Source organism: Ceratosolen solmsi, unplaced genomic scaffold, assembly GCF_000503995.2.
Source record: "Ceratosolen solmsi marchali unplaced genomic scaffold, CerSol_1.0 scaffold93, whole genome shotgun sequence".
NCBI lineage: Eukaryota > Metazoa > Arthropoda > Insecta > Hymenoptera > Agaonidae > Ceratosolen > Ceratosolen solmsi.
In genome coordinates, this window is record NW_011948453.1 from 341,234 (window position 1) to 413,322 (window position 72,089).

The window sequence follows — 72,089 nt, forward strand, 5'->3', positions numbered from 1 at the left end:
TATTTTCCCCATTATTAAAACAAAATTATTTTATTATTCTAATTATTTCTGTAACGAGGTATGGTTACAATGTAACTATTGGCACGATTGAAAAGTTAGTTAAATAACAATTATACTTATAAAAATTAAAATATTTAATAGAAACTATAATTAACATATTTAAAAATTTTTATATTCTTTTTATATATAAATAACATTCCTTTAATGACGTTACGAAAATAATGAACTAAATTTATTTATTTTATATTTCATAAAAAACGCATTATTTTTTTTCAATTTTTTACTGATTTTAAACTGAATAATTTTGATATTTATTTATTTTTCTAAATAAAATTAAAGAAAATATTTTATATATAGTAAAGGAAAAATGTTATATGCACTAATAATAAAAAGCTTAAACGAAATTACATTACTCATATATGAATCTTTTTTATTGTTAGAATTATAATATTATATAGTAATAATATTCCTTCATGTATAAAAGATTAAAATGTATTTATACGAAAATAGATTAATTTTGTATAAATATATGTCCTTTGTATTAATATTTCTTTTGTATTAATATAATTCAAAATTTGTTAAAAGGTATAAGACATTTAATAGGCTTCAAAATTAGATAATTGTTACAAAATGATTAAATTGAAATTTTTGTAATAGTATTATTTAATTTCTTTTGGTATAAATTTTAAAACAATCATTTAAATAAAATAATAGTAATAATTTATCAAGTATTTTTATGAATATAAGTTAATAGCAACGTACGACATAAATTAATACATTTATAAGAACATTTAATTAATTCGTAAATATAATAAACGCATTATGTATATTATAAACTTTTAATTCGATTCTTACGGTTTTATAATCTCATTAGTTTTTAAAACTGATTAAAGGTTGAAGTAGTATATAATATTAAAAATTATAATAAAATAATAATATAATAATAAAATAAGAAACAAATAATAATATCTGCATATTTTTATATTCATATTAATTAATTTATTTATTATAGTAAAATTATTGAATAATTTTATTATTATTACTTTAGTTCCTTCAATTTATTTAGCTACAATTTTCAATTATTATATCTTATATAATTAATTACTATTATAAGAAAGTTAATTATTGTATTTCGAGAAATATTGAAAATAATATGAAAACTCAATTGCACATTTTTCTAAATAAATATTTCTAATACATAATGTTAAAGATCTCATATTATTTTTATAACTTCAAAATATGAATCAATATGAATATTAATAATTATTTAAAATCTTTTTTATTATTTTATAACAAAATCATGCGTTGTCATTGCATTCAAATAGTTCACACAAATTTTCATTTCATATTTTACCTAACACTATATAAAATAGTAATTTAATTTTTGAAGAACGTTCCTCTTCATCCCTTAATTATCACTTTCCATTCTTATAAAATTATATAATCACTGGGACAAATTGCGACATTTTTCATCACGTACCTAATTTCAATTTTTCAGTTTTATAAAAATACTTTTAATTATATTATAATTTATTTAATATAACTCCTTTTTTTAATTTTGCATTATGTATTAAAATTTCTATGTAATAGCTAATTTGCCATTTTAACAATTATATTAAGTAGATATTCACACAATTATAAAATTATAAATTTTTTTTGTAAATATCATTAAAAAATGTATTACAAAATGCACACGCATGAATAAAAATAATTAATTTACTTACGTACTTAATTTTTAAATAATTTTTCATTTTCTTTTTAAAGCATCGATAAACTAGAGTTATTAAGTATATATTGTATTGTGGAAACTATTTGTAAAAAATATACCCGACATTTCGATATATTAAATTAAAATTTATTTATAATATCTATAATTTTCTATTGAGCATTGATATATAATAAAATTTTCGCATTTTAATGTAGAATTATTTAATAATCATTTATTAATTATTAAATAAAATTAATAATAATTATTTTCAATAATTTAATCAAATTAATAAATACCATACAATATTTCAAATTTAAAAAAGAATTATTAATTGTGTTACATAATAAAAAATTTGATATTTTATTTAGAATATAATATTTATACATGACAGAAGTCACTTCTAAATATTTTTATAAAACTTGGAAGTAATTGGACACAAAATAAGTTTGATACTGTACACAAACGGTAACTTGATTTGATAACGCTAGATGAAGCATCTTAAACATTAAACTTTAAGAAATATGAAATTATTATATATTAAAATTACTAAAATCACTAAAAACCATATGCGAATCTTTTTTTACTTAGAATAAACACATACAGATTCAGATTTTTTTTTTTTTTTAATGACATTTAAAAAATATTTAATTATTACAATGTTAATTAGATATACATTAATTCAGCTTAATTATTTTGTAGATAAAAATAAAGAAATATTAAAAATGGTTTTAAAAATTTACAAATAAATAAGAGTTGCCAGTAAACATAACAATAAATATACCAGTATAATTAAATTCATATTAATAAAAATTAATTATTTTTATTATTATAAAATATGTAACGTATAATATTTATTAGTCAAGTTTCTAAATATATATATTTATTTTACAAAATTAATTTTTTTATTTAAATAACATGATATTACTATTAAAATTCTGCAATATTTTTCTTTCATTTTTATAATTCACTATTATGATTCTATTATAGTATTTTGAAACAAAATTGTCCAGGTTGACATTGTTGTAATTAAGTAGCTACTCTTGCTACTTTTAAATAGCGTGACAAATTACTCTAAAAATTAACGTGAATTCATTTATGTTAAGTGATTAGATATTAATCGATCTTGATTAAACTTTCATTCTCTGCTTGAACTGATTATATAGTATTCTACTTTGTTCAAACTTATCCACTTTAGTCAAAAAGTGTAATAAATTAACATTATTCTTATTTCTGTTGTAAATAGGAATTTAATGATTTACATACTAGGTATATAAAAGCTTATATACAAATGTTCTACTATATATATAAAGTTTGTATACAAATTTATTAGCTAGATATATACTATTTATATACAAGAATCTACTTGTACACTGATAGCTGTAGGTATTCACGCAGTAAATAAAAAAGACGGTTATATTTGTTTTTAAATCAATTAAATTCAGAAGTCAGACTTTATTTTATTAAGAAATCTTTTTATAGTTTAATGTAAGTACAAGTCAATACTATAGATATTAATTTAATTCAATATTTATAAATTTTATTTTATTATTGGTATAGTAATATACTTTTTTATTTTTTAGATTGTCGGAAAAATAGCGACTTGGGTTATATTTATGGTGATCTTACAAATAGTGCAAAGTGATATTAAAAGGTGGTCACGTCAAACATCAAACAGTGAATGGATCCCACTGGCGAACCCCAGAAATAATCAAAAAAGTAAGAGTGAAGTGTTGATGCCATCAATATCAATAGCTGATAGAAGTATAAAGCCAGCTGAGCAAGTATCTATTTTGTCTTTATCACCCACATTACAACAACAGTATAAAAATCAACTGTTACAATTACAAAAAACACAAGAGAGTATTCAAAAATTATTATTACTTCAGCAGCAGCTAAAGACTCAACATCAACTTTTACAGGTTATTTCTTAAAAATATTAATATTATCTGATTATTAGCTTAACTATCTGATTATCTGATTGATTATCTGATTAACAAGTTCTATATAAATATATATTTATTTCATTTAAGAAAATTATATTATTCTACATTTTTTAATTTAAAAAATTTTAATCAGTAACAATGATTTATCATAAGCTTAAAATTTTTTTTCCAATAATAATAGTTAGTGATTTTTCAATGATAAAATAGTTTTCTGACAAACTGTTAGTACAGGAATTTAAATTGTATAATTCTTATAGAAATAATAATAATTTGTTTGAATAGTCTCAAGCTTACCAGCCGAATAGCTTTATGAACACACATGATGAAAAACAAGCACTTCATCAGAGTACAATAAGAAATCTTCAAACTCTTCCAATTTTGGCACCAGAAGTACTTATATCAACAGTTCCATCTGTAAAAGCATTACCCCCTTTATTTCAATATGAAAATTTTCATTCGTCGGGATTAAATATTAAATTAAATAAGGAACATCAAAATCACCACTTGATTTTAAATTCGCCAACAAATTCTGAACAAAATAATGGTCAGACTTACGATGAATTAATATCTCAAAATCGTCATGAGAATAGTGGAAAAAATTATGACACAAAGGAGAAAAGTCGCTATGAGATGATACACAGGTTTAGAGAACAACCATTTCAAATGAATTACATAGCTCCAATGATGAATTCGGCGCAAGAATCAAACAATAATCCACAAGAGGCAAGCTAAAAGATTTTTTTATTTTACTGATTTCATTTATTTTCATATATTCTTTTAAATATTAACTTAAAAAATAAATTTCCTTGAAAAGTTAATTTTTAGTGTTTTTTTTTTAAATAAAGTAACTACATAAATATTTCTAAATAATTTAATACTTATAGATACATAAAATTTTTATTAAAATTTTCTACAATAATTTCCTTTGATGTGTATATTGAAAATGTTTTTCTTCTTTTAATTTCTATTAAATATTCTCTAAATTTAGTTTTTAATAGTAATAAACAAATCATTAATTATATCAATACAATAATTAATCTTGGTACTATCATAATATTCTATTAATTATTTCTATTCGATATTAATACAATATTATTAAATTTCTTTAAAAACATTTATTATATGAATATAAAAAATAGCTTTGAAATTCTATGTATTTCATTAATAAATAATTATATTTTAATTTTTTATAATTGATATATAATATTATTATACATCCCTATATATATATATATATGTATATATATACATATATTTAGATTCAACTTGTATACGTGCCAGCTGAAATTTTAACACATCGAGGACCGGTTGAACTGCAGAAATCTCAATCAAGAAAATATCCTGCTAAATATGACCAAAATCGTTTAGAAATATCTTCCACTTCCTCTCCAGTTCATAATGCATATGAACAAGAATTTTTTTCTCAAATACAAGAACATATCAAAGGGAAAAATCAATTTTCTGATCCGGAAAGGGAAAAAGATACAACTAAATTATATACAGATCAAATGAAATTGGAAAAGCAAACACACTTACATGAACAAGTAGTTAGAAAAGAAGAAGAAGTACACAATTTAAGAGAAGCTGAAAAAAAACAAAAGGAACTAAAGAACATAGAAGAAATTTCAGATCAGAGAGAATTATATAAGTTACAAGATATAAAAAAGAAACTGGGTCAAGATGATAGAAATTTAACTGAGTTCCAGCCAAAACAAGAAGACAAACAAAGTGGATATGAACATTTATTTAATTATGTAAACATTAAAGAACTACCACAAAAACAAGAGAATAAACACGATTATGAACCCAAAACTGGAACAAGATCAGGTACAATAAATAGTGCAAGTTTTGATATTAATGGAACCGAATCATATGAAACTAAACAGCCAAAATCTCAATCTCAATTACATGATCAGCATTTAACACAGATTGCAAATAAAATTTCAAAAGGATTTAAATCTCGAACTAAACCAAGAAATAAATTAAGTAATTCTCACAGTCAAGAATTATATGAATTAAGAGACATACAATTAACTACTCCTTCTCCAAATCAACCACCACTTTCTATTTATACAAAGGTTGATATATCAAGTCATTATAATTATCAACTAATTGATGTTTTGAAAATATTGAAAAGTAGTAAATCAATAGATGTGCTTGATGATTTTAGTACAGATAATCCTACTTTATTTGTTGGTCCTAAATATTTAGATCCTACAGTTGGTTATGCTAAATTTGATTTACCATATTTATCTTCAATTGAAAACAGTCCGATAGAGAAGAAAGTTGATAAACTTCCTTTTTTTGTTGCACCATTAAGTTTTGATCCACCTTCGGGATATTTTAAAATTCCATTTCCTGCTCCACATATCGGGTCAGTTATAATCAGTAGTGTAGAAAATTTTGAAGCGATATTAAAAGAAGATAAAAATTTAAATATAACATATTTAATACAACCGAATTCTTATTTTGTAAATAATAAACCTATAATAACTGATGATACTATTATGCCAATGTCTTATTTACAAAGATCCAGTACATCAAAATATGACACATCATCTTCCCCAATTAAATCAAGTATGAATTGGAAATTGATGGAATTTTATGAAAATATACCGCCGACCGAAACATTTTCAGTAAAAAGTGAGCCTTCTTATAATAAAGAGCGGATGCCAAATAATAAATTAGAACAAACTTTTGCAAATAAAAACTATTACAATTCAAATGAAGCAATCACAACACCTGAATATCATAGTCAAAAATCAGTTTCAATATTTCCATTCGAACAAACCATTTCTCAGTCAATGTCTTTACATCAAGAAAAATCAATAACAAATCACAATGTCAAACCTCAGTTTATTAATTCCAATGTAGAGCAAAATCAACAGAGACTAAAAGATGGCCATGATTCAGAACAATATAAGCAAAACAATGAAAGATATATTATTGATCCGAAGGGACATGCAGTAACTAATATGCATTATTTAAACCCATCATTAAATTATGATGAAGATACACAATATAATCTATCTTCTCATTTACCAGCTATTTCGCCACAGCTTCCTGGTTTAGTTAACGCACTCGTTGAAAAATCAGACTCGTTAAGTATTTTTCCACCATCTACAACTGCAATAATAATGCCAATAAATACAACAGAAGTACCAACTACGTATAGGTCAAAATCACGATACAGGTATATATTGTCGAAACATATAGTTAATTGAATTTTTAAAATTAATTATTTAATATATATAGATTTTAAATGTACTCAGTTCATTGCATTTTTATTTTTATTATAAAATTTTATATTGAATAATATTACTTAATATATAATAGTTATTATTTTTCTTATCTGTATATAGAAGTATTAATAAAAATTCAATATTTATTCAACATTCACTTTATATTATTAATTATTATTAATTATTAAGAGAAGTTTATATATCAACAAATAAAACAACATTTTTTATTATAATAAAAATTCGTTCATTAATATTTTTAGAAGTAGGCCTACTACATTAAAAACTATAACTACTACCATTCCTTCGTTTTTAAGAGGAAATTCTGATAGAGGAAGAAAACCATTGACAAGATCTAGATCGAAATTCATAACTACAACAGATCAATATTCAAAATTATCTTCTTCAAAACATAATGAACAAGATAGTTACATACCGAAAACAACAATTGGTAATCAAAAATATAAACATGGAGAAAATAAAATACAAGAATCTACACAAACTCAGGTTGGTACACAGAAATGAAAAAATTTTTAATATTTTCATAAAACACATTAAATATATAGTATATATTTGTATATTTAAATAAATTACGTTTAAGAAATGACAATCTTTTTAAGTAATTATATTTATATAAAATAATTGAATATAGAAATATTTTATTGCTGGAGATTAATATTTTTATACACATTTTATTACAGATATTAAATTTAAATCATCGAAATAAACAAGATTCTTATAAAGAATTTGACTTACCTTCGTTCGATTTAAAAAACATTAGTTCTCAAATTTTGGATAATGTACATGCAAATTTAAATATTTCTTCGTCAACATCAAATAATTATGCTACATCTACAATTGTACCTATCGCCAGTACTTCGCCAGATCATATGGAAATTTTTGATTCCACATCATCGTTACATGATTTTGAAGACATTCAAAAATCTACTCAAATACCGAATCATCAAACCTCTATTGTGTATAAACAAGTAAATACCGAAGAACAACCAATAAATGCATTTCGCTATAAGCCACATGAAAGTAGTTCTATCTCATATAAAAAAGATTCTTATTATAAACCTGAAAAAATGGAAAACATTATGTTAGAACCGATTGTTACCACTGAATTATCTAATACACAAAGATTACATCTGCAAGATTATTCACCAGTTTATCACTCTGTTTCTGTTAATGATCAATATGAAGAAAAGGGTACTTCTAAACCAATTTATTATAAATCTGATAGTAATAATAATAATAAGGAAGAACCGCCATTTTTTTTGCCTATCTCGGAAAATAAACACAAAGACTTTGCTTACAAAAAAACAATAGTTGAAGCAGTATCCGAGGTCAGAAACAATATTGTCATATACTTTACTCTATATTACTATTATTAGTTTAGTCAGTGAAATTGTACTGATATTATATTTTAAATTATATAAAAATGATTAATTATTTATTTTCTAATTTGGATTGCTACAAATAAATTAATATTTGCACAATTTATACATTATAAATAAAAACAATAATAAATAAATAAATTTTTAAATATAATTTAATAACAAAATATATTTATTTTAAATAATTTAAAGAAATTGCTGGCTATACTTATTTAATAAAATGTTTTAATTAACATAACTTGTAAGATATATTGTTTATTTTAAATTTATATTATAAACTACAACATTGATATTAGATTCATTTTTGTATGTCGTTTATTTGCACCCTTATAACTGTATTAAATTTTTAATGATATATATATAATTATGTAATAAAAATTAAATCATCCTATTCAAAGTGAGAAATGTACGTGAGTTATGTACATTTTTTCCTCTACTTTGTAAATGTATTATGATTAAATAATCGTCGTATATTTTAGGCTGCGGATACAATAATAAATATGACGATAACAACAACAACGGAGGTACCATTAACAATTCGTTATCGCGGTCGTAATCGTTTGAATGGTCGCACAGAGTTACGCAAAGATTCGGTTATACAGACGCAATCAAATGGATCTCAAGATGAATACGTACACTTTAGTGCTGTAAATATAAATTCGGCAAAACCAAGACAACGAATAAGATCGAGAACACGAGTACAACAAATTGATCATAAGAATTCACCAATCCAAACAGATGGTCCAGAATATGTGAGAATTCAAACGGCATCACCTGAACAATATACAATTGATAACACTGCCATAACACAATTAACAAAGTTACCAGAAACCGTAAGCGAAAAATAATATAACTATATACTATAGGAAGACTGATTTTCTTTAAATATACATACATTTAAATGTTATTAAATATTACTCTTAGTATGTTTTTGTGATTGATTTATTAATGTTTATAATTGTTTTATTGTTATGTTTGATTTCATTCTATTTTGAATAGTATTCCAATTGAATAATAATTTGTTTTGAGTGAATGTAATTTATTCTTTCTAAGTTGAAACCAAACAGTTAATTATATAAAAATGGGAGTATAATTAAAAGAAAATTGAGTTCAAAAAAAGAAAAAATTAATTTGTAAAGTTATTCACATCATATAAGAAATTTAAATAAAATTCCATTGCTTATTTAAAGTAATGTAATTTACTGATATTTAATGTAATGTGATTTCCTGATATGTAATGTAATGTAATTTACTGATATTTAATGTAATGTAATTTCCTGATATGTAATGTAACGTAATTTACTGTATAGTTTCATTCGAAAATAATTCATTTACTTATTTACTTTGTTAGTTTTTCATATTCGGAATATCTTAAATAATTTTATTATAAACCAAAAGGTTAAAATATATTTTACTCAAATTTTTTTTGTTATATTAATATGACATGATAATAGTTCTTTAATATTCAACAATTTACTCATATACATATACAATGTACTTATTAAATACTTCCGTGGTTATAATTTTGTAAGATCTCTGCAGGAACTTTAGAATAATAGCTTTGTAGGAACTATAGAACTAATTTTTTACTAGATATATATTAAATAGGAAAAAGTAATATCGTCTATATTCTTTATAATTTATATTTATTTATATGAAAATAATTTTTACTTTTATATTTAAATATTTGCATTTAAATATTGTTACATTTCTTGTCATTTAATACAAATTATTATATGTTTTAGATTACTGTTTCAGCAGATGGTACAACAGCTAATGAATCAGATCAATCACGAGCTCAGTTCATAAAAAATCGTCAAGATATGTATTTTGCAACACGTCGACCAATGATTACTGCTCGTATAACAACTCCACCTAATACAGACAGTCAACGCGTAAATAATTCTCGAATTGGCGGAATGTGGGTAGGGGAAATGAAACTCTCAAAATCGCGTAGCAGATTACGCAGACCTGGTATTAAAAGACGTACAACTACTACAACTATAAGTACAATAGAGGCGAATGAAGACTTATCATTGGAAGAGCAATTATCAAAGACTGTATCTCACGAATTACATGATATAGTAAATATGCAGAGTAATTATGATTATAAAAATCCTGTTCTATATGACAAAAATACAACATCTGTGAAAATTACACCGAAATAGAGGAAAGAGTTAATCAATGAAAACGTTAGTAAAGTTATTTGAAAAAAAATTAAGTATGATAAGTATTTCGAAGAAAATACACTTTATAAATATACATTATAAATATTTTAAAATAAAATAAAATGAACCTTTAACTCAATCTAAAATTTTGACTCTACTAATTAAAATTATGTTATTTAAAAGATAATATTTCTAAGTCTAGTATAATCTCGAAATCAAAATACAATTTAATATATACCGAATTCATTTTAAAAAGAAATAAACTAATTAAAATAGTGTGTAAATGTATGAAAATAGTAACCATTATTTTAAATTCGGTTTAATTATAAATTATCTTTATCCTATTATTCTATTTTCTATACTATTTTCTATTGGCATACTAAGAAACATGTAAATTAATTTTTTTATATTTTCACCATTTTAATTTTATCACACTTAGTTAACAAAAACTATGTTCATTGTTTTGTAATGTCTAATGTGACTAATTAATTAACATTATCTACTTTTTAGTTAAAATTTTAAATTGAGATTAATGATTTGTTTCCATTATTACAAAAGTTGATTTTAATAAAAAGAATATGTGACAATAATAAAAGAATTACCCATATTACAAAAATGTATTATTAACGAAATTTAATATTAGTCATTAATAATATAATTAAATAATTAATTTATGGATATATAATAGATATTATAAATGTTGAATATATTATAGATTATAAACAAATAATTGTTATAAAGTTTTTATTTTTTATAAAAGGAATAATATAATACATACATTCAAGTATTGCTATATATATAAAATAATTATATTATAGTACAATAACAAACAAAAAATCAATATTTTAGTCGTTTTATATAGAAATACTGATTATTTATTTTAGTATCCTCAGGAATTTTTATTGAATTATGGAACTGCACAAAATTTTAACCGTCATAATTATGATCAAACACAAATAGATGGTGATTTACCACACCACTATCACTCTACGCCAAGTATAGTAGTAAGTACTGGCCGTTCAGTGTCTGATATTTATGGAGCAGAAAGCCAGTGGTCAACTAAACTCACAGACAATTCGTTTCAACCGAGCAGCTATTCCCTCAATCAAGAAATAAATGAATCAAACAAGTCTTTAAATGAACAGAAAAAAAAAGATACTGATAATCCACAGGAAATTATAACTGTATCATCCAACATACCTTCTATTACTGTTTTTGTCACATCTAACAGTAATAATATTGAACAAAAGCAAGAATCACTGTCACATTTCGATGAATCTGTCCTAAATAAGGATATGATGTCCGATTTTGGAAAAAAAATGAATAGTAGAGATGAAATTAATAATACCATAATTACACCTGCAGTTGCAACTTCCACTCGAAATACTATAGAGTCAGATTTAAATAAAAATATTAGTACAACATTCAAAAAGGTAGAATGACTGTATCAATATTTATTCGTATATATTTTATTTATAGATTCTTAAAATATTAATTAAATTTTTCATCGATAGCGGTTTAAAAAATTATACATATAAATATGTATATAATTGTATATAATTAGTAATTCATTATCGTATACAAGAATATTTATAACGGTCATGGATTTATAAAATGATTTATACAATAAATAATTAATAATATTAAATGAAAAATAGTAGTAACCAAATTTTTCAAATTTTGATAAAATTTTACAATATGAAAAAATATTCTCCTTTTTTTGTTAAGGAATTAATTAGAAACATCATTTTTTACTTAAATACTAATTCATATTTTTTTTTTATTTAAATCAAAATATAATTTTTATTTTTATATTTATTAAATGTTGTATTATGAAATTGATTATAAATTTAATATAAAAGAAAACAAATTATCGAGAATTATTACTATTGAGGAATTGTTGTTATTCACATTGAAGTATATATTTTAACTTATTTCGATTTATATTGTTATAATAAAAATTATGAATGTATTTTTTCATATAAATTATCTGATATTTTTTATTAATCTAATTTTATCTTATTTTTTAAGTTCGATTTTAATGCTAAAAGAGATATAGTTAAAATGATTAATTTGATATAAGGTTCATAATACTATTTGTATGTGCTAACTACTTATTGAGTTTAACTTTGAATTACTAAAATATTGTTTAGGCAGGATTGAGAAGAAGACGTATTCGTGTTCGAGTAAAATCAACAGGATCGAGATCAGAAAATGTTCCTATTGCTGAATTTCAAAGTTATAATACCCCTTTCAATAATTTATCACGAGAAACGAATAATTTTCACATTTTTAATAGTATTACCGAACCAACTACTATAATAAAAACTATAGTAAACCCCACTTCATCTTTAGTAGAATCCAGAGAAACAGAGAATTCAATATTTCAAATGTCATTTGATAAATTTTTAGATAAAAAGCACATCGATAGTACCACACTGCTCAATAGAGCCATTACAATGCCAAAGAAAATTTCAAATAGTTCATGGACAATTTCCACAATAATTCCAGAAGCACAAAATGAAAATTTAACTATTATAAAAGATAAAAATAACACAATTGAGAATTATTTTCAATCATCAACTAATTTAACAAACACAAGTAATATAGATAAGGATATTAATAATAATCAATTACTTATAACAACAGAAAAAGTGATTCAGAATACTGACGTAATTTTTACTACAAGTATTAATCAGATAAGGGTATCTTCTACAACACCAAAATTTGAAGAAACAAATAATAATAACGGGAAAAATATAATTCAACAAATAAATCCAGACGATTTACACAAATATTTTAGTACAAAAAGTCCGATATTTAATGTGTATTTTCGGAATCAAGACAAGCTTCAGAATTCTAATTTTAATAATGATAATATAGATTATCCGAAGAATCATAGAAGTAAGTGGAGTGAAGTACGACATCTTTCTGATAAAATACTCTTTAACTTTACCAAGTGGAATGATAAAAGTCTGAATCAAATGGAGGGGGATGGATACATAAATCAGAAAAAAGAAGTTAATGAGAAACCCTATAATGTTAGTGCTACTGATTACGTAAATGCTATTTTTGAAAGTATTAAAAGTGCTGACGAGAAACAGAATCAAAGTGCCAAATTGGAGACTCCAGCAATATCAAATCAGAATCAGGATAGTAAATTATTTAAGATTGAAGAAACTTCAAATTTATCTAAAAGAATTAAAACTTCTTTAAATAGTTCAGGTGTATCCGAATCAGAAGTTAATACTAGCTCAGAGCAAAATAATACTTCAATAACTACAACTTTAGAATCTATAACATTCAATCCAGTTGTATCATCTGTGACTGATAAAACAATTGGATTATTAAAAAAAATACCTTTTCAAACAAATTTTGGAAAAATCCTAAAAATGTCGACTACAACAAAAGTTTCGCATATGACTGAAATTTGCTACCGCGGACACTGTGTCATGTCTAAGCCCAAAAATGAAGATTCTTTGAATTGAATATATAATTATAAAAAGTAGATCTAAATATTTTATTTTTCACGAGTTTTAATTATATTAAAAGTTGACACTAAATTTATATAATTCTATAATTCCTTCAAATAATTTTATTTAATATATGATATGAATATTTCTATTTATTAATTTTTAGTATTTTTAATTAACTCAAATATTATTCTTAAAATATTAATTTGAGTATAAGAACTGAATATAATATTATATGTCTTTGTTTAATACTAAATACTTAGTTTTATAATCTTGTTTTAATACAAGATTATACAAAGATTAATAAATCATCTATAAAATAAAAAAAAATCTTAAAAAAACGCTGTTCCATAAAAATTTAAAAGTATATACATCTAATAATTCTTTATTTGAATTTATTAGTGTATATGTACGAGGAATAGTATTATTTTTTATTTTAATATATTTAATACAGTTATGAAAATAATAGTAGGATATGTATTGTCAAATATAAATCATCCTTTGATAACTGAATAAAATATGAAAAAAAATTATTATTGATGATGCTTAAAAGGTACAGAATGAGTGTGACAGCTTGTAATATATATGTTTTTAATAAAATTTATTGCAAGCTGATTTTAGCGAAGAAGATGTTTAATGCAACTTTTATTTTATCTTAAAATAATTTTGTTCTTTTTTTCTGTATTATTATAATTGGTTTAATTTAAAGTTTGAATAGCAGCATTATCATAATGTACTTAAAATATATTTTTGTTTATTATTTTTAATAATTTGTGAAAATGTTAATTTATATTTTTGTATATAATTTAAAAAGAAAAGTATTTTTGAAACATATGAGTACTTGGCTTTTATATTTAACTATCTGAAATATATTGATGTATGCACGAATTGTGAGCTGATTCAGCTGATATATGTTTATAAGTCTTATATTCTTATAGTTTATAAGTTATTATAAGTCTATTTAATTATAATATATAAGAAGCAATAATTATATATGTGATTATAAAAATTATATATATTTATTTATAAAATAAATCTTTTATTTAATTATATATTTTTTATTTATTTCAATCTTTATTTTTATATTTTCTTGAAAATACTGATGATAATATGACTAAAATTATTTTACTTAGATATATAAAATTATTCTAAATGATTAATTTATATAATTAATAATTGAATGTAGCATTTCGCAAAATTAATCTATTAAATTTATAATTATATAATCAGTAAAATACAAAGTATTAAAATTATTAAAATATACATATGAGTAATTATTAGTTAATCAATTAAATAATTATATGAATTGGCTGAATTAAATTTAAATAAAATTCGAAATGTTTTTTATATATCGATGTATTTTACATTATATTAGATAAGCAATCCTAATGTAACAAACAGTTTACTTATTTTAAATTTTAATTACAAAAATATACAATTCTATAAATCATAGAAATTGGATATTGAATTAATCATGCACACAATTTCAAATGATGTGTTATAAAATTGGCGTTAATGCTGATGAATCTTTATGAACACCTTCTTGATCTCGAAATCCTAATGATATACAATAAGGGCTAATTCTTGTCGTGGGGAGATGTAATGATGATCTGCAATATAAAAGTGATAACCTTACATATTTCAGGGCAAGGGAGCGACTTCCCGACTGAGAATCTTTGATTTCCTTAAACGAGGCTACTATTAATGAGGTTAATGATAAGGTTTTCATAACTGCCGCTAAGTAGTATTACATTATTTAACATATCATTTTAACTGTAATAGCCATCAAGTATCGTTCAGAATGCCTATTTAAATCGTTTCGTTTTCTTCCATTTTTCTCACTGCCTTGAATACCAATCGCTATACAACCGATACTCTTTAACAAAGTATTAAATAAATATTTAAGATTTTTAATAAAGCTTTTGCACCGGTTATATATATATATATATATATCAGTCGTGAGTTGATCTGAAAACCCGCATTCATATAAATTAATCAATGGCTAAACTAAATGCTTAATCCTCTGTACACTTATTTCATTAATACAGAGAGTGTTGCTTATATATCTTCATTTAGTAGTCATAATCATTACTTGCTATGCGTGCTTATAATTTTTACTGATTATTCATTATTAATACGACAGCATTTAAAATTGTTTCTTTATACAACCGCCAATTCTGCAATTTGTAATGAAATTCTCTATAATTCGAAATTTTGCATGTTTTTTTGTTTTTCTTTACTTTGAAATTTACTAGAAGTAGGTAATCCTCTGCGGTCTTATAAATTATAAAAGAAACACTAAAATAGTTATAAAATTTTTATTGAATAAATAATTTTATCAAAATGAAAGATATCTTATTCTCAATTAGTTTTTTTCCAGATCGTTTATTTTCTTTGTCAATATTATATGAATTTGCATCCTGTTATAAAATCCGATGTTTTAATAAAAATAACTGAAATTGTATTCTAATTGATTTACAGCGAAATGGTTATCTTTTCCATACTCGGATTTGTTGAATCTGAACGGGGTCAATATACATAAATTTAAGTTTAATAAACATACATATTGAAGTAATAAATAGGAACTTTCCATTTTTATTTAAATGAAGTATATTTATAATCATAATCATTTAGGTAACATTTGTTTTTAAAACTTTATAACAATTAATTTAAAATAATGGTCTATATTATTTTTTGTCCCTGAATAATATATATTATTTTTAATAAATTTTGAATTATAAAATATATTTAGTATAAAAAATATTTTATTTTAAATAAATACAATAAAATATTGTAAAACAATTATTTTTATTGCTATTAATCATAATTACAATAGGATAAAATATAGAAAGTAATAAATAAACATTATATTTTTACTAAAATTTGATTAAAATATTATTTTAATCAATGCTATGTATATTTTCAGTTCTTATACAATTAAATAAATTAAGCTATACATTTAATATTCGTTATTAGTTTTAAAAATTAATCAAAATATTTCGTCTTACAAATAAATCAATCGTGTATCAACAATAATTTGTAATTGTAAGGTGTTATATATTAATTTTAAATATTTAAAAATAATTTTGTTTTATTTTAAAAATAATGAGTAGCCTGTTACCATTTAAATTATGCAATATAAAACAATATAAAAATGACATGTATTTTTGTATTTTCATTATTTATTATAAATCATTAAACGATAAAATATTGTTACAAATATCTTTTTAAATTTTTTGGAGCAGAAAATAAAGTTTTTATAAAATATATTATTTAAATATATATTATAAATATATATTATATAAAATATATAATTTATCTGTCAGTTTTCTTTTTAAATAATGATTTTAATAAAGATTTATACAATAATATTATAAAATTAAAATACACTTTTTATACAGCTATATATACATATACTTTATTATTAATAGAATTAGTAATTTACACAAAGCAATCCATGTTTTAATTGTCTTGATAATTAATCAATTTATATGATCAGCATTCAACGAAGTTAAAGACTTCATTACAAGTAATATTCATATGTAACTAATTTTGATATTTATTTCTAAAAACAAAAAACAAAAAAAATGCAAAGAAAATTATGTTCGTAATAAGCGAAAGTTTTTATTTTTGTTAATGTACGTATAAAATTTGAAAGCATTAAGTGTAATTATAACAATATTAGTTGAGTAAAAATTTATTTAATAATAATAAGCAAATAAAGAAAATTTTACAAAGTAAATATAGATGACAAATTTTTGCTTAAAAACGTATTATCAATTTTTAGTTTATATAAATATTAATAGAGAAAACAACTAATAAAGTAAATTCAATACAAGTAATTTTAACGTAATAAAAAAATACTACATTATGAAACGTAATGTTGCATTTCCAAAATCAAAAAAGAAGTTAAAGAACAGGATTGAAAATATAGTTTTAGATAAACAGATACGGATTTAAGGATAAAACATAAATGCACAATGAAATAAAATATTAATTAAATCATCAATACAAAGAATAGAAAAATAAATAGGTAATTTATATAAACAGACTTAAAGAAAAATTAAGAAAAAAATTTAACAAAAAATATAACCAAGTTAAGCTATGTGTAATTATGTATAAAATTATAACTATGTATTAAATTATATCATTTAGCATAATAAAATAGATAAGTAATGCAATAATAAAAAGAGAGAAATAAAGACAATAGGGGAGAATGAAAGGACGGAAGTATTGGCTTGCACATACAGAGGTGGTCGATGACAACGTCGCATAGCATTGGTACTCATATTTTTCATACTATGAAGCATGCGCCTTGTGGAAACATTGTAGGGGAGTACATTCGTATGTTTGCATCTCTGTTAGTATAGCCTGAGTAGTACAAGCGTAGGGGCTCGCGACAAATTGACTATTTAAACTCTTTTCACCCATTGTCGGGACAACTATGTCAGGCGGTGAGGGGTTGACTGCAACCGCAGATCCAATCAATCGCATTTCAACTGAATACAGTTCAACAGCAGAGGCTTCCAAAAGTGATGAATGTATACGCGAAAATATTGAAGAAATATCAACTACACTAACTAATGATGGATTGAGAAGAAGGAAGGTCATTTATGCAGCCAAAGAAACCCTGGATAAGGGTGAGTTGGATGAGGAATATATGAACTAATGCGTTAGGTTTTCAAGTTAGTATAGGAAGTTTTTCATTTTATTACCAATATTCAGATACAGTTATGAAATAAGAGGAAGTGCTGCTTAAATTATCCATATAATATAAAAACAATATATTTTATACATGTAAAGGCAATTAAAATTCATTAAAGATATAAAAATCTTATGTTTGAAAAAAGTTGTAGATACTAGTATTTAAATGAAATTATAAATAAATGTAAATTTGGTTTTTCAATGTAAAGTCTTTATTCTTCAATTTTTATATATATGCGATCTTTATATAACATCTAAGATGGATGCTAGGTCAAAAGTACTTAATTTATAGAAAATAATTTTTGATCTACAAAATATAATTAATTGTATTTCTTATCAGTTTATTATATTTGTATTTATTTTTGTTACTATTACTTATAATTAAAATACAAATCTGTAATAGTCAAATTAAGTAGGAATTTCTATAAAGATTTTATTAAGCTTTGTATAATTGTAGGCTAATTTACCAAAAAATTTTATAATATATCAATAATTCTATAATATATCAAATATTAAACTGTTTATTTTCAACTTATGTAATGGAACTTCTTTAAAATAAAACTTTATGTTCTTATGTAAATTAATGTAGTACAATCAAATTTAATAATTTCAAATTTCTATCAATTTATGTATGCATTTGCATCTGTGCGAGTATGCATGTGTATTTAAGCTTATAGCTGTTTACTATATATTTAATAATCATTGCATAATATATCATATGTTATTATTTCGATTTTGAAGATTAACGCCTAAATATTTAATTTAACGCATAGTACAATTGTATATATTCAAAGTTTAATTTACCTTAATTTTTCAGTTATAAAATCGATTATTATTTATTTAATATTATTTTCTTTTCGTTGGCGATATATCTTTAATTAATTTCATAAACATTTTGTATATTTTTAATATTATTTTTATTTTCTTTAGATATATTTTACAATATTATATATAAATTAGCATTAAATAAAATATTTATTATAAAATTTTATTATATAATTTTAAAATATATTTTGAGTTAATTAATATTTACATTCATGTCCTTAAGTAAGGATTTAAAAAATGCAATTTTGTACTGATTGAAAAATTTAATTTTAAAAAATATATGAAAAGTAAACAAATTAAATGTATATTAAAAAAAATAAATGTATAAATAAATTAATAAAATTATCAATCAATTAATAAGATAATAAAATATAAAAACATAAATTCTCAAAAGGTAGAATATATTTGTTAAATACTTTGATTCTAACGTGACTTATTCGTTAGGCAAATTTTTTTAATGGTTTTTTAATTTCATGTTTTTTTTTATTTTATTTGAATTAAATTTTTGTAATTTATATTACTATTCATTGCAATGTTTAATAAATAAATATGATGAAAATTATATTATATATATATTCTGAATTGGTAATATTTATATTAATAAAATTTATTTTATTTATTTTTTAGTAAGATATTCATTTTATTTGAGAAATTCAAATTAGTACAACGAAAAATTTATTGTTCGCACTAATATAATTTTACAAATACACTAATTTAATAAAAAGCGATCAACAATGAACTGCTAAATAATATAATCGTGGTACATAAAATATGAACATATTTTAAAAAATAACAGAATACAAATATTATCCTAGATGAAAACTGATTATTGATATAATTTTATTAAATTCAATAATAAATTCAATCTGAACTTATTGTTAGATACGAGCTAAAAAATATCAAATAATACAAAAAATAGTTCTAAAATATATAATTATTTTCATTATTAAATGATGTTATTTACGGATAGAAAGAAATTCTTTGTAAAAATTAGTTTTTCTTAGAATTCTAACATTTGCCGTATTTTTTTTTATTTATTACAGTTTATACAGCACTTAAAATTGTGTAGCAGAATTTTGTTTTTTCAAAAAAAAAAATGTGTCACTCAATGTTATGTAGTGTATTCTTTGAGAACAATTATGCATTGTAAAAATGAAATTGAGAAGTTTGAATTTCAGTGTATTGAAAAATAATTCAAATTTTCTCTGTGTACTTGCTTAATTGATTGAATGAAAGTAATTAAAAATAAAGTTAAGTGAAATGAAATGACATAAAAACATTTATGAATAATATTATCGAAAGTGCTTTGATGGTATATTCCTGTATTTCTAATCAATAGCGATCTCTTTAAAACGTTTACTATTGTTTATGGTTATGATACTTTTTATATTTCATTGTGTATATATAGAATGTAGATTATATGTTAAAGGGCCTATGTAATCTACTTAATATTATTCAATGGAAATATTGCGGTACTATAACTATAAAATAGTGTATAGTTAACACATGGACATGATTCGAATATGAATGTATGAACTACCTATATTGTTTATAATTTTTATAAAATTTATTTTAAAAAGTTAAAGACATCATACAATCGCTACTAGTGTATAAATTCAATTGAAGATTATATATAATATTTGAGAAATTATTAATAATTACAATATTTACTTAATTATTATTTCATTGTTTTATTATTATTCATAATTTGCAATAAATCCCCATACGCAAAGAACCCCAATAAAATAAAAACACGTAAGACATTCGAATCCGTAAAAAAAATTTTTCTATACTACTAATATAATTTTAGAGAGGTTTCATTAATGTCATTGATTAAGATGGATGTATTTTTAACTTAAATTAGAAAAGTAGCTTTATATTTTCCGGTGATATAGGAAACAACAGTATACAATCGTGTATTTAATTTTTGAGTAATCAACAATATTATTTTACTGAGTATCATTGGCTTAGATGGCATAAGTGGTAGAAATGATTAGAAGATAACAAAAATATTTTTCACAATATAGTAATTACGTAATTAAATTTATAAGAAAATAAGAAGTTTTTCTATTTCAGTAATTCATTATAAATTCATGTAGTAGTTTCCTAATTTAGTTTTTCTTTTGAATTTTCTCTCTAATTTTATTTAAAACAATAATTATTATTATTAAAAGTGTTTTAATATATATACTTTATATAATGAAAAGCATTAATATAAATTTTGCTTGGTATAATGGTTTGTTTATGAAATTGAAAATTTTCTAATTTTTATTGAGTTTTAATATTTATTATAACAAAGAACATATTTTATCTTTTTCCTAACAGCTGTTATTAGGTTATATTAATATTTCTCCAAATAATAAAAAGAGTTAATGTATAAAAATCTAATATAATATTTCACACTATATTTTATGGATTTCATTTTCTACAATGTATGTTTAAATTACAAAATACAAAATGTTTAAAATAATTAGGTATACAGAGGTGAAAGGTGTTAAAAATAATTAATAATAATTATTATAAACATTTTTGCATATTATAATTTATGTTCATATTTATTTTTATCTTTTCTAACTTTCAATTTTCTGCATGAGTAAAATTAAATAAATGAAATTGGTTATTTAAAACTTTCTCTTGTTTATGTTATAGCATCTCGCCTATTAAGGAGGAAAATACCATGTACTGGACATTTAATGACCCCCCGCCGCCTATGGATTCAAAAAGTTCCAACACAAGTAAATTATTATACTACATATTTTGTAATTATAACTTCAATACTTTCTAATAATTGTGCATTTTAATATAAAAAATAGTACTGAACATAACGCATAAAACTGGGCTTCATTGAAATACCTTTCATCATTAGATATAATTTGAATTCTATTTGTTACATAAATGCTCTTTATTCAAATTTTTTAATAAATTAACATGAAATTTAAAAGGTAAATATTATCTAGTTCATTTAAATATAAATATCGAGTAAGTTTCTATTATCCATTTTTAATATATGAGTAAAGTATGTGACTTAACTTACATCGTAAATTTGCACTAAAAACTAGTAGATTTTATTTTAGAAAATATTCTGAAGATCAAACAGTTAAAAATCAAATTATTTTTATAAAATTTTTAAACGAAGTATTCTGAAGTTGTTTTGATTTTTGATTGATGAGAGATATTCTGAAAAATATGCACATTGTTATGTGTATACTTTAATACTATATAAGTTAAATATAAATATTGTTTGGATACACTGTATTAATAAGAGTTGCTATTTAATAGCATAATTAAACCATTTTTTATTAATATTTAAAATATCCAAAAATACAGTATATTTGTAGAATCCAACCAAAAAATTCTATAAAATACAGATTTATCCTAAGTAAAATATCAAAAAAGATTTGATAATGATTAAAAAGTAGCTGGTACAGTAAAAGTATTATTTTTATTATTTAAGATTTGTGTTTCAATATCTTTCTAAAAAAAGTTAAATGTTGATAATAAATGTAAAAAAAATATAACTGCAACATTATTTTTTAAATTAATGATAATGCATGAAAAATATGAAGCTTTAATAAAAAAATGTTTTTATCATATTATTCAACCTGAACATTCAATTTATTCAATTTTGTAAGTATATTTTTTATATATTTCTTCGTAATTATGATATATCTAAATTAAAAATTGAATTATGTCTTGAATTATTTATTTTAGAAACAAAATATGAACTAACTGTTAATTTTATACATTAATGTTAAGATTCATTAATGAATAGCTAATAACTTTTCAAATAATAACGTTTCAAATATTTTTTTAATATAAAATATTTCTGTATTTTCATTTTTACTATTATTAAAATTATATTAAGGTAATGCATATTTAATATATAATAAGTAGTATTTTCATTTTAGTATCAAATATTATGTTTAATAATTTATAGTATACGCTATTAATTATAGTATAATACGTATCTACTAAATATATTCTAATAATACTAATAATTTTTATAGGAATGCGATGTTGTAATGACGTTTCCGAGTGGAAGCAATGAAGAAACTTTAATGTGGCTTTTAGGACGCCTTCGAGCGGGAAGCCCTGGACTTGTAGTACACGTACGTCATCATGCTTCATCTGATAGTTACGGATTTTATTTAACAGCACCTTTTTCTGTGTAAGTATATCATCTGTAGATCATATCTTTATATTATTTGTTTGTTAAACAACCTATACTTTACATAGTTCAATTTTTATAAGAAATCTTACTTTTAAAAATTTTAACTAAAACTTCGAAATATTTCATTAATATCGCGAAGAAGTAATTGATAGCTAGATATGATCATAATTTAATTAATAATAATTAATTAATTCGATATAAATTTAAAAGTTTATATTTTGTATCGTAATTTATATTTTAATTCAATTAAAATTCTAAAAGTATGGTTTTAATTAACGAGCATTAAAACTATTTGAAGTTTAATTTTATAATTACTAAGGTAGTTAATGAAAGTATATAATCCATATTACTTTAAATGAAGATAATTTTATAGTTATATCTTTTCGAATATATATAATTTATTTTAATATTTGTTATTTGTTTTTTTTTATTCAGAAACAATTTAAATTTATTAAAAAATCAAGAATTACTCGGAAATATATATAAACTTATCCATGTACACTATAGACTGTTAAAAGTTGCCGAAGAGGTTCATTTACCAAAACGATTGCGTCAGGAATATGGCGGTAGCCTTAAGGAATTTCTCGGCGCAGAAGCAACGTATTTCGAAGGCAATGGTGATGAAACACATTTTTTTACAACCCAAGAACGCCAATCTTTGGTTCTCCATCTTCTTCATACGTTGAGAGCAGGTCCATATGATCTTAACAGTTTGGTAGGTGTTAAATTTGTTGAAGGTCAGGCTATCATTCCAAAATGCCTTTCTTCAGGATTTATTTTACAGGTTTGTCAAGTTTAAAATTCTTAATAATTTTTATTACATAAATTTATTTTACAAATATATTCTACAAATAAATCGTCTATAATATTGTAACAATCATCTAAATTAATTCAAATATCTATAAGATATAGTATAACTTATAAAAATATAGTATTAACAAGAAGTAGTATTAACTTAGAAGATATAGTATAATTTAATTATAAATAAAATATATAATGTACTAATAGTAAACTAAAGTCCTTATATTAATTTAAAATTATGTAGTAAAATAGATAATAATATAAACTTTTAATACTTTAGTTAAATGATATTTTTAATTATATTAAATCTTAATCACATTATAAGGATAAGAATACATCTTTTAAATCATATAAAAATATGATTATATATATATATATATATATATATATATATATATATATATATATATATTAAAAAAATATGTTATAAATTGGTACTGGGATTGGCAGTTATATTTAGGTATAAAACAAACTTCAATCAAATAATTTAAGTCTTACAAGTATATTCGTATATACTTTTATTTGATATTGATTCAGTAATTCTTTATCAATCCTGAACCGAATGTGAAATCATTCTCATAATTTTATAAGATAATTAAATTAAATTCGTACAAAAGAAGATAACTAAGTTATACAGTTATAAATAAAATACAAATTTCTAATTAATTAAATTTATATGAAATTATAAATCTTAATGAATGAATAAATATTGTAATTTATTTAATTAAATGATATAATGTAATAAAAAGAAATTTACTATTTATAACTTAATTTTTTACCTCCAAAATATACCTTTAAATTTATATTTTTGTCTAGTCATTATAAAGACAAAAATTCAGATTATAATTTAAGATAATTTATATAAACAGAGAAATTATTAAAAAGTTGATAATTTGTCAAATACTATATCTAACTTATAAAATAAAACTTAATTGAAAAAGTTAATATTTTTTATTTTATTAATTAGTTATTAGTTATTAATTGGTTATTAATATCAAAATTAGTGACATTGTAATGTTAACGAAGTATAATAGTTATATAAATTATACAAATTTTATAAATCATATTTATTAAAAGTAAAATAGAGAGTCTAATTGAAAAAATAATTTTATTATGTAGTTTTTAATGAATGATTTCTATTAATAAATAATTATTAATTATACAAGCCATTAATATTTAATATATATTATATAATATTTAATAATAAATATTTAATTATTATTTTTATCTTATTTTAAAATGTAATAAGTTATAAAAATGAATTTTTTATGTAAACATTGCTTTATTTTTTATGTTTTATAATCAATTTGATTGTCTAATATAATTATAGGATTTATCAAACCAGAGCAAATAATTTATTATATTTATAATAAATTATTAGTTTTAAATAAGAAATTATTTTTTCTATTGATATAATAATTAATTAAAATATGTTTTTTTAATGAATGTAGTATATAAAACGTAACCACGTTCACTAGGACTTAAATAAAATTAAACCTATAATTTTTTATTGATATGTTAGGTTATATTTAAAAACATTTTCACATACATAAATTAATGGAAATACGTATAAAATTTTAACTGATTATAATACAAGATAATAGCTTTTAGAAAAGTTTTATTTAGTTGTCACTTCCTTTATTAATACAATTAATAATTCTAATCAATTCCGAAATGTTAATTTTAATTTTATTTTATTAAAAGAAATTACTTTATGCATATTGTTTTATTGCATAAACATTGTAATTAAGCAGTCTATTTTTAAATAATAATTATTTTATTTATTATTCAATGTCTGTATCAATTTAAAAATATTACAGAAATTAAAAAAAAATATTTTCTAATAAATGAACGGTTTTTATATTTTATTTTGATAATTTCACAAAAATGAAGGTTTTCCCACTTCATGAATTACCTGCACTGGAAAAGTTGCAGCAATCTTGGGTTCGAGCATTTTTTAGTCCACAGCCACTAGATGATATTTCCAGGTATTTTGGAGTGAAGATTACAATGTACTTTGCATGGCTCGGACACTACACTACCGCACTTATTGTTCCAGCTGCAGTAGGTGTCATATACTGGGTAAGTATTATTTTAAAATCTAATTTAGAAAAGAAAAGATTCCATACATAATACTTTTTTATAATATAAAATAATTATAATAATTTTTAATTTTTAATAAAATAATTATCTTCATTTGAAATAATAAAAATTATATAAAACTTAGTCTTTTACGAAGTATATTCTTTTATAGAAATCAAAATTCATGTGATCATACGAATATATATAAATTAAGAGTTAATAGGTGTACCATTGACATTGACGCTATTTTAAATTTATTTATAAATTCTAATTATTACAAAAGATAATATATAAGTCAATAGAGAGATATAAAATTGAACTGCGCAAAGTAATGTATATGACAGAAAAAATAAATATTAAAAGAATTCATTAGTTAAGAAAATTATTTTAAAATTTTAATTACGGAATAAAAATTTGTTAAATCTAAAAAATTAAAAAAATTAATTATGAAACAAAAAATTATAATATACTAAGAGAATTATTGGTTTATCTATCTTATCAGATATTGAGCTATTATAAAATTGCATTTATTTATTTTATTTACATTACTGGGTAAAGAAAAATTAAGTTATGTGAGTGTATCAAATTATTTGGATGATTTATATTATGTTCTTAGAATTTCGCGTTCGAAAACTTTTAAATAATATTATGTACGATATATAATTAACTATATGAATAAAATCAAATAAATAAATATCCATTAAATATAAATTTATATACAATAAACTTATATAGCTTCTGAATATTTAAAACTATTCTTTCCTGCTTCTACGCATTCACATATATTTTAATATTACATGTATTATAGATTTATAATTAGTAAATGTGAAAAAACATTTATTTATAAATTACTATTAGATAAATTATTATGGAGTAGAATATTTCTTTAAATTAAAATTAAAAATATAATTAGATAATGAATTTTGAATATAATTCTAAAATTAATTGATTTCAATAGAAAAATTAATTATTTATGCAAATTTGTATCAGTCAGCATTTTTTATTATTATTATTAAATATTGTATTACATTAAACATATATACATATATACAAAAATTTTAATTATTTACAAATGTTTATATTAAAAAATGATTACTTATAAACAACATTAATGATTGATTTAAAATGTAGGTGGGCATCATTGGAAGGAATCAAGCGATGGAAGATGTAGCTTACGTGTTATTCTCAGTATTTAATGTGATATGGGCTACTATTTATCTAGAAACATGGAAACGAAGAGGTGCTGAACTTGCATATAGATGGGGAACTTTTGATCAAAGAGACGATTTATTAGTGGAACCAAGACCACTTTTTACGGTAAATTCAGAAATTTCAATCATTAATAAACGTGCACTATATTTATCGGAACACATTGACTCTGATTGGTGAATTTTAACTAAGTGATAATTTGAATTGAATATTAATTTCAAATTATTTAATATAATTTTTAATTATAGAAAGTACAATAATAAGTCATTTTATGAAGCTAAAATACTGTTCGAGATTGAAGCCGGTTTCAAGTCCGCCGATTGTCGGCATCGCCGGCCTTTTAAGTTATCATGACGAGAGACTAATCCACTGAACTATTGAATTACCAGTTCGAGCCATAAAACAAACTCTTAGAAATCGAACATCTGGTCCTTCGAGCCGGATAGACTCATCGTCAGATAGCAAAGTTAAGGAAACGAGCACACGAGCAGGGCCCATACATACACATTAGGCCTGCCAGACACAGTGGAAGGCACTACATCCGTAGAAAAAACGTGCTCCTATTCCATGAGTTATCAAGGAACAAGAAAGAAAGCAAAGACGCCACTATGTGCGCCAAGGGTGCCAGGACCTCCAAATCAGTAAGAGCCAACTCTCTTTGCAGCTCATCATCTCCCCAATTAATCTCTGAATTTACGATAAAAATGACAACACAGTTTTATCGAATTCAAAATTACAGAACCTTGTGGAAAATATGCTGTACCTGAACCTGATATTACAGTAGAAGAAATCTCAGACTCATATTCGTTCGCTGAAGAAGTTCACAAGGCTCCTACTATGGAACACACGTACCTGCAGATGATCTGACCAGCTGCTCAAGATAATCATGAATATATTACATCTAATATCTTCATGAAGGAAGCTGCCTAATTCTTGAACACTAAGAGTCCTAGAGAATCGACACTCAAGAACATTTAACTATCACCCTTACCCTCTGAATAATAGAGAAAGGCACAAACTTATTAAATTCGTACAACATCAATCAAGAAACTGGCTAAGGAATGTGAGTCATTAAAATACAACATATCACTAGATGAATTAAGGATACATACTACATGTCAAAGAATAACATATGGTCTTCATCAAGGACCATGTACACTTAGATGCACCCAGAGCATCTGCTATACTAATCAAAACGTTTTTGAGGAAACCTATGAAGAGGAAAGCAAACAATACAACATGGCTTGAAAATCATCATTAAACTTCATCGCTCATCCAATAAAGGACCTAGTTTGAAAGAATCATGACCAACCAAGGTACATACACAAAGGCATCCTACTCATGTACAAGTAGCACACAGGCTACAGAATGATACATGCAGCCAATACAGTATATTTATGTAATACTTTACTACCAAGCACACTATGTAAGAAGGATCTGGAGACTCATGACCTCCTACCTCGATATGCAGTGCATGCTGATGCCACGTGACAAATATCACAGAACTGCAAACGTTACCGCTCCTCAACATCATCTTAGAATCGTTATATTGTATAGTTTATGAAATAAGAAGCAATGAAGCAGCTCAAGAGAATTGTGGGAAGCATCAATTAGTCTAATCACCTCATATCTATGCATTGAACAATTTGTAAATTCCTGACATATCTTATGAGGACACTAAAGGAACTAAGACCATTGAAGACTCAACCCAAAAGCAAGGAACAAACATCTAGAAGCATTGTGCGACCACAACAACATATCAAAAGATCATAAAGGATTTATCAAGTATAAATGAACAACGCGAAGCCCAATCCCCCGGCACAAAATCACAAGCTCATCAAATGGAATGCTGCACCCACGCACAGTCAACACTTGTATGTGCACAATTCATGAACATGCCAATGATAGAAAACAGAATCTAGTAAAAAGACAGGACTATGCTTCAACTGTCAATGAAATCACAATGTTAATGTATGCAGAATCAATACACAATGAAAGAAGTGCTTCAGACGGCACCACACATTATTACACGATGAAATCAATCCAAAGACTGTTCGAACCATCAGTGCAAACACCAAGTGAAAACCTATCATCTAGCTGAGTTGATGGTGCAATCATCGAAATACAAGTGCATACCACCGCATTACTAACCACAGCCTTGTTCTTAAATACTGTCAAACTCAACTACTGTATGTATTCGTCTTCTAATTGATACAGGTTGAACACAGACATTTATCATTGTAAGACTCATTAGGCGATTCAACACTTCACGAAGCCATTTCACTATTTATATGTTCGAATCAATCACATGATGAAAGCTCCTCCGTCGTCCAATCATCAATGTCAACATTATCTGCCACATGATGGTATGCTCAACCTTATAGCTCCACAACCATATTAAGAGTAGTGTTCAATAATTCTAGCACATCAGCATCAGGTCTTCACTCAACAACATCATGCATATTAGACCCAATTTTAACATAGACACATCAGAGTTTTTAATCTGGATCGGACGACAACAATATTTCCTGTCACCACCGATGCCACTAAAGAGTATAGACAGACCAAAACTCGCAAGGATAATTTTAAACCATCAGAGAACACTGTGGATAGACAAACAACAAGGGAAGTACTTCATCAGTTGCCAACTGGCACGCACACTTTCAGGGCCACTCATTTCATAAAGGACGAGGGAAGAACTACCATCATTAATGGAAGACATGTCGATGACACTTCCGGAAATGCAGACACAAAACAGGCAACCGAAGTCGCAGCTTAATTACGAGATCCCCGCATGGCGGCCGGTTCCCCCTTGGGAAAATGGCATGCAATCACCAAAATGTCATCACCGCAATAAGTGCAAATCAAAAGAAAACTACCCAGTTTACGTTCGATGATTGCTACACCAAAATAAAAAAATGGTCTCTTCAACAGGACACGCTTACATTCAAGAAAGAAAGGACGTCGATTCAATTGGGAAAAACATATTCAAGCAAGAGCTATGATAGCACAAGCTCAACGGGACAAGATGATGCAATCTCAGCCTTCTACACAATGGCTGACAACCAGAGGGGATCTCACCAACCTGACCGACCTCTACATGCCACGTTCGCTCAACAGAAGGAGCACCTCACACAGAGAACTACATGGATTCTCTGATGCATAAAAATTGGCAACGTCGGCAGCCATGTACGTATCAGTGCACGAACAAAATAAAATAATGGCTATGTTAATGTATTCCAAGACAAAGGAGACACTCCTCGTGCCAAGGAGAATCCCAAGACCAGAGTTTGCTGCAGCATCACTCCTACAAGGTTCATATAGTACGACCTCGCCACATTGAAAATGGACGTCAAGGCAATCCATTGCTGGAATGATTTACGGTAACGCTCACATGCATAAAGTCCCATCCATCAAGTTGAAAGAAATACGTGGAAACAGGGTTAGCCAGCAGTTAAGAACATCCATTGTCGTGGATCGGACCACCACGGATCAAAATCGCCAGAATCATGACCATCGTAACTTACATGAGATAAACAATTTCAACAAGAACCAAGATCCGGTACAACATTATTGGCCACGGAAACTAAATCAAATTTTCGCTGAGAAAAAATATACAGATATTCATCGCTGGAAAAATTACTAAGAATTATCATTTGTTTTTAAAATTCATCAAGGCCAGACAACAATATATCGAATAATCAACTATAAATATTATATATTTCTATTAATTAATATTATTAATTATTAATAATTATTAATATTCTATTAGTTAATTAATACTATAAAACTATAAATTTCATCAAGTCCTTCAAGTCATTTCTACAGTTTCCATCATAATTAAAATCATAATTGATTACGCACAAATTTCCATCAAAACATTTTACACTCTATTAAGTAAAGTTATTCATCTATAAAGCATACATGATTCAAACACCATCTTCTCATGCTACCTCATGAGCATGATTGACTACACAGGTTAATGTTTACATCAGCGTAACCCCAACATTCAAGTTACACAGTAATATCCATAGAATCTACGATAATCAAGAACACAAGAAAACACCCTCATTACTACAATAGAATAATCTTCTCTCTCAACAACAGTACAATATTACTATAATATTTAGCAAATAATAATCATTGTTTTACTAAAAATACATAATACATAATATTTTTCAGCCCTTCCACTTATTATTTCCTTTTAAGTTCGAGCCATAAAACAAACCTTTAAAATCGAACAGACACATATTAGAACATGATCATATAATAATTATATAATTATATTAATATATTAATTAATTTTAATCTATATACAAATTATAAACATATATTTATAATCAGATTGTCAATTGTTTATTAAATATCAAAGTAAATACATAATAATAAATTTGTTTATTATATACACAAACATATAGATATCTAAGAAATAAATTAAGATATTTTTCTGTAATTTTTAAAAAGCTTTTAATATATATATATATATTAATCATAAATGAAAATGTAACTTATTCTCTTATTTCTAGATTTAAAAATGATATTCTATATCATTTATCTATATCTATCTATATCAATAAAGAGTTAGTTTATTATATACTTGGTGTTCATATTGAATTTAGTATATAATTTTCGAGATAAATTTTCTAAAATAAAGAAGTAAGAATATATATAAATATAAAATTATTGTCTTGCAGGGAACCTTAGAAATTTCGTCGGTTACAGGAAGACTTGAACCAATTTATCCAAAATGGAAAAGAAATATGTTTCGCTACTTCGTTAGTGTACCGATAGTTTCTATTTGTTTATTTTTTGTTTTCATAGTAATGATTCTGAGCTTTCAAATTCAGGTAATACATTGTATTACAGAATAAAGTAATGACTAGAAAATATATTAATTAATTATATATCTAACATTGAGAACTTTTTAAAATCAAATATGTTTTACTTTTGTACAAAGGATTGGTGGGATGCAAGACTACAAGTTGCTGAATATGGATTTTGGTTAAGTTACGTACCAAAGGTGCTTCTAGCCATTGTTATTGCCATAATGGATGAAGCTTATTTTAAAATAGCTGTATGGCTGAATGATTTAGGTACATTTTATACTTTTATGTAAAATAGAAAATATTATTATAAATATTAAGTTTAATAATTGAAGTGAATACATTTCTTATCTGATGGATCTAATTTATAAGAACATTAAAATATGTTTCAATTAGAAATGCAATAATATATATTTTTATTTATTTCATTTAGAAAATTATCGTCTAGACACCGAGTACGAAAATCATCTGATTTACAAAGTAGCATTGGTAATAAACGATTTTATATTATTTGAGATCAATAAATTATTTATAATTTAGGGATTATACAATTATATTTATAAATACTGAAATTATTGTTAATTATATTATTTATTGTAATATTCGATTATAAATAATACTTTTTTATTCTTTTTTATTTATACATAGATTTATTAACTCGTTTATATTATATATTTATGTTTTAAATATATTAACATGTTATTTACTGGAAATTAATATACATTATCAAATTATGTATAAATATATGTATTAGCAATGCACTAAATGTAAATTTGTTAATTATAGCATTACAAAAAATAATAAGGATTATAATTGGAGAAAAAAGTAGTATGACTATATATAGTATTTGTAATAAATCATTATGTACATAATTTACATATTATTAACTTCAAAATATGATATTATATTATAAAATTCATTCGATTTTCATTTATATAATAAAACTATTTTCAATTTCTTGTTATCTACAAATTTGAACATTAATTTGTATTTATAAGATACATTCTAAAAATACGTTAGTATTTTAGATTAAAATTAATAATATCAGTAAATATACAATTTCTATCATAAATAATATACTTTTATAGATATAAAATGTAGAAGAATTATATAAAATTTACTTAATATTTTGCACACAGGTTAAATTTAAAAGTAAAATTATGTTGAATACATTATATTTAATATTTCAAAAATTATTTTATATATTTATATGTTATTTATTGAATAAAATAATGTTTAATTTTTAGTTTCAGTTCGTCAACTCTTTCCTATCATTATTTTATATTGCATTTTATATTCAAGATCAAGAACGTCTTAAAGAGGTAAGACATTTATTGAAAATATATATTATTGAAAAACAGAATTAAATATCATAATATACATTATTCAACCAAAAATTATAATACCGTTTTATAGTGTTTAATAATTTATAAGCATTATTCATATACGTAAATAATTTTATTTAGATGTATGTTTGTTATCAAGTACATACTGATACTTTAAATATTCTTTTAATAAAGATGCTACTATATGATTTACTTACTGATAATTTACAAAATAAATGACTGAAAAGGACAGTGTTTCAAATTAAATTTGCAATTTATATGCTTTTTTATATTATCATTCTTACTTATATGAAGCGAAGAAACTAATTAGCCTTCTTAAAAAAGACTATAATTGAACGTGAACCATACTTTAAATGTAAAGTGAAATCTTTTTTTCTTAAAGAACATGTTCTAATGTTTCTTATTTATATAACGAATATTTCTTAATTTAATTATGAGAGTGGTTCATAATGAAGTAGGAAATTTGTTATCAAATAGGTTAAATAAACATAAGAATAATTAACATAGAACATCTTACTATTAATAAGAAGGTAATACGCTAAAAAGTACCCAGAGCATTTATAGAAATAAAACGATAGTACACACTCAGGTACTTTTGATTTAAAAAACTATTTTTATAGTATAGAAGCGAATTCCATGACTATGTCGATATAATCTTTATATTTTTCAATGAAAGTATCTAGGTTTTATATTTTCACATTTATAATCTAGTATATAATGATCCAAATGGATAACGTAATAACTATGAGTGTCGACTCAGTTTAAGAACATGTAATATAATTTAAGATTTTAGACAACTAACGATGAAACAATAAATCAATTATGAGACTTTATTTATAATTTAACTATATGAATGAATAAAAATTTTTAATATGTATATATATATATATATATATATATAATTTGTGATAATTGTTGTCTTTTGATCAAGGTATACATAAATATTACAAATTAATAAACTGCTTTAATAAAAGTCCAAATTATGAAATAAATACTATATACGTAAGAAATCTAGTATACATGAAATAATTAGATTATTAATAAAAAATTTCAAATTTCAATAACTGTAAAATATGGAACAAACTTTTTAATTATTTTATGGCCTATTAGATTTAAGATTATGATAATATATTTTGGTGAAAATGCACATATAATTCAACACAATATGGCTATAAAAAGAAAAAATGTGATTATAACTTTATAGTTTAAAAAAGACCTAGTCAAGATGCTAAATAAGTTTATACAACCTAATGATGACGTCAAAAATTTACCTCGTAATGGAAGATTATATTTAAGTATACATCTAAAATGTTATAAGTATACAATTTTGTACAATTATTGATCTCAAAAGGTTATAACAATAAAATTGAAATAAATAGAATATTTATCTTAAAGGTTAAATTTAAGCTTATTTAAAAAGAGATTATATACAATAATGATAAAATTATAGAAATAATAGACATACTCACAAAACTAATTCGTTCTTTTCAATAATTCAAAATTCAATAATATTTTTTTATGTAAATTTTTAGATATTTTCTTGTGTATATAAGATTATACATACTATATATGGATATTAGTTTATGTAAATAAGATTGCATTCTTCGTTTCTAGCAATTAGCAGCTTTGCTACTTGCACGACAAGTAATTAGCAATCTTAAAGAATCGGCAGTACCTTATGTAATTGAGCAACTTCGATTAGCTCGCTTAAGCTTTGAGTTATTTGGAGCTCTCAGTCCGAGCGAAGCTCGATTTCTTCCTGAAGAATCTACGAATGAAGAGTCAGAGAAAACACCTAGTGTAATAACTGAGGATGACAAGGAGTTGAAAGGAAGACAGCCTAGAAATGTTAGCCAAGCAGAATTAGAAAGCTCGCTTTATAGAGTAGGACATCCAACTAATTATCTACTTAGCAAAGTTTTTTTTAAGGTTTGATCTAAACGAAATAGAATAATTGGATTAACCACTTTTAATAGTAATTTTTAACTACTTTGAAAATAATGTTACACGCGTGATTATTTAAGATATCAATAAATACTCGAATTTTTGACAGTAAATACTTAAAGTAAGAAAGTTTTTTGTGAGTGGAAATTATTATTGAACAAACAAATTAATTACTTAAGGTTAAAAAAGATTAGCATTTGATAAAATAATTTTTTTCATTATGAAAAATTGATTAATATTTATAAATTACATCGGTACATATATTGAATATATAAATAAAATTAATTACTTCAAATACAATATTAAGGGTGGCATTGGCAGTTATTAATGTAATAGGATATTAATATATTTGATTGAAATTAATATGTCTACTAGATATTATATTAAAATTAGTTATAATAATATTTACGTAATTTTATTTATTTAATATAAATCATGGAGATTAAAATAATAAGAATTTAAATAATTAATTTATTAATTATATAAATTCAATAAAAATTTTAAAAAATTTCTTATTATTAAAACTCATTAAATATCAAGTTTTTCTAAAGTTATATTTATAAAGTAACTGTCGTAGTATCATTAATTTATTATTTATATTATTAACATTTTATATAACTAAACAAATTTAATATTATTCAGTATTACTTTTAGTATCATTACGCATAATTATTTATTTTTAATTTTTAATTAAAAATTCTGTTTTAAATAATGTTTTCAATTTTGATAAATAACCTATTGATACCAATCAAAATGATAAAATAACAAAAAAGCTCTGTCACTTTACTTTAAATGTTTACTTTAATTGCATGCATTAATACATAAGAGCCTTATATCATTTATGCCTTGATTCAAATCATTCAAATAAACATGAAAGTAAATCGTCATTCTTTCGCGATCATTAATATTTCAAAGTTTATTATCGTCATTTTTGCGCGATGAATGTTTTTTTTTGTGTTTTTATCGATCCTTTTTACAGATTAAAATAGTTTTTTTTCCGTTTTTCATCGACTCCACCGACGAAGCACAGGTACCACCGAAGAAGGTAATATTATGTTCATCCAAGTTCAAAGAGATTTTATTTACAAGAAATATATCGTGAAATACAAATTTTTAATATTCTTGTTTTTTGAAAATAATTCAATATTAATACAAACATTAAAACAATTCTCCCTTTCACTACCATATTTTTCTGTTTGCTTTGTACATAAATAACTTTCTTTTACATGCATGAATTATTCATAAATATATTACATAAGTATATGTATATATATATATATATATATATATCTTTTGTTTGATTTATACAATTTTAAATTATAATTATAGAAAATTATGAAAATAATTAAGATTACCATTATTGTTGTTATTATTTGAAAAATTAATTAATAATTTAGAATATTATTAATATTGCAAATTTTTTCCATATATTTTAAAAATTGTATAACTGCAATATCTGCAATAAAAGAGAATTAACAGTTCGTAAACATATATACTAAATATTAAAATTTTAGTATGACGGTGCATTCTCGGAACATTTAGAAATGTTATCTCAACTTGGTTACGTATGCCTTTTCTCATCTGCATTTCCATTAGCTGCATTTGCAGCTCTACTAGGAAATCTTCTGGAATTACGAGGAGATGCTTTTAAATTGTGTTTTGTCTTGCAGCGACCTTTTGGTCGACGTGTATCAAATATTGGAACTTGGCAGGTAACATTAGACCAAGCATTAGCTAAATAAAACTTTAAGAAAGAGAATTATAATTCTAAATTTAAATATATATTAATTCTACAGAGTAATATATTTTTATAATTTTATAGTAATCTTTTAATCTAATTTTTCTTTTAAATAAATTCATTAAATATTTTTATCATTGTTAATCAATTATTTTATATCAATTGTTATATATTGTCTGCAAAGTAATATTTATGATCATAGTAGAATATTTTAAAATCAAATAAGAGAAAAAAAACATTTGCATTTTTAGAATGCAATGGAAGCAATGGGATTAGTTGCAATATTAGTCAATTGTGCTCTAATTGGTCTAAGTGGACAAGTACAACGAATGTTTCCTGAAATGTCAGCAACTCAAACTATATTATTAATAGTAGCATTAGAGCACATAATGCTGGCTATACGTTTCATCATTAATTGTGTGATACCTGATATACCAAGTTGGGTGGCTACAGAAATGGCTAAGGTCGAATTTTTACGTAGAGAAGCTGTCAGAAGATTATCATCAACATCGTCTCCATCGGAACATCAACCAACAACTGTAATAGGTGTGTTATATATATTTTTTTATAATAATATCGATGCTTATATAAAACAAATAAAAATAAAATAAATAAAAGTTATATAAAACAGAAATTCTGTCTTGTATAGATTTTTATGGTAAACTAATTATTTAAAAAATGAAAACTGAATTCTGTGATAATGAACTCATTTGTTTTTATTTCATTGATAATTAATGACATTTAATTTTCAATAATTAATAAACAGTATTTCCACCGTTGTATATTTTCTTAACACAAAAATATGACAAATAGACTATCTTCAGTAATTTCAAATAAATATCTCTTCACATTTAATATCTAATATTGGTTCAATTATTTTTGATTATATGAATATAATTGAATAATCATTAATTAAATTTTATTATGTAAAAAATTCTATTATGCAATTAAAATACCAAAAATTAATTTATTTAAAATAATAACTCAATAAAATTTTAATAATATTATTATATTACATTCGATAATTTTTTTCCAATAATCCTCACTTTATAGTTCTATCGGTAAACATTCTTTTATACTTTTTTTTTATAGAAACCGATATTTTCTTTATCTATCGCTACATTGCTATGAATAGATTTGATACTTCTCTTTTAATGCATTGTATTTAATCTCTATCTCTTAGTTTTTAAATCATTATATTATACATAAGGACCGTATAATTATGTAATTCATACCACAAACATTATATGTCTATTTAGTATGTTATGTACTATTATATTTATTAATCATTTCATATATTATATTTAAAGTATAACTAAATTATGATAATAACGTAGAATCTCAAATAAGGTGTACATAAATCAACCATCGGTACACTTAAGAATAAAGAATATGCGATATATTTTTTATTATATTATAGGGCATAAAAATTTTATAATAAAACTGGTTTGATGGCATATACATTAATTGATAACTTGTTGGAAATATTTTAAGAGAATGACAGACGATGAAGTAAGAATAAAAATTCAATTAAAAATATTATTTTTTAAACAGTCTTTAATATCATGTTAACATATAACAGTATACTCGCTTGTTAAAGATTTTCCCATCCTTTTGTATCGATATTAAAGATGCCTGGCAGTCCAGCTATCTTCTATCTACGTCTTTAATGGCGATCATTTGCATCTTACAATGGGGATGTAGAAATCAAGGGATCGTAAATAAGGATTACTTGTACATTATTGCTATTTTTGTAAAATATTCTAGATATCTTTTCGATAGAATGTCAATATAACATTTTACAACAGAAAATATAAGGAAATGTTTTAATTTTTAACAGAGTATTATTTAAATTTTATTGAAAGCATAATTATAAGATATTATAATATTTCTAGTGAATTATATTTATTTATCATTTGAAACAAAAATGTATAAATTAAAAAGATATACATTTAAAGAGAATTAAATTTGTGTTTATAATTTAAACAAAAAAAATATATCAAAAAATTTTTGTATATTTACTATTTTACTATAAATGATTAATTTACAAATTATATATATATTATTCATGGATTTACCTTTTTTAAATTTAACTTTTTTTATTTATAAATTAAATTTAAATTTTATTAAATTTACTATTATAATAAAAGTTATAAATATATACAATATATAATCATGAACAAATTAACATAAATAAAATGCAACTATTAATCCAGTATTACATATATAAATATAAATAATCGAAATATTGCTAAACAATAAGATTAAAATAATAAAAATAATAATTATTTATTGCTAAAAAAATTTCAAATTAATCATGAATTAAAATTAATAAAAGCAACAGCATTCATTCTTGTGTAGATCGCCTCAATTCAAGTTTTCCAAACATAAAAATTTATGGAATAAATTATATTCTACCTTCATCGAATACATATGACTCTTCTGAAAAACTCAATTTACTATTCCCATTTTCCAACCTATTTTATTTACTCTCGCTCAAATATTCAGGAAGATTCGTGGTGAGTCCAGCAGACACAGCTTCCGATGTGGAAGAGGAGTTCAAACAAAGACAACAGCATACCATTGAGGAATTGGCAAGTGCTCGAACAAGTTTCCGTGGATGCAGCCAACAAAATATACATACGCTGTTATCTTCAAGTGCAGAAACACCCAGTAGACTAGAAACACCGAGTAGTACAGCCGTATGTCATGGTTCGATAATAATACCAAGGATCGCTGAAACGCCAACGATACCGCCTGAAACTCCTGGTAGTACAGGAAGTGGAAGTGATAGCAGCAGTGCATTTTTGGCAGATTGTATTGTAGGAAGCTCAAAAAATTTTAACCCAGTATCCAGAGAAAGTATTCCTGGAGAGGAAAAAGGTAAGTTTATTTTAATATGTTAAGAAATTATATTTAAAAAGCTGTTAAAATAAGGTTTGATTATACATAGTTTTTAAATAAACTGAATACGATTATTTAATTAAAAAATAATAGATGTCATGTTAATGTAAATAATATGGATATAAACTATTAAAGTATTAAAATAACAAAAATAAACTAAAAAAAAATCAAGTAAATAAACTGATAATTTTAAAATAAATCTAAACTAACTAAAACAAATTATATATATATAGGTACCGAAAGAGGAAGAAGAGAAACGAAATTTTAACAATTCACTGTAATTGTAATATTAAATTGTCATTCGAATATTAAAATAGAAAAATAAAATAATTTTCAACGGCTTTAAAAGAATTCGATAAAATTTATATATATTATTTTATATTATGCTAACTTGTTCTACATAAATATACATGAAAATATAAAATTAGGACATAATGCTTGGGTTAAATAAATTTTTATTAAAATATTGAAATATCAATAACGAGTCGATGAGATAATCATATTTAAGAAAACATAAAAACATTAATAAACAGATAATTTCATTGATCTCTAAAACAATTTGTATAAAATTAAAAAAACATCAATTGCTTAACACAGATCTAGGAAATCTATATTTTTGTGTATTGAATTTACATATTCTTAGCAGACTAAGAATAGTATAACAAGGTTTATTATTTATTGTGATAAAGAATGAATTTTCTTTTAATATTAATATTACTATATATTAATATTAGTGCTCATTAATATTTATTAATTCTATTGTATTGCAATAATTCAACTATCTATTGAATTTTATATATTAATTTTCATAAAAATTACATATAATACTAAATCTATATAATATACATGTCCATCAAAAGTAGTTGAATACAAATAATTTTTTGAATAATATTATTTAACTATTTATTACTTCAGGTTATTTTTATTTAAATTGCATAAATATATAAAAGATACATTTATACAATTTGATTTACATTTATAATTGTAATGATTGTAGGACGAAGATCGAGAGAATGGATAACATGTGCACAAGAATCATTAGGTTGCGGAGATTACAGTCATCATTTAACAATTGGTCCTCATGGTGGCATTGATTGGGTTCGACGTTTGGGTTTAGAAAGCGGAGGACGAAAATCAAGTGATTCTGAAATTAGTGACTTTGGAGGTAATAGTGCAGATGAAATGATTATACATAGGTCAACTGATTGTATTACCACTAAGGATTTAATAGCATCTTTAGATAGTAATCTTCTTCGGTAAATAAATAAATATTTAAATGTCTAATAGCAAAACGTTATTATTCAAATTTGAAAAAATAATATATCGTATCTAGCATGATTTAAAAGTCTTGAATGTGAATAAAATAATGTTATAGTACTAAATATTAAATAAACTCTTAACAATTATACATAACACACTTCAATGTAATAATATATAGTTCTTTTTTAAATAACTATAGTTATTTATATTATCTATTTCAGAACAATTCCTCCTTTGTCACCTTCAACTAAAAATCAAAAGGTTCATATTTCTCCAGAAAAAGAGAAAGCGCGTGAAAAGATCGACAAACACCAATATCATCAACAGTTACAACAGATGCAACAGTATCAATTACATCGTGATTCTGTACAAGAACATCGTGATCGTCAATTAGATCTATATGAAAAAGAAAAGGAACGTAATGTTATTTCTGATTCAAGTAAAACAATATCTAGTCAAGAAGATGAAAAGTCTTTGAAGGAGGAACGAGAGGCGAAAAAGTCTAGAGTAAAGCAAAGTCTGATGAAAAGAGCTCGATCTGTTGCAATATTTTCGCTTAAATTAAAGGTTTGAAGCAATTTATAAATTAAGATCTAGAAATATTGTATATCATTATAAAATAATTTGTAAAAAATGTTTAACTATGGAATAGATTTTTCAAATTATCGTAAACTTTATGTATTGATATAAATTAATTTGTCATCAAACTAAAAAATATATTTTTTAATATACTACTAAAAATATATATAATTTTGTCATATCAAAAACAAACTGAGAAACTTTATTTAGATTTACTAATTAACTTAGTCTTCTAATCGTCAATTCATAAATTCAGTACTTTTTCAATTTTCAAGTATATATAAATCTAAACTTTTCTCATTGAAAATAGATATTAATTTAAGCATTTCTTATCATTTAATCAAAGAAGAATTTTTTAAATTTTAATGAGTTTCTCTTGATAAAATTCACAGATATATATAAAAAGAATTTATTAATATATCTAGATAAATAAGTAGTCTTTAAAAAACGTTCTGTAACTACCTGTACGAAACCAATAGTTTAATAGAAATAGATTAACTGGAACTAGTTTTTAAAACTGTTATGTCCCTAAATATATTTAGATTATTACCTGAAAAAATAGAATATAAATCTGTATATTTATTAATACTTTTTAAACATTCTCTTATTTTTAAACTTATCTTTTCTACAGTACTAACTGTTAGCGAATCATTATTAAATATGTAGGCTAGTTGTTTACTCTTTGAAAAATGTCTGTAACAATACATTATTTTAATTATTAGAATTTCTAATATTTGTTTATCACTGTTTTAAAATATCGGATATTTGTATTTTAAAATTTTAATTATATATTATAATGTATTTAGATTGATTTCTTATTGCAAATACATTTTTCTTATTAGAGTGTAAAACAGTTCTTCGTATAAATACAAGTGATTTTCTCCAAAGTTATGTTAGACCTGTGTACTTTATTTTATAATTATGTGATTGGTAATTCATTTTGTATATAATATCTAATATTAATAATATTCATAAAAATTTATGTATATATATATATATAAATCTTAAACGAATTAAAATAACGTATAATAGAATATTTTTATTTTATAGTTTAGAAGAACGATGAGTTTCATTAGTTTGCTTGCTTTAAAAAATATATATTGAAATTTAATTATTTTATCAAAATTTGTTATCTCATTGTCTATATAGATGTAATATAATTTTTAGTTTATTGATGATTATCTTTTAATTATTACATTAAAAATATATATTATAATTCAGGAACGAAGAGCTCGAGAAGCCGAAGTGAAAGCAAAAGAAGCCGAAAGGGAAGCCCGATGGCAGCAACCACAGTCTTGTGTGGGTGGTGAACTTTCTTGTATCCCTATAGAAAAGCTTATATCAGTAGACGATATTGCAGCAATGGAAGTACGCAGAATAAACTAGTTTTAAACGTTTATATTATTTTATATCATCGTTTATAATATTGATCAAACGTATATATGTATTATTTTCGACATTTAAAAGAATTGTAATTTAATCAAGATATTTAGAATTCTTTAAATTTAGTTTTTAATCGTAGAAATAATTGCTGTATATTAAATATTGTTAAAATATCTTTTTATTGAGATTATAAGAATAGAAACTATATATTTTTCATTTAACAAATTTATACTTTATTTATAAAGTTTCTTAGAAATTTATTCACAGCAAATAATGAATTGCTCTGAGTATTTAAGCATATTATAAACTTATTATTTTAATTGCCATGGTATTTACGAAATATTTTTGGGAAACATAAAATTAATCTATAATGATAGTAAATCAAAATAGTTTAAGCATTTGCCAAAAAGCAAAAGAAAGATTAAGAACATTCTATAATTGGAACAAATAAGTTGTGTTGTTCTGTATAGTAAATAGAAAAAAAATATTATTTCATAATTCATTATTTTCATACCGTAGAGAGCTTCGTTTTATTTTCAATCTGATTATAATAAAACAATCTGTAAAATTTATATAATGCACTTAATGTCGATAATTAAGCCTCATATTCAGATATTATATAAAAATAAACTTTATATAATTTTTTTTCAATCAATAGTTTTTAACCCTGAATTTTTTTTATTAATAATATACAAAATGTGTAACTAAATAAGTTATAAAAGATTCTATAATATACATATGATGCCTGTGATAATTTAAAAATTTTATTAATACTACAATAAATTTGTACAAAAACACAATTACAAAAAATGCACTGACTCAAATAATATTTAAATAAATACTGATTTAACTATATGTTTTTAACATTTTAATGTTTAATTTATAATAAACTTGTAACGATAAAACATAACTATTAGTCTTGAGAAAGTATAAATGATTGTTTTCAAATAGCTAGATTTTTTAATAAATCTTACACAAATGAAAACATTGATAACATTTTATAATTCTATATACATTTTATAATTATTGATATTTCAAAATTTTTAATTAAGTAATAACCACAGCGATCTAGCAGATTCTGCAATTATTAATTTAAACGCATTATGCTTTGAAAATTATGTATGACCATGTAGTAAATGAATAGTGTATATATATATATATATATATATATATATATATATATTTATAATGTACAGATATGTGTATACTTTTTTTTAATTAATATTTTATTAGTTTAATTGAAAATCTAGATAATATAATTAATGTATACGTAGATTTTCTTTTATTTTATTAATTAATATATATTTTTTAAATTAAAATTTTCTTACTTTTAATTAATAATTTTATACGTTTATTACTACTTTATAATTAATTTACAATCGAGATAATATAATTAATTTACATGTATTTGTAGATATACTTTTCCTTAAATTTTGAGAATATAATAAGTCATTAAGAATTGAGACAAATATAATGCGAATGTATTTGATAAAAAAATTTATATTATTGATTTTATTATAAAATTAGACACTAGCTTCTATTAATAAGTAAAGAATATTACATTTTTATTTGTTAAATGCCTTTAATAAATATATTTTTGTATAATTTAGAAACCTTTTACAAAAGCGGATAGATATATCGTTGTGTATATATAATTTTATATAATTAATGGTTACATATAATTTTAATATAAATATTTCGATATAACTTAGATGAGACTATTTATATTATACATATTATTTACTATTCGTGTTATTCATATAATTTATATTCTATTTTATTAGATTATAAACGAAATTTCTATATATAATGAATGATGTAGATAAAAACATGAGTAACAACTTTCTCAATGCTTTAAAAATAGAATCGTAATATTTGAAAGGTTGATGATAATAATAGTAAATATTAAGTATTATTTCAGAACAAATAATAATTTGTTTTATACATCGTCAAATAATAATTACTTTCAAATTATGTGCATGTTATAAAAAAAAACAAATAAGATTCACAAATAATCATATATTTATCATATATTAATATGATATTATATAGTAACATATATTTATCTAGTATTTTGTATAAATAAAGAAGTGATGTCTTACATATTAACTTTATCAGAAGTATAATAATGACGTATTAAAATATAAGTATGAATATTTCCAAAAATAATATGTCAAATATAACAAATTATTGGTTCTTATGAAAGAAAACTCTAAATAATATTTATGTAATCAAGAATTAAATTAGAATTAAAGAAAAATTGTAAATACAACTTTGTTAAATATATTCAAATATAACGTGCTTTTACTAATTCCAACAATATGAAATTAAATTATTCTATATAAAATCAAACTAGATTATATACAAAATGTGGATGTTCTAAATTATATTAAGATATGTTGAGCATGATTGAGCACTTAATCGCGGTAAATTAATTATTAAAAAACAAATAAAAAAGACACATATATAATACCGCTACTGAGGAAAAATTAGATCAGTAAGTACTATTAAAAAATTATGGTATGAAAGAAATTAAAAGTAAACATATTTCAATTTAAAACTCAATTATTAATTTACATTCTAGAAAAAATATATTACTTCAAAAATAAATAAAATCATATAAAATAAAATTTTATCTTTTTAATTATGATTATTGTCATTTTTTGCATACAAAATTCAATATTGTTTTTAAGTACATTATTAAATGTTAATTATTTATAATTATTATATGCAATAAAAATTATACTTATTAATGATATGGTTTATTCAATTTAAATGTACCTTGTTATTGTCATTATAAGCAATATTATAAATAAATAACAAATTAATAACATTAAATAACAAAGTAACAATTAAATTACTTGTGTAGCTTCTTTGAAAAACTTCGTGATCATTACGCCTGCAATCTCATTTTTAACTCTCGTGTGTACCTTTTGTGTGATTGCTGTCAGATTGTCCAAAATTTTGACTTCGCTGCAACGCTTCTTAATCGAATCACAAAGACACTAAATTGAAAAGAATTTAATACCAAAATGTGTTTAGAAATGGGAAGCTGAGGAAGAGTTCAAAATATTTTTATCATCATAAATTATTTATTATAAATAATTGATTTTTACAAAGTATCTACTTTTATATATCTTCAAAAAGTTATAATTTTGTGGTATTGTGCTCATTCTTGACACTATGATTTTGTATAAATAAGTAATTGAATAAAATCTTTTGAAATATGTGCATTATATGTTTCATTAAAATACAATTAATGTAAGTTTTATGAAAGTATGTAGAACATAATTAAGATGCAATTTCATATATTAGGATAAACTTGTTGATTATTATACATCTAAATCCATTTTTTATGTTAATTAAAATGAAATACAAAGTATAATTTATAATATTGATATCGGTTATTGATTTTTCATATTACAATAGTGCTTTGAAACAACAAGTATAATCAATATTGACAATAACTACTATCCAATGACAACTGATTTTTTATTTGTTTATATATAATAAGTGTACTTGGCGCTTCATACTTTCGTTAAAAGATACAGTATTTATTAAATAATGAATTTAGTATTGTATTAATATATTTTGTTATTTTCTTCTATTTTTGAATACTAATACATTCAAAATTATTTATATATGGATCTATGGAATTCTAACAAAGAAAAATATATTCTTTATTTATAATATTTATTTCAATATAAAAATTATATTTTTTATATTTCAGTTACAATAATATTAGTACCGAATTTACATTATTTTCTAAGATTACAATATAAAAAATAAATTTCAAAGAAAATCTATGAGTGATATGATGATTTATTAATGAATAACAAAAATGGTTATATATATATAATTTCTTAGATCTACTTTCTTATCAAAGCAAATTACCATATACTAACAAACTCCTGTAATTTAATTCTATTGAAATTAATTATTGAATTATTATAATAAAATACAAAATGAAAAGCTTAATATATACAACATATATATATATATATATATATATATATATACAACATACATTGATGAAATGTCTACTAAATAATAATTTTTTTTTATTACTTATTAAACAAGAAGTTCTTTTAATGATTACTGTTGTTACAAGTAACAAAAGACATCGTTTCATTTTCTCATAAAATATTTATATTATGGAACGAAAGGTATAAAAATGATTTTTGATAATTTACATCATAGAACAGAACAGTCTTATTAGAATAAAATTTTTATAATAATAATATAATAAATAGTAAATATCAGACATGCATTTTTTTTTTATATAGTGAAATATATGAATATTTCAATACCAAAACAACTATGTTGTAATATATAAATCGATTGATTTAATTGACAATGTTCTAATTGTTTTATTTATTTTAAATTATTGTTTTAATACTAAACTAAATATTAAACTTCATGCTTTTTTCTCCACTATTGCTTATTCACCCTAAAAGGCATATTATCACTAGAGAAATTAATATACATTAAAAACTAATGTATATCGATATCCAATAAAATTATTTATTTATAATCAATTATGTAATTTTATTTTATGATATAAATTTAAATTACTTTGAAGCTCCCATATTAAAAAAAAACATACGTGAATATTTTTATTTACAATACAATTGAAACTGCATCATATAAAATACATCGAAATATTTAATAATGAAACTTCCTTCTGGTATTCTAAATATTGCATTCTATCCAGGATTGGAGCACTTTACAAGAAATTTAATACTCCAAAATTTGTAATCGTTCTAGCTCGCAAAATTTCTCGATCATTTAAAGCCATTGCTTGCGAACGTCCTATAATGTTTATCTAGTTCCCGCACAGTAACATCGTTTGAATTCTACAAAATTTGTAGAACCTTGTTTTTCTACAATTCTCGAACATTCTAGATGTTGAATCCTGGCTACATGCAAGACTTTCGGCATAGCAACACCTATGCATTGTTGCCAGCTAAGTAATCTGCCGTGCGCATATTTAAAGGACGCACGCGACAAGCCTAGCGCTCTCTTAGTTAAATTCTCTCAGTGAATACGCCATGGCACGGATCACGGTCTGCCTTAGCAAGACCGCCATGGAATAGGCGATATATCTCAACAGAGCCGCCACAAAACGACTAAGACTTCAGTTTCCTTTTGTAGGCTCACTGTAAGTTTCTCAATCAATCAGTTATCAATTATTACTCTACACAGCAACTGAACTCCGTCTTATACTAGTCAGTCAGTTTTACTAAATATACGCACATAATTCTGCCAGACTCTGCAATAATAAGTTAGTAAGCCAACAATGAAGCCATAATCATTTATGTGTGCCATAGTTAAGCATTCAAGACTGCTGATTGCATTACAAGAGTGAATATTAAATAAGAAGCGTACCACCGACGCACTCATGACAAAATTTAGGTAAAACAATGAATTTCTGTGAATGTAATTGAACGAGAAGCAATATATTGAAAGCGCAAACGCTCCGGCCTCGTACGGCACTGATGGTGCGAATGCACCAGTCGCGATAGACACTATGCCATCGCAAAGTTCCCGCGAATGGCTGAAGGTGTACGAATAGATACCAGCTACAAGCACCGGCATTCTTTCTTGAGTCAGCTAATCGGAGACGCACTAAACCGCAAGGAGCCACTACACACACTCCGGACGAGGCGCTGAGCTTTCTGCACAACTACTGTCTTCAGATCTTGATCTCCGGACGAGTCGTTGAAGTTGCGCCTTCTGTCAGACGTCATTATAATCTGTGTTGTACTACAAATTAAGGAGACAACGCTCACTGCGTCTCGACAAATGCCACAATACTGCCAAAACATACTGACGTATTTAATTCCTGTATTATCATTAAGAAGAGACTCATACCTAAGGTACCATACGTGGCCCTATACAAAGAGTGTCCAGGATTTACACCCTTGCATTTCTGAGTGTAGCAACTTCCACCAAGTGCACTACAATAAGGGGAACTGGAAATTTACAACCCCCGACCTCTATTTATAGTGCACGTTAATTCCGTGTAATTTAACGATTCGCATAATATAGAATCATACTGTGTATAGCTATAATTCAAGGATTCGCACAACGACATAGAATCATACTGTGTGTGGCTATAATTCAATGATTCTCACACCAACGAAGAATCAATCTTGTGTTTACAATTCAACGATTCCCACACCAACGTATAATCATATTGTGTGTTTATGCTTCAAACTCAATAAATACCACGAAACCCAATTGTGTTGATTACTGAATTGAAGCATTAACCTCTCACTTATTCACATTTTGCCACCAGTAAAATATTGAGCATGGTCTAATTCAATTATCTTGGTCTCTCGACAACCAGGTGACTGGAATTCCGAACAGATTCGTTAAAAAGTAAATTTCTATTTTAAGTTTTGAAAATATAAAATTGATATATTACAGCTAATATAAATTTAATAAATATAATTAATCAAGGTATTGAACAATTAAATTAGTTAGCAAAGTTACATAACAATGAATTAACACTATATCGTTCAATAATAAATTTATATATTCGGTTAATTTATTCCATGTTATATTAATTATAAAGTTATAAAAAGTAGTCATAAATATGACTAACTATTAGTAGTAAAATATTAATACCTTTTAAACTTGTGAAATTAATTATGACGCTAAATAATAATCAAATGAATAACATACATAGTTTTTTAATCTAAAGCATTATTTTTAAAAATTTGACATGATTGTATTTTTAGAAAAGACATTTTATTTCATAAATCTAATTTTATTTAAACTTAAAACATAAGTATTTATCAGTAAATATAATTACAAGCATTTTGTCATCATTAAAAGCTAAGATTAAAAATATAATAGTTATACTTGATATTTATGTACATAATAAGAGTTTGTTATAATAGTTACATTTATTATTACATCGGGAATTTTTATTAAATAAGAGTTCGATAGGTTATATTTATTTAGTTTGTAGCATCTGTATTTTGTTTAATGATATTCATTTATAAATTAATAATATTTATAAATAAATATAAAATTTTTAAATAATTGGGGTGAATTAGAAAAGTAAATAATAATTTAAATTTAAATTTTTTTTAATATAATGTATTTTAAAACAACCTTTTCGTTCTTTTCTTATGCTTAAATGTATACAAATATTGTGAATTTCATTTTTTGCATTTAATTTTTGCATAAAATTACTATCGATACAAAGTCCAGTACTTTGAGAATATTTTTCTTTTGTTTATACGATATAAATGTCAATTATTTATAATTTATTTATGAATAATTATCGAAATATAGTTTGAAATTTGACTTACTTTACTATATAATACAAAAGATAAAGATTTTTTAAATTATTAGTTGAGGTCAAATTTTAAATGAGAATATGACTTAGCCACTCGTGTATGTCAAATGAACTTAAATTCTCGAATAAAAAATAAGTGCACGTAACTTCTACAAATCATGTTATATAAATTTTAAAATAATGTTTAAATATTTGATTTTGTTTAATTTAGAATTAATTAAAATTATTTATCTTATTTATATTTACTTTATTATTTTTTCATATTTTTCCAATAAGTTTTTTTTATGCAATGAAAATTCAATTCAAATAAGTGCATAAAAACATAAAAAATAAAGGTAAAATTACGTAGAATTTATAAAATTGTTTGATCTTTTTTTTTAAAAATAGTAATTTATATTCATGCACATAAAATTATTTTCTTTGAACTTAATATCACGGTAAACACAAAAATAAAAAATTATATTAAACTAATGATTTTTTTATAATAATATATTCAATACAATATGATAAAAAGAAATAACCTGATAATTTCATCTAGTTTCTAGTGTTCCATAGTTTGTAACTAACTGCTTAAAGGTACCAATGAGGTTACATCATTTCTGTATATTTGGAGTAATGATACGATGTACACGGAGTGATTCAGATTTATTTTGTATATATACATATACGTACTGTAAAGATATAAAAATTAATTTTAAAATAAAATTTTAAATATGAATTACATAATAGATCAATGTTTGAAGCCATTCAAATTGAAAATAGTAAATCAAGCTTATAATAAATATTTTTTACAAATGTTTGCATTTAAAAGTGCTTATTGCTTAGAAAAGTTGTATCCAATGAGTAATTTGAATTTGTACACACCGACTATTGTAAGTTAATCTTTAAATAATTTTGAAAGATATTTAAACAATGTGTTTGTATTTGTATACTTTGTATAAGTAACTGTATACTTATATATTTTTTAACTTTTTTAAAACGAATATACTTAATAATAATTTAATTCTAATCATTTTATATAATAAATATACAGGCATCAGAACATTCTATTGAAAATTTTAATGGGTATATACCATTAAAAGAAATTGATGTAACATATAGCTCAAGTACTGGTCCAGGAGGACAGAATGTGAATAGAGTCAATACAAAAGTAGATATAAGATTTAAAATAAAGAATGCTTCTTGGATAAGTGATGAAATAAAGCAAAAATTATTTATGAAGGTTATAATTCATTATTTATTTTAGTTAACTTTTAAAGACAAACTACTACACACACATACATAATTGTTAATATATATTTATAATTCATCATTAAAAAGAAAAAATGAAAATCAAAACAAACTTCATATAATTGTGGACATATATTATTTTATGATTAATTTATATATATATATATATATATATATATATATATATATATAAATATATATATGTATATATATAACAAATTTCATTTCATTATAATTATCTGTTTGTAAACTTTAAATACTATTTAAATAAGCAAAAACTTTTAACTTTTATATAGTATCAAAATAATATAAACAAAGATGGCTATCTTATCATAAAATCTGATTTAACAAGATCTCAGCAATTGAATTTAGCAGATGCTTTACAAAAACTTAGAAAAATGATACAAGATTTGTTTATTATACCCAAACAACCAACAATTTATGTACAAGAAAAATATAGGCAAAGGCAGATTAAAGCGGCTCAAGAACGAGTATTTATTAAGAGGAAACGATCAGATGTAAAAAGAAATAGACAAATAATTATAAAAACTGATTAAATTTTATTTGACTACAGATTATGTATAATTAAATGAAGTATAGAGATTAATAAAAGATTATTAATTTTTAGTATTCTCATTTTATAATACCTTTAATATTACAGGTTATATTTACTTGTGCATCACTATGACAACATTTAGTTGTAAGAAGTAAAATATAAAGACAAAAATAAAGAATATACTAACAATTTTATTTAGAAAATTTATGTAAGATCTTATATAAAAATGTCTTTTCATGATTTAAGAAGTTTGTATTTATTTACTTAGATTTATATGGAACATTATTATATTTAATTACAGTCAATATTGAATTTTTTTAATAGATCTTACAGAAATGATGCGGGTTTTGGGTTATCCAAGATTGATTTCTCTTTCCAATTTCCAATATCCAAATTTTCCTTTGGTTGCAGAAATACTTTTATGGCTTGTAAAACGGTTTGATAATAATACTAATATAAGCAATGATCACAATACTGAAGAAGAACGAATCGCCCTTATTTATTGTGTTGCTGAATTCATGGTTTGTATTCAGCGAAATATTACAAATTAAAGTTGTGTTTAATAATGCTACTTTTAAAAATGGCCCGTTTTATAGAATATGATTCTTCCTTATGAGTATTTACATATTTATTATACTTTAATATTTTTATGTTACTAAAAACATATATACCATGAAATTCTGATACAAAATTTTTATTCATGTAAGTATTCATTTTATAAACATTGTTCAATCTTTTAATATTCTTATATATATATATAAATGTATGTGCATATTAATGTATATGCAAGTTTATATTTATTTATATAAATTTTAATATATTCTAATATATTTAAAATACACTACAGTACAAATAATTTCATTTTTAAAAAAATGACAAGAGATATGATAATTTTATAATACAAATACTTAAATTTATACAAAATGTTTTTTAATTCATTGTGAATTTTAATTCTTTTTAACTGCAATACATATAAATCCCTAAATTTTAAAACATTTGGATTTTTCTTTATAGAATTCTTTTAATCATTTGCTTTATTTACTATTAATAAAAATATAGTATTAAAATTTCGTAAGTAAATACTATTTATTTATTTTAGATAAAAACGATAAATATAAGACTTAATATAAAACAACTTTACATGGCTGATGCTTGTGCAGTGAAAGAATTACTGAAAATGATATCATTACTTTATGAGGCCCAATTAGAAAGTACACAAGATTATTTACAATTGGAACATCAATCTACTATAAATTTCGATATAACTGATAAATTAAATGATCTAAAAATGACTAAACAATTGGCAAGTCAATTGACAACCAATGGTGCAGCTCTGCATGATCTTTTAGGGAGAGAAGTGAAGTTACGAGAAATTCGAACTTCCAAAGTTACTAGTCAATATGACCCTTCAGAAATTGAAGATGCTATAAAAGAAGTTATTTTAAATACTAGAAAAGAAATTGAAGAAACAATAACTGAAATTAAAAATATCAAGGTCATTAAAATATAAATTTTTCATAAGAAATGCAAACATATTACACATTGATTTGACTAATATTTAATATTAAATCACTTAAATTATGTTTATATATATTTTTATATATCTAAGGATAGGGAACAAAATTTGGATATCAGAATTGATAGACGTAAAACAGAGTTAGACAGAAATCAGAAAAGACTTCAAACTCTACGTAAAGTTCGTCCTGCATTTATGGAGGAATTTGAAAAACTCGAAATTGAACTGAAATTCTTATATGGTGATTATCTTCAAAAATTTCGTTATTTAACATATTTGGAACATCTTTTCGAAGATGCAGCTAAACTAGAGCAAGAAAGATTTGAACGAAGGTTTAAATAATTTCATTGATGATTTGTATACAATTTGTAATATTGCAGTATAAAATATTTTCTTGTTTATTTATTTATTAACTTTCGAACAGACAAGCTGCTACTAAAAAGAAATTAGAACAATTGCGTATTGATGATGCAAATATTGATAGTATAATAGAGAGCCATGATTCTATATTCTCTACGAATATTCAAAACTCACTTGCTCTTAGTAAAGGAGAGGATTCTATAAAAATTACTAACCAAGGTATATAGAAAAATTTTAAAAGCAACTACATTTTCACCTAATATTTTTATAAAAGAATATTTATGAATAATTATATTATAATTATTTAAAGATAAACTAAAAAGTAAAATTAAGAAAATATTGAATATTATGAAATTTTATTTTATACATAATATTGAATATAATAAATTTTATTATTAATAAACCACTCAAAAATATTTCGTTTTACAATACTTTAAAATTACGTACAAATATTAATATTGTACCACATAAACTAATATATTTGAATGAAATTGATAGATCTATATTTAAACAACGAATTTTAAAATAATTTCTATATATATCATAATTTTTAAAGATATAAGAAAATCTGCAAGAATTAATCTAAATCAACGTAGATTGTTTGGTAGTATGTCTGGAAATCATCAAGAAACCATCCAGGAACCAGATAAAAGTATTAGATCATCTGATTCAGATAGTGATTTGTTAATTGATAATATAGATGATGACGATGATGAAGATTTGCTAAATTCAGTTGATCCTGATGTAAAAGAATTTAATTCCAAGCACATCGAAGAAAAACATGCTATAACTAAAGTAAATCACACTGATGATGAATTTTAATACTAAATAATTAATATTTTTCATTTCATTACCATGTATTAAAATGATGTTTATTTCATAAAATATTTATAAAACTTTATATAGTTCGTTTTTAACCAAATTTAATATATGTATAATTAAAGTAAATAAAATAAATACAATAAGACATATTTTATTTAGCAAATTTTCTATATTTATAAATTTACAACAATAAAAATGTATAATAATAAGTACAATTTTTAATGTAGATTAGCAAGTAATTTTGATATGTAAAAGGCAGTACAAAAGAAATTAAAATACCTCATCATATTTGTAATCTGTATCACAATTTATTAGAATTATATAATTATTGTAATAATTATTTATAGAAAAAATATTGAAAATTATAAGTGCATTACATTCAAAATTTCATATTAAACATTTCATATAATAAATACGTATAAATTATGTTTATTATATGTCAGTTTTATAATTTCTATTATTAAAATAGATTTGTTAAATTGATAGATAAATAAATACTAATTATTAAAGAAATTATTTAAATTAATATTAATTTAATCATGTTTTGCTACTGATAAAGTGATCAATGGATTAATATATTTTAATTAACACACTACTTATCAATTTTTTATTTGTAAAAATTTTCTATGAATTATATTTTATAAAATATATACATATAAAAATAAAAAAATTATAGTTCTTAATAATACAGTTCCTACATTATTTTTTTTATATTTTTACCAAAAATATTTTTTAAATGAAATGTATTATATCTTTTTAATATTGCTATTTCATGAGTAGATTAATTTCTATATTCATTATAAAATACCTGTCATATGTATTATGTATTTGCTTTTTCTGTATTTCAGAATAAAAAAATAATGTTTTAGACATTTTAACTTCACACCAATTTTTTCCTAACAACTTAAAATTAATTTAAAAATTAGTTTATACCACATTAATTGGGCAATTCCTTTGATAGTATTATTTTAGATTTCAATATTGTATTTATATGAATGATCTATATTAATTTGTACAAAGTACGTAAATAAATATTCGAGTATATTACGTTATATTTGTCTAGCTATAATTTTATATATAATAAAAAATCGGTTTTTTTATTTTTACACTTAATATAATTTAGTTTTACATAATCATAAAAATATATATCTATAAAATACCTATATATTATAATTTTCATAAATATTAATTAGAAATTTTAAGAATTAACAAGCAAATTCTTATATATATATATATTATATTTTATATTATTTTATATATATATACACTTTAATTCAATAATTTGTAGTTATTAATTCTTGAATACAGGTATTATATTAAAATCAATTTTATACTACATAGTTAAAAAAGTTTATATTTTGATATTTTATTAACATATAATTTTTATTTATTCTACTTATATCATACAGTTATTTTTATCAGATAAATTTTCTCAAAATTGTATAAAATATTCTATATGCTAAACTGAAAAAATTGTTTTTTTTTATATTGTTAGCATTAGCTCACTAATAAGAATTTTATTAATATTAGAATTAAATTTAACGGGAATTTTTAAGTACGCAGTTTAAATGTTATAATATATTTATTATTAATATTATTATTAATATTATATTTAATCAATTACAAATAAAAAAAATATATTTTAAATTTAATTTGATAGTACCACAAAAATAACTATCAATTTCGTTGTTATAAACATACATTTATATTTATATATTTTCATTTATAATTATATAAATATTATATAAAATATATAATACATATTTATATATTTATAATAAATATATATTTTTAAGATTAACTAATGGATTTGTAAAAAAGTAATCTTAAAAATAAATTCAATTTTAATAAATGTGTTGAGGGAAATCGAATAAAAATTTCAGAAAGATATTCAAATTGCTGCTCTAATATAATAAAAATTTTGTATGAAACCATTCAGTAACTGCTTTTTTAATATTATAAGATATAAAATAAATAATAATTTCTTTATTGTCACATATAATTATTAGACATTTATAAAATATTATTAATAATTTGCGTAAATATAATCGCAAAAAATTGAATTGATCCATATTGATATATAAGAAAACACTATGCGAAATTTTAAGTAAAATAATGAAAAATATTAATTTCAGAAATATTTTTAAGCAGCTTAACATTATTATATAAGTTCAAGAAAGTTCTAAATATATAAAGTTAAAAATTACAAATTAAAATATGGATTTAATTAAATTTGTTAAGATATATAAAAAAACAGAATCATAAATATTAGTAAAGCTATATATTTGTCGACTAATATAAATACATTAATAATTGATTTTATTTAATTAAATTTCAATTTATCTTCTTCAAAAATTTGTATGAATATATGCTTCTTTTAATATTTATTTACTAGTAATATCAACTAAATGTAGTATGTACTTAATAAATATAATCAATATATCAAATTATCTTATATAAATAGTCATTTTCTATACTAAATGAAAATGAAACTAAATTCATATTTTGTTATTATTATAAAATTATAAGTTATACTTTTCATATTTTTTGTATTATAATTATACTAATTAATTTCAGTATTTTTTACAACATTCTCAAATAGAAAATCGATAAATTAGTTTATATTATAAAATAGATAAATAATGAAACTTACTTATTTTAAAGATAATATGTAAAAATATACGTTTAATTCAAAATAATTCTTTATGAAATAACTTTTTTAATTAAAATAAATGAATGAAAATCGTAAATTGTTCTATTGTAAGAAATCTGACAATTTTACAATTTCTTATTATAAATGTTTCATTAATGGTACAAAATTAATTAAATAAATCAATAGTGTTTTTCGTTTATAAAAAAATATATACTTTAATAATTTTTCATTTGATAAATAAACATTCGTTAAAATTTAATAAAACAATTTTTCTTAAAATTTAAAAAGTAGAATATATAGATTATAATATAGAAAGTATACACAATAATTTCATATATCAAAACGAAGAACAATTTTATTAGAACTAATTAGAATTTCTAGTATAAAATTATAAAATGAATAAAATACTAATTTAGACAAGTATTAAAAGGCAATAATTCGATTATAAAAAAAAACAAAAAGTACTCGTTGGAAAGGTTTGAGTCATGTAACTTCTTTTTACGTACTATTGTAAAAGCACGTTTGAACGAGATTGGACTCGCCGATGATGCAGAAAGAAACGAATATCTCTTGGGATTAATTGTATTTCCTGCTACCTCGCACTTTTTCTAATATTTAATTCATTATGCGCAGCTTTGGAAACTTCAAAAGTCACAGGTTTCAAATTTGGTATGTTGGGACACATTTTAATTAGTTGTTGCCAGGTAATTTCAACTTGTTCTGCTAATTTATCAAGATACTTATATGCTGTACGATCAATTACTGAAGCGGTCTTGATGCAGTCGTCACCTCCAAATTCGCAAACTCTATAGTGATGTAAAATTGCCTCATCTGCGGGGACATTTACGGCTCCGTGACCTGGTATGAATTCCCAAACAAAATGATTACCGGTTTCTATAATGTCGCGTGGACGACATACATATTTACTCCGTTGTTTGTGAGGATGAAGTTTTGATCGACGTCGAGTTTTGCGGAGAGTAACGAGACTAGCTTCGATATTTCGACGAGTTGTTACATAGGGATCATCTGGCCATTGGAGGTAGAAAAAGGCATTCTGGAAGGAATAGGCGCTTGCCGTTTTACTACTTGAACGTCGACTGATCAATCTGAAAAAATTGCACCTATTAGTTAAATTTATATAAAATTCTATAAATTCTATAAAAAAATTAAACTATTGAATTATCTTATTATGTATATATTGTATTATTGACATTGTTTTATTAAATCAATACACATTTTATACCTTGCAGATATTTTAATAACGTGATTATTTACGTATATTAATACTAAAAGTAAGATCGAAAATTGAATATTTATACGTATTTAATACCGTTTTAACTAAGAATAAATAAGTTATTATTCATTCATAATAATAATTAATTCAATAATTCTAAAAATCTCTGTATTAAAATAAAAAATACATATATATTTAGACATTTATTTATTATGTTTTTAACTTATTTTTTTCTCAGTATTACCCCTAGCTATAATTTTTCGTTTTGCCTAAATTTAATTCACCAATACTTCTTTCATCTCTCTCTCTCTCTCTTCCATTTCTGAGTTAATTACAACCTGTTAAAAATGTATCGACTACCTATCGTAAATATGATATAATATCCATGTGTGATGTACGTGTACATGTGTACAAAACGGACATAACTTGCAGAAGATAAGAATAAAATATATATGCATTCAAAAAGTATTTGAACTTGTGATGAATGCTACTATATACATTATATGTTAGATATTTCATTTCTACCGGTCATGATGAAGAGATAATTAAGAGCAACTAATATCTGTTAACAAAGAACTTTTTTAAAATAGTAAATTTTTTATTTTATTTTACTTTGTTTTTGATTTTTTCTTATATCATATATTATTTTCATTTTCTTGCCTTTTATCGTATTATACGATTTGAAAAATGTCCATTTAACTTCGTTCTTGATCGTTGCTATATCTTGCTTATAATGAATTTATTTTATCAATAAATAATTTTCCTGTTTTATTTTATCATAAACTATCTCTGTTGTATCTTTTAAATAACTTATTTCAACTTTTCATTTGGCTTCCTATTAGCTCTAATACTGATTAAAAAAAATGACCTATTCTCATATATAAATTCTCATTAATTTTAATGTTCTGTTATTCTTTTAATCATATTTTAATTATTCTATCAAGAGACCATTTCATCATGAATTTTTACTAATGACTTTGATGTGAAAATAGAAATCATTTTACTCAGTCCACCTACAACTTTAATGGGGTAAATTAAACCTTCTTTGATAAAATAAGATACATTTTATTCAAATTCATATGGAAGCATTGCACAATAATAATCCATGTATAATGTCAAGTTTGAAGTGATAGTGTTTCATGAGTAATAATGATAATAAGCTTCCTACCTATAATATTTCCACAATTTTAAATGATTATACTTTATGTTTTACATTTCTTATTACTATTTTTTAATTCTGCATGCTATCAACCAATTTACTACTGACATTGCTTGGTGCTATATTGATATAAATGAATCAATGTTTCATTTAGTAACTAAAACATCCAATATCGTTAATTCCATTATTTAATAGTGAGTTGATTCAAACTCTTCAATTTTGAATATCATTTTCTTGCTTGATTAAGAAAATAATTTTTTATTGACTTTATTTTTCTATAGCTGACCACATTAATACTCAATTTGTCATAAAACATTTTGTATGTCCTACTGCACATTAAATACTTTGAAGTTTCTAGTATATTTTCAAATCTAATTATAATGTTATTGAATGTTATTATATATTGTAAAATGTCTATAATTATTAGCACTTTCATAATGGCAATAGAAACTCTGTGATTACATGTCAGTCATAGGTATTAATGTATGTAGTAATTAATAAAAAATTAAATAAAAAGTTGTTCGTACACATTTTATTTTTTATAACTTTTTTTCTATTTTTTTTTCTTATTCTGTATTATCGTAAATTTAATTTTAATAGCTAATGTACATAGCTAAAGACCCAAAATAAACTTGAGCAAAATACTATGGTCAACAATTATTTCATTACAACAATAAAGTAATAGTTAAATACATATTTTACGAATAAATTTGTTTAAATATACTTATTTTATAATTAATATGTATTATCTGTAGTACTTATAAAAAGGTTGAAAATAAAAGTAATTACAAAGAAGTACTCTCTTTTTATATTTAGTTTGCATCGAATAAAAATATTACTTACATAAAATTAAAATATTTAAATTTAACTAATATCTCTGCACAGTAAAATTAATTTTATATAGAAATGAAGAAACCTCAATTAGCAGTAAAGAAAAATTCTTAAACCTTATAAGATCAAGTATAGTATCCTCATGACGAGGTATGATGAATTCATCAAGATCAAGTAGAGCAAGGTACTCGTAGGTATACATGGATCGATAAAGGCAGTCATTGAGAGCAGCAAAAAGCCCTTCGGTACGTATTTCACGCTGAGAAATCATGTCCAAGTGATGCCAAGGCAGGAGTGTCACTAGACCTTTGCCTTCATAATAATTGAGAGCACAGCCTGCATCGCTACCAAGAGAGTCGTTGTATAAAGTCACATGGCTTGCACCTAAGATCTTGTGAAGCTCAATAAATTCTACTAATTGAAGAACCTGAACATGAATTTGTCATTTATTATATTTTTAATTGAATTATAATAATCGAAGCACTTGTACATATGTATATTTACATCGCTTATTATATTTTTTTAATTCTATGGAATATTTTGTAATTACATCACTTACTAAATTTTTTTAATTCTATGGAATATTTTGTATTTTATAATCATTTTTAATTTTGATAATATATTATTAAAATAATAAAAGAATGTGTATAAATCTTAGTTTATATGTAAATTTTATTCTTTTAAAAATATAATACAGTACAATGATAATCAGCTGTAATATAATACACATATGAGCTTAATAAATATTTACATACCCAAATATTTTAATCAGAAATTTGTTTTTCCTTTTCCATTTTTATTGTAGAAGTAATTGATCGAATTAATAAATATATATAAATTAAATAACTATTCTACATAAATTTATAAGTGTTTTTCAAATTGAATATATGTAATTATCAAACTTTAATGAAGAATAAAATTAGGTTTAATTAATCAAAACTGAAGTATTAAAAATGCTCTACACACATTTTATATTTAAATTAATTGAATATATTTAATATATTCAAATATATGTTTTAAATGTATTTATGATTTTCATAATTAATAATTTTACATCAAATATATTATTATAATATAATTAATTTAATCTGTATAAAAGAAATTTTTGTTCTTTTCTATAAAAAATTTTTTAAGTTAAAATTGATTGAATTTTAAACAAATATTCATTAATATTTGTAATTATTATATAATATTGTTTTTCCAAATTATGGGCTAATTCATTCTTATACAAGTATTGAATAAATTAGGAGATAATGTATGTAGGTAGTTTCGCTCACCCTATTGTAATCATAGTGCAATGGTTTAATGCAGACTGCAAGGGATTGTCGATGCTTCGGTCTGTCGACAGGTCGATTCTGTACAACTATTCTATTAGTTGGTGATGCTCTTAACCTAGCCACGATACTAACAGCTTCTGGTATTTGCTCTGTTGATAATGAATGTGATTCCTTTGGCAATGGACAGATCACAAAGCACGCGCTGTATTTCAAATTCCAATTTTCTCGAATAACCTACAAAATGTAAGTATAATATCTTTATTTAACAGCTATTGGTATATTATTTTTCAGAATCAAATATGAGACACACGATAGGTAAATTGTAATATTTTTCATTAATTTAAATTAAATAGAGTATTATAGTTTATATATTGTTAGTAATTTTAACGTCTGTATCTCCTTAAACCCATAATATATTTCTACACAAATACAACATTAAAAAAATCTATACCATGTATAAATATAAATTTTGATTTAATACTTTTTTGTTTACATTTTTTGAAAAATTAAATAAGCTACTATAATAAAAGTTATATAATTAGAAAAATGTTATGTTGTATTTTAAAATATTATGTATATTGTAATGTTGCATCAAAATTTTATTTACATTCTTCAAACAAAAAATACCGATCCATGAAATGAAAATTTTCTATTTATCACAATATAGTAATAATAAATTAGTGACTTGTAATAAGAATAATTTTTACATTTACGTACATAATATTATATTAAATATTATATAACATAAACATATATTCAAATTTTATAATAATTGTTTGATTATCTATTGTAATTATGAAATGAGAATAAAAACTCAATAATTTCTATTTGATTATACTGATTCTTAATAATTTTTATTTTTTTCATAAAAAATATATTTTGTCATTATGAAATCATTAGACTTTTAATTCGAAAAATTAAACACATTTCTACTATTTCAAATTAAATTAACTAATTATAAACTGACTTTGTAAATAATAAAAAATTTCGCTTTAAAAAGTAAAGTTAATTATTAGAAATCTGAAAATATATATAAAAACATTTAAAATATTCGCGGAACCTTCGAAAATTACTGTAGAAATGAAAATAATTATTAGAATGTAAATATTTATTTAATTTATCAATTAAATTGACTTTTAATGATGTTTTTCATTTTAAAAGGTTGAACTTTTTAATAAAATATACAATTATTTGAATAAAGATAAATTTCAAATTACCTGAAAAATGTATTTGCAATATATAACAGTTGAAACATAATGTTTAAATTATGTATAAACTCCGTATGTAGGTAAATATATACATAATATTGTAATAAGCTCTTATATTATAATATATTTGAAAATAATAACAGTTTAATGCATATGTCGTTATATAATTCTAGAATTTTTATCATTAATTGATAAAAAGGTAAAAATTTTTATAATAACTTGTTTAGTCTTATAAAGATTAGTATTTAATAACGATTAATCTGTCAATATATATTTATATGTAAGTTACCAAATAATATTTCACCTTGACTTTAGCTGCAACAGTTATAGAAGTTGTTATATTGTTGGAGTTGTGTAGATACCATAATCTGCACCAGACTTTTTCGGGACCTCTTGTTTTCGTAGCTCCAATAACACGTATAACACCAGAATTCGATCCATGATTTCTAATGATTCCACCCCCAACTCTTTCATCATAATAAGCGGAATATACGAAAAATTTGAATCTATAATAATATATCAATTATGTAAATTTATTTTCGTTATCTCACTATTGAATTTTCACTTTAATAGAATTAATTCGATTTAATAACATCTAATTTAAAAATGTATTTGATGATTGAGATATACCATATGAACATAACTCTCAAAATTTTTATCGTTATAATAAAAATAATTAATTTTAATATTGGTATATTTATATTTGTTTCAATGCCGTATTACGTCCAAAGAATTAGTTGATTATATTTTAAATAATATAATAATGTTTGAGAATAAGAGACTCCGTTTAATAAGGCAATAAAATATCTGACAAGTAATGTCATGAAGTGTTCACTTGTAGTGCTGCCGAAGAAAGACTGTCCAACGGACATGCTCTTGTTGCAGCAGGACAAGTCAATAGGATAGTCGCAAACAATGCAGAAGGGTGTGACAGTCCCAAGCAAGCTGCCCACCTAAACATGCAAAAACTCCTTACTACCGCCACCTCAAAACCCAGAACCATCCTCGAGCTCATCAAGGTGGTGAATAACATGGATAATGTTATTAAGAGTCTAAGAGCATCTAATATCGATGATGCATGGGAGTGTACAGGAGCTCATCTATTCATTCGACAACTGGAACATCAAACAAGGAATTAGTTAAAATTACTCTTACAACAACATGATTGAACGATCTCAAGAACATCTTGTGTAGTGACACCTCCTATACAAGAAACCATTGAAGAAATCGCATCTTTACATTAGATCAAGAAAATTCTACAACACTAATAATAAGTTGTATCATAAAAACATAATTAAACTAAAAAGAGGGAATAATCTGTAATAGTGTTTACCTCACTGTAAAGGGCAATCACAATGAAATTAACGGTTAACTAACGAATTAAATCAACTTGTGTTCACTGTCGAAAGGAATCATCTACTGATAAATTGCAACAATCACGAAGTCGCTAATCACAGATAAAGGGAGCAACAAGCAATTTATTGAAATAGTCCAAAGAGTGTAGATAGCATAACGAAAAACAACACTACCACACCACGCGAGTCTTAAGGTATGGTCAATCACATCAGCATTCTCAAGGCCACACATTCGACACAGAAGTGTCAGTATCATTCCGATTATTTACTGACAGTATTAGCTGAAGAAGAAAAACTATAGTTTTACGAAAACTAGCATTAGTAGTTTCGATTCTGTGCTTCACATACCCTTTAGAACAAGACAATCAATCACGTGGTCAGGCTTTCATAAAATTTCACATCTCGCGTCTTGCTCGCGATACTCAGTTTCATATCTCGCGTCTTGCTCGCGATACAACCTATTGAAATTTATAATTCGCGCTATGCTCGCGATACATATAATTTTATGATTCGCGTTATGCTTGCGATACACACACATTCATATCTCGCGTCTTGCTCGCAATATACACAATTTTATAATTCGCGTTATGCCCACGATATACAACCTATTGAAATTTATAATTCGCGTTATGCCCGCGATACATACAATTTCACATCTCGCGTCTTGCTCGCGATACAACCTATTGAAATTTATAATTCGCGCTATGCTCGCGATACATATAATTTTATGATTCGCGTTATGCTTGCGATACACACACATTCATATCTCGCGTCTTGCTCGCGATACAACCTATTGAAATTTATAATTCGCGCTATGCTCGCGATACATATAATTTTATGATTCGCGTTATGCTTGCGATACACACACATTCATATCTCGCGTCTTGCTCGCGATACAACCTATTGAAATTTATAATTCGCGCTATGCTCGCGATACATATAATTTTATGATTCGCGTTATGCTTGCGATACACACACATTCATATCTCGCGTCTTGCTCGCGATACAACCTATTGAAATTTATAATTCGCGCTATGCTCGCGATACATATAATTTTATGATTCGCGTTATGCTTGCGATACACACACATTCATATCTCGCGTCTTGCTCGCGATACAACCTATTGAAATTAATAATTCGCGTTATGCCCGCGATACATACAATTTCACATCTCGCGTCTTGCTCGCGATACAACCTATTGAAATTAATAATTCGCGTTATGCCCGCGATACACACAATTTCATATCTCGCGTCTTGCTCGCGATACAACCTATTGAAATTCATAATTCGCGTCTTGCTCGCGAACACACAATTTCATATCTCGCGTCTTGCTCGCGATACAACCTATTGAAATTAATAATTCGCGTTATGCCCGCGATACATACAATTTCACATCTCGCGTCTTGCTCGCGATACAACCTATTGAAATTAATAATTCGCGTTATGCCCGCGATACATACAATTTCACATCTCGCGTCTTGCTCGCGATACAACCTATTGAAATTAATAATTCGCGTTATGCCCGCGATACACACAATTTCATATCTCGCGTCTTGCTCGCGATACAACCTATTGAAATTAATAATTCGCGTTATGCCCGCGATACATACAATTTCACATCTCGCGTCTTGCTCGCGATACACACAGTTTCATAATTCGCGTCTTGCTTTTAGACAGTCTATATATGTTCAAATACGGAGAAGCACTATACGGTAGAAACGTTAGACAAGCGTTGGAAGGTGAATTTCCTAGTGTTGTTTGTATTGTAAGATTGAGTAATTTCCATAATTTTTTTGGAAATGATATAAAATGTACTGGAACATTGATTACACATGATCATATTTTGACATCTGCTCATTGTTTCGAAAATATGGGAATACACAGTATTCACGCACTTGTTGGATCAATAGATTTAAGGCAGGCTACACGATATCATATATATTGGTGGATAACTTATAATCTGTGGGCTGCGTCACAAAACAGAGAACTTGAATTCGACACTAATGACATTGCTATAATAAAAGTAAATTAATATTTATACGTATTATTGATTGTATTTTATATTATTCTAGTATTTGCTGTCATATTAAAATATTAATTGTATTTGAATGAGAGAGGAGGAGAGGGGGAGATAGTATTAATCTAATATCTGTTAATACTTTTATAAATATAATACGAAATAATACAAGTTAATTAATCTACATATTTACATACATTGCTATTTATTATATATTTATATTAATTCTCCTTACTTTAGTTACTTACACAAGTTAATGAAACAATCATCCCAGCACTTGTTTCATTTGACGACAATAGCAATTTAGTTGGTTTAGATGCTGTCATTGCAGGATGGGGTAAATTAACAGATGGCTTAAACCCAAATATTTTACATACAGTTAATGTGAGAATTATATCACGAGACGACTGCGAAACTATAGCTTATCGAGTTGTACAACGCTATGTTTATATTAGCGAAAGATATCTTTGTACCTTGGCTGAACCATATGCTCTTATAAACTCTGTATGTAATGATATAATCTATTTGAATATTAAAATTTTCAATAATGCACACTCAAAAAACATTATTCGCTTATAAAAACATTAAAAAAAAATCTCTATGTCTTCTTTACATGTAAATTTTACTATTACTGACTATAAAGATATTAAAACTAACCTTTCTTGTTAGGGTGACAGTGGTGGTCCACTTATTTTTGGGAGTTTTATTTTAGGTGTTAACCAAGGAACATGCCCCAGAACAGGTACTATAATTGATATACGAAAAGCCAATCTTCATTGTGGTGTTGATTATTACAGAATGTTTATTAATGATTTGATGCGTTTATAGATATTATATGTAAATACAAATTTTTTATTTTAAATAAACTTCTTTAAATAAAATTTCTTATATAAGTTCATTTCTATAAATTATTTTAATTTTCGATTACTTTATGCATTTAAATCTTGAATTTGTTATATTACATTTATTTAATTTTCTATAGCAAAGCAAGTATTAAGAACAAGCATTTCATTTATAAATATAGTTTGCTATTAATGAACTGAAAAAATAGAATTTTTAATGATGAGAGAAACATTTTTATTAAAATTGTATTTCGTATTCAAACTAAATGAGTTTTTTTTTAAGGCAAGTTTAATCTCATACATTTCTAAATATTGTTCCAAGTTTTCGTATTTGTAGACAGTTATATTGATAGGGTACTTAAATTCAAAAAGCTAACTGACTTTTTAAATGACTTGAAACATCATTTATCATATTTGTTTGAGAATAAGAGACTCCGTTTAATAAGGCAATAAAATATCTGACAAGTAATGTCATGAAAATTGTATTTAAGACTTCAAAACTTTCCTGCTCATAATTATTTGTACTAGTGTCATAAAACATCTGGAAAACTCTAGCGGAACGTGCTCATACTCCCAGTGCAGTAGAACCTAATGGGTTTACTGCCGGGAGAACCCCAAAGTAGATTCGAAACGAATATCAGATATGCGTGAAGCATTGAGTACAAATATTTACTGCAACCGAAAACCCATACGTACTACACATGCAATGACCATACGTGCGCACTCGGCCTTTAAGACAATGCTTGCATTGTTCTTGGCTATGCCACATCTGGTCGATCGTATTGGAAAATTGACCACGCCCAAGCGGACCCTTCTTCTAGCCAAGTCCCAGAGAGGGATGAGGCAACCAAAGAGAGGTGACCAATGGAAAAGGCTCGCCACCTTCCGACACTTTCCCAATTAGCAAATTCGGAACTGAGCCCGGAAGGAAGTGGAAATGAAGGCGTGCATAATCTATTGTGCGACCCAAGATCAACCACTGATTGGTTAATTAATAAAGGAAGAAGGGATCCCAAGTGGAGCGGGATCAGTGAATCATTTTAAGAAGGGACTACGTAATGTACCCTCACTTACTCTTTCCAAATACTTCTTACAGTGAAGGATAAGTCACGACCAACTCTCACGGAGGAGGACCGGAGAGATGAGTCGTTTAGCTAGCTGAGTTTTAATAATAAGTTCTTTCCACTATTGTGAATTAGTGTACAGTTGAATTGATCTCATCAAGACTGGATTGCGTGGGACCTGACCACTTGTGGTCTCACTTGGAGACAAGGAAGAACTGAAGGGTTGCAACATTGCAAGGGAACGTAATAACAAGCCATCGAAGAGAGACTGGAAAATCACGATACACTGCAAGTAAGTCCTTACAGCTAGTACTCATTCTTGATTTCTCGGCTTATGTAGAAGACGGACGGATTAAAGTCCAACTACGGAAGCTTCCCGGACATACTCTTGAACAAGACCAGCTATAAATGCCACATTGGCTTCTCAATCCCTCCAACTGCAAGTTGTTCCCGCCACAGATGGCGCACAGCTTCGCATAACCTCCATCTCGGCTCTCTTACGACCGATATTTAAAGGCAACTACACACGTATTAAGATAAACACAATAGCATTCCAGTGTTCGATCAGAGCATTACAATCACCATAACCTCTTAGTGATAATATTCAATAGATTATAACCTGCTTCATTCATAGTAAATATATTTCAACACCACAAGATTATCAAGAAATATAAAGTTCGTCTGTAATTCACCATTTTGTAAATCAATTCAAATAAATAGCAATAATAAAGACATGTGTTAATTATTAATCAGTGCATTCACCCTTTACTTGCCCGGCAACCCCACATAACATCTAGTGGGTTTTATTGTTCTACGTTAATTATTGCACGTTTGGCTGACTAGTCAAATTGTGGGATTATTTTCCGAACAAATAATAAATTAAATTATACATTTTTTTTGTTAAATATAATATTGTTTGGATTCTTTATTAATATTACAAAATGTTCTTAAATTATCAATATGATATTTTATTCATATTTTTCTTTAACGATACGATTAGTATATGTAATAGATTCATAATAATCACCAGTGATTTCAAAACACAAAATAAAAATACTTGTACTTTTAGATTAAATGGCAAGTTGATCAACTATGTGTATGAATAACTGAATTATAAACGATTGACAATACCCTATTAGTGTTATTAATGAAGATTCCACATTTTAATGTATTTTTTATTCGTATAATATTGTCTTGTACTGATCTATTTTAATCTTCGATTTCTACAACATCTTTTTTAATGTAATTTATGTATCTAACTTTTATTAAACGTTCTGAAAATTTTTAATTCTATCAAGGTATTTATGAACAGAAATTTACAGTTGTACCTGGTATTTGTAACTGGTAACCATTCTGCATGCGTAATTCGTAAGCTCTTGTCTAATTGAGGTAGTCGAGCTTCCAGATTTATAGGGATACTCGAAAGACTTCTAGGATCGATAGGCATAGCAGCTGCGAGAGCTCCCTTCAACTCAGCTCCTCGGACCAACATACTCAAACGCTCTTCAAGACCACCTTTTAAACTTGTGTAGTCGACTAGCTACATTATAATTTTTTTTTATCGTATATATAAATATAAAGAGACTTTAAAATATGTGGTAAAAATAATACTTCTTTATAAGAAAAGATTGAGAACATTAATATATGAAGTTTTAATAATTAATTTTTCGTATAAGCATGTAATTAGGTTTATGAATTATAAATCGTTTAAAATATTTTTATTGAATTTAAATATTCATATTAAATATTAAATCCTATTTTCAAAAATGAATTATTTAATTTTTATAGTAGAATAGAAAAATAAATTATATACCTACATGATTAAGTACAGAATTTGTATAGATCGTGAATGCACCACCAAATAGGTTTCAACAACAATTCACACGCTAAAGAACTATAGATTACTAAAAATCCACATCATGTGTACGAAATTATTTACAGAAATTTACAAGATATTATACCGATACTAAAATATTATTATTAAAAAAAAATTATTATACTGCTAAGTAAAAAAGAATTCAATTTCAAAAGGATTTTCATAATAAAATAATACTATTTTATTTTAACAATAGAATAATAATAAATATATTGATAACAGTATAATAATAAAATTTAAAAATATTCAATTTAAACAAACAATCGCTGATTACAAATATCTTTTGAAACAGAATATTTATTATAAAAAGCTAAGATAAAAATTGAATTACGTGCAATATTTGCAATATCTCTTTTATCAATATTATTTGATTTTTATTCATTGTAAATAAAAATAGAATATAAAATGATTTTAGATTTTAAAATTTATAAATCGAGAAAAGAATTAGAAAAATATATCTTACATGATAAATTTGACTACTTCATAATATTTTTCATAATATTAGTAAATTAGTAAATTAGTACATTTCGGATACTGTTTTATATATGTATATAGCTTGGTGAATGTACATCAATGTTTAAATCACACCAAGAAAATACGAATGAATAAATGATAATAATCTAATGGTATATTGTATGATACATGTAAATATGCAATAGTAGGAAAATATCGAATTTACAATGAAAAGGTTGAATTAAAATTAAAACGATAAAGACTTTATGAAAAAATAATTAGTTAATTTTGTATCTCATCACAAAGAGCTACAATTTACATTAGCAAGAATAGAAAAAATACAAATAAAACTTAGATAAGTAAAACGCTTTTATAAAGATAAATAATGTTATATGAAGGTAATTAATATAAGTCTTTGAAGTATTCATGAAAATAATGACATAAGACTTCTAAAAGCACACAACCACTATATATGATAAATAATTTCAAGGACCAATGTGAAGTATAATATTGAAAAATATTTACTTAGTTTTTTTATTTAATTTAATTTTTACATTTTTTATTTTTTGACAAATTGTATTTTCCACGCTAATTTAAGACATAAATAGAAACAAATACTTCTTA

General features: G+C 23.8%; 5 protein-coding genes across 7 annotated transcripts in view; 4 read left to right on the forward strand and 1 right to left on the reverse strand.

The window, feature by feature from the left end:
• The first annotated feature begins 3,321 nt into the window (after positions 1–3,321).
• LOC105366706 (uncharacterized) lies at positions 3,322–13,986 on the forward strand. The gene is made up of 9 exons (XM_011505239.1): positions 3,322–3,627; positions 3,934–4,374; positions 4,911–6,844; positions 7,154–7,397; positions 7,592–8,239; positions 8,770–9,123; positions 10,036–10,454; positions 11,348–11,891; positions 12,612–13,986. The coding sequence occupies exons 1-9, from the start codon at positions 3,322–3,324 to the stop codon at positions 13,944–13,946; spliced, it is 6,225 nt and encodes a 2,074-aa protein (XP_011503541.1). The 3' UTR covers positions 13,947–13,986.
• Positions 13,987–18,114: 4,128 nt separating this feature from the next.
• Positions 18,115–43,748, forward strand: wwk (anoctamin 8 white walker). Its single transcript, XM_011505209.1, has 18 exons — positions 18,115–18,571; positions 22,110–22,195; positions 23,468–23,628; positions 24,139–24,415; positions 26,326–26,514; positions 27,646–27,831; positions 32,418–32,570; positions 32,681–32,816; positions 32,980–33,035; positions 33,794–33,868; positions 35,507–35,821; positions 36,867–36,881; positions 37,351–37,548; positions 37,826–38,120; positions 40,083–40,457; positions 41,476–41,734; positions 41,960–42,305; positions 43,539–43,748. The coding sequence occupies exons 1-18, from the start codon at positions 18,376–18,378 to the stop codon at positions 43,701–43,703; spliced, it is 3,483 nt and encodes a 1,160-aa protein (XP_011503511.1). The 5' UTR covers positions 18,115–18,375; the 3' UTR covers positions 43,704–43,748.
• Positions 43,749–51,747: 7,999 nt separating this feature from the next.
• LOC105366689 (peptidyl-tRNA hydrolase ICT1, mitochondrial) lies at positions 51,748–52,836 on the forward strand. Its single transcript, XM_011505210.1, has 3 exons — positions 51,748–51,884; positions 52,046–52,234; positions 52,539–52,836. Exons 1-3 carry the CDS (start codon positions 51,807–51,809, stop codon positions 52,797–52,799), a joined length of 528 nt encoding a protein of 175 aa, XP_011503512.1. The 5' UTR covers positions 51,748–51,806; the 3' UTR covers positions 52,800–52,836.
• Positions 52,837–53,019: 183 nt separating this feature from the next.
• On the forward strand, positions 53,020–55,496 carry Cluap1 (clusterin associated protein 1). The gene is made up of 6 exons (XM_011505211.1): positions 53,020–53,046; positions 53,123–53,319; positions 53,898–54,293; positions 54,408–54,646; positions 54,739–54,893; positions 55,231–55,496. Exons 1-6 carry the CDS (start codon positions 53,025–53,027, stop codon positions 55,494–55,496), a joined length of 1,275 nt encoding a protein of 424 aa, XP_011503513.1. The 5' UTR covers positions 53,020–53,024.
• A 3,069-nt stretch (positions 55,497–58,565) lies between these two features.
• LOC105366691 (uncharacterized) overlaps positions 58,566–72,089 on the reverse strand; it is a 20,830-nt gene continuing 7,306 nt past the window's right edge. For 2 of the 3 annotated variants that reach the window (XM_011505213.1, XM_011505214.1), the window contains 5 exons: positions 70,465–70,676; positions 64,163–64,364; positions 62,651–62,884; positions 61,490–61,800; positions 58,566–59,255 (listed from right to left, as the gene is read on the reverse strand). In XM_011505213.1, coding sequence (XP_011503515.1) covers positions 58,742–59,255; positions 61,490–61,800; positions 62,651–62,884; positions 64,163–64,364; positions 70,465–70,676 — 1,473 coding nt within the window. In that variant the 3' untranslated portion in view covers positions 58,566–58,741. The remainder of the gene's footprint in view (positions 59,256–61,489; positions 61,801–62,650; positions 62,885–64,162; positions 64,365–70,464; positions 70,677–72,089) is intronic. The other variant, XM_011505215.1, reaches the window with a different exon arrangement.

Bases quoted from the DNA above. Each gene is read 5' to 3' on its own strand.
- LOC105366689 (XM_011505210.1), top strand. From the start codon at position 51,807: ATGTTTGCATTTAAAAGTGCTTATTGCTTAGAAAAGTTGTATCCAATG. The intron at 51,885-52,045 runs GTAAGTTAATCT...ATAAATATACAG, and splicing joins ATTTGTACACACCGACTATT to GCATCAGAACATTCTATTGA. The intron at 52,235-52,538 runs GTTATAATTCAT...ACTTTTATATAG, and splicing joins AGCAAAAATTATTTATGAAG to TATCAAAATAATATAAACAA.
- Cluap1 (XM_011505211.1), top strand. From the start codon at position 53,025: ATGTCTTTTCATGATTTAAGAA. The intron at 53,047-53,122 runs GTTTGTATTTAT...TTTTTTTAATAG, and splicing joins GTCTTTTCATGATTTAAGAA to ATCTTACAGAAATGATGCGG. The intron at 54,647-54,738 runs GTTTAAATAATT...ACTTTCGAACAG, and splicing joins CAAGAAAGATTTGAACGAAG to ACAAGCTGCTACTAAAAAGA.
- wwk (XM_011505209.1), top strand. From the start codon at position 18,376: ATGTCAGGCGGTGAGGGGTTGACTGCAACCGCAGATCCAATCAATCGC. The intron at 32,817-32,979 runs GTACATTTTATA...TATTTCATTTAG, and splicing joins TGTATGGCTGAATGATTTAG to AAAATTATCGTCTAGACACC. The intron at 33,869-35,506 runs GTAAGACATTTA...CTTCGTTTCTAG, and splicing joins ATCAAGAACGTCTTAAAGAG to CAATTAGCAGCTTTGCTACT.
- LOC105366706 (XM_011505239.1), top strand. From the start codon at position 3,322: ATGGTGATCTTACAAATAGTGCAAAGTGATATTAAAAGGTGGTCACGT. The intron at 4,375-4,910 runs GCAAGCTAAAAG...ACATATATTTAG, and splicing joins CAAACAATAATCCACAAGAG to ATTCAACTTGTATACGTGCC. The intron at 11,892-12,611 runs GTAGAATGACTG...AATATTGTTTAG, and splicing joins TTAGTACAACATTCAAAAAG to GCAGGATTGAGAAGAAGACG.